Raw genomic sequence first — 72,089 nt, forward strand, 5'->3', positions numbered from 1 at the left:
GCGGGCGGCGGTAGCCGCCCGCCTGGCGGGAACCGCCAAAAGACCGTACCGCGGTCAAATGACCGCGGCGGTCATTCTGACTTTCCCGCTGGGCCGGCGGGCAACCGCCAGAAGGCCGCCCGCCGGCCCAGCGGGAAAGCCCCTTCGACAATGAAGCCGGCTCCGAATGGAGCCGGCGGATTTGAAGGGGTGCGACGGGTGCAGTGGCACCCGTCGCTATTTTCAGTGTCTGCACAGCAGACACTGAAAATCTTTATGGGGCCCTGTTAGGGGGCCCCTGCACTGCCCATGCCAGTGGCATGGGCAGTGCAGGGGCCCCACGACACCCGTTCCCGCCATCCTGTTCCTGGCGGTATTTACCGCCAGGACCAGGATGGCGGGAAGGGGGTCGGAATCCCCATGGCGGTGCTGCAAGCAGCGCCGCCATGGCGGATTCCTTGGGCCAGGGGTAAATCGGTGGGAAACCGCCGGTTGCCCTTTTCTGACCGCGGCTTTACTGCCGCGGTCAGAATGGCCCAGGAAGCACCGCCAGCCTGTTGGCAGTGCTTCCGCGGTCCCCGGCCCTGGCGGTCATGGTGCACCAGGGTCGGAATGACCCCCTATATGTCAACTACCTTTTCATAGCAAAGCACAATGAAATATACATTGTATGGAACCAATATCAGAAGGCCCAGTTACATTAGGAAGTGGTTCCGACAGTCAAGAACCCAACTTAGCACCTAATTTTACCTACAGCCAACAAAGCAGGGTGAATGAGCAAAGAGCACTACAAATGGCCAGGAGGGTCATGATAGTACTCAGATGCTGGTCGCCCACAACATACAAGATATGGAAACTGTTAACGATGCACATAACGAAAAAGGAAAGAAAAGGTCCGATGATAAGGATGCAAGAAATCAAACCCCAAGAACAGTTGATCAAATGGAGGCAAAACACCAAGCCCAAAGAAAAGTTGAAAATACAGTGCAGTTAAAAGTGAACATTCTGACAGAAAGTGAAAATGGCAATGAGACAAGCGGGAATGTACAGCTGCTACAGGGTAGGGGCATCAATGAAACTCCTCCCGGGTGGCAAACCAATTCAACAGTGCTAAACTTACATCAGGCCAGCTCCCCCAGGAACAGAGTCAAGCCTTCAATAAATGTTTAGGATCCATGCCCCGGGGGACATTTGGGAACAACAATCCACAAAAATAACGTTGATCCCAAATTACACCTCAAAAGGTGCGTTTGATATTCAAAACCAATGGACAATCCTGAAGGTAGCAGGAAAAAGCTGACATTAGAGCTTATTACTTCTGCACACCTGCTTGTGATAGAATTTAAATGACATCAATCACAAAAGAACAGAGAGGCAACTTTAACAACATGGGCCTCAAGTGAAACATGTCTTAGACCTAACTTGCTCCTGACAACAAGTTATTGAGCAAGAGTGATAATTTCAGTATTTGCTCTTGAAATGTACACGGTTTCGGGAAGATGCTGCAGGACAGTGACACAGTGACATTTTTACAAAAGTTAGACCTACTGTTTTTACAGGAAACCTGGAGCACAAATCCTACACCAATTATTGGTTAAACCGAATATCATATTCTGGCCGATAAGAACTCTAAGTATGGGCAACCAAAGGGAGGGGTCTATCTACATATAGTTCAATCAACTATAAGCGGTCACATGAAATGAAAGAATCAGGAGTCACCTGGATACAAGTCATAATACTAGAAAGTAAAAGTCCGATGTATGCAGCAATGGCATTACTTATTATAAATGTTTATATATACGCCCATGCAAAGAAAGGAGGCAAGAAAAGCTGGCAATTCTGATTGCCCTAATAAAGTCACTGCAAAAATTATACCAGCATGCAAATTTCCTCATCTCAGGGGATTTTAACACAAACCTCATTGGAAAGATAAAAAATCATGGTCATCAAAGAAAATACGATAGGACTCAGGAAAAAGTCGGAGGAACGTGGCTTAATGTTCTTGAACGGTGATACAAAAGAGGATTCCTGGCAGCAGCAACTTTCTTGTGTGGAAGAATTCAATCAATAATTGATTATACTCTTATAAGTGAAGACATATGTTCTCTGGTGAATTCCTTTCAAATTCTCCTTCGCCCGGAAAGTGATCATCTTCCTCAAATGTTCAGATTAGATGTCAGTTTTTCCAAGAAAAAGTACAGTAAATGATATAGGCCCTCATTATGAACATTGCGGTCTGGGCCGCCACTGGCATGGCGGCCCAGACCGCCATATAATATATGTGGCAGAATCGCCACTGGAGTAACTCCGCCACCACCAGGCTTCCGCTTCCAGGTAGCCTGGCGATGGCGGAGTTACATATCCAACAGGGCAGCACTGCAAGCAGCGCTGCCCGCCGGATAATGTACCTGATTCCACCAGCCTTTTCCCTGGTGGTTTACCCCGCCATGGAAAGGCTAGCGGAATGGGTGCCTTGGGGCCCCTGTGCACAGCCCCCTCGCGCATGTCACTGCCCAATTTACGGGTAGTGACATGCGTGACAGGTGCTGCTGCACCCACCGCACTGCTACATTGCCACCGGCTCCATGTGGAGCCGGTGTCAATGTACAGGCCTTACATTCAGCTTGGCCGGCTGGCAGATACACTGTTTCCACCAGCCGGCCCAGCTGAATGAACATTATGTGGCTGGCGGGGTCTCCTGCGCGCTGGTGGTCTTTTGTTGACCGTCAGCGCCGAACTAGACGGGTTTTCCTGCTGGGTTTATAATGAGGCCCATGGTATTAAAGCCTGCAGCTTACAATTTAAAAAGGGTAAAATGGTACAGGATGGACTTTGGACCAAGTAATGACGGTGGTTCATCTCCATATAGGAAAGCAGGAGGTGGTCAACGAAGGAGCAGCCTCCCAAGAAGAGGCTTGGGCAAACCTCATCACGACTCTACTAACAAAATTCCCACCCAAACCTGCACCATAAAAGCCAATTGAAGGAAAACCTGTTACAGGGGGTGCGGGAAGAGAAACCTGGTACTCCACCGGGCTGCAGGAAATGAAGAAACAAACAGCCAAAGAAATGAGAAGATAAGCTGTGGAAGCAAAGTGTGGTAAAAAGTCAGACAAACCGCAACTGAAAACAATGAGGTTATTATAGCATAAAGAATGTTGGAAGGCCAAAAAGCGGTACCAAGAGGAAACTTGGAACAAGCTCATAAGGTCCAGCAAACATCCAAACAGCAAAGAATTTTGGGCTGAGATAAATAAATTGGTCAAGGGGTAGGCATGCCACCAAAACACAGGGATTACTGAGGAAACCTGGAAAGCATGTCCTTAATATGTACGCCCGTGCCTGGTAATTTATGTAAGAATATAAGCCAAACAAATCAGAAGGCATTGCCATCAGGGGCCAGCCGAAGCATCCTGGAATACAAACAAAGAGGTTTAAGTACTTTTAGAGTCAGGGAACTTTGGATAGCGGAATCTGACTGACCCAAAGCAATTAGGCGATTAGGCGTGCTCACAAAGAAATACGAGGTCAGAAGGAGCAGGAGGTCTGAATACACTTCTTATAGCGCTGAGTCGAATACTTAACTCCACTTTTCAATCAGATTTATCACAACAATGTAATTTCATTGTCATGGAAAGGGAATATATTTCACCCAATTTACAAGAAAGAAAGTCTCTCATTGCCAAGTAACTACAGGTTAATAGTGTGTATCCTGCATCTTACAAGACCTGCAAGTCTAGGCTAATGGGATAAACCTCATTCCAAAAACCCAAACGGGGTTCAGGCAGAGCATGGGAACAATAATACATTTATTGGCACTTACCATCCTGACAGAAAATGCTATAATGAGTAAAACTTGCCTATTTGCATGTTTTGGAGACCTCAAATCTTCTTTTTATGGTGTACCTTGTAACCAACTCTTGGCAAAGCTGGTAGGTTGGGGAATACTGGGGAAAATGCTAAACACAATCATAGCAAAGTGCATCAATACATGAGCACAGGTTAAACTAGGAGACGGCAGCAGAGTCACTTCAAGAATTTCTACTAAGAACTGCCTGAAACAGGGTTGCATTCCAGCACTATGCTTGTTTAATTTATACCTGGTCCACCTAAACAACTACTTGAGACAGGTGGACAGTCACCCATCTATCCTGGCGGCAGAAAAAATTGCATGCCTACAGTACGCAGACAACATTGCAGTACTGAGCCGAACGCCCATTGGTCTGCAAAGATCCATCAATGAGTAAGCCACTTACATTGAGGTGCAAGGACTAGAGTTGACAAAACAAAAGTAGTGCGTTTAGTGGACCCCAAGTTCAAGTCATTCAACTGGTACATCAGGGGCAAATATGTAAAGGAAGTTCACTCTTATAAGTAATTGAGCATCCACATTGGCCGTCAGTCATCTTTCAAGAAACATCTGGCCACATTGCAAGCATCTGGCCACATTGCACGCAAAAGCCCATTTGTCAACTTTTGCTTTTGAGGTCCTGAAAAAGAAATTAAACTGTCCTTCCTATAGTCATCTATTGAAGGTAATGGAAGCTCAACTCATTCCAACAATGGCATATGGTCTGGAAATTCTGCACGGTAAGGAAGCAGACTTTTTAAATCAGCTCCAATCAAATGTTTATAAAGCGTTCTTCAGCTTGTCAAAATCAACCTCCCCAGCACAAGTGTGGCTCGAATTTGGACTTAAAAATCAAAAGATACAAAGAATGAATATCTTTATTAACCTCTCTGGTGCCTTGGACGGAACGGTTACCTCCTGGGCAGCACTGCTCGGGTGCCCAGGAAGTAACCGTTACGTCCTAGACCCGGCCCTCAAGGGAAAGCATTAGCGCCCCTTATGAGGGCCTCACTCTTACCCCCTCACCCCCCAGGGCAGGGCTGGAAGGGGAATCGCTTCCCCTTCCACTCTGTCTCCCCCACCCCCATCTAATGACGTCAGCATGCGATCGCGCACTGACATCATAAGAGGCCGTCCGACGCCCTGGAAACCATTTGCTTCCAGCCTGTCGAGGAAGGAAGAGGTGAGTTTCTCTTCCCGCCGGGAGAGGATTGCTTCAAAAGAGGCACTGGGGGAAATGAAAGGGTTTTCCTTTCCCTCAATGCCTCTTTTAGCATTCCTGCTGCCCGATTGCACCAGGGATTTTGTTTGTGTACGTGTGTGTGTGTTTTTTGTGCGGGGGTGGCCCCTTGGGCAAGGGCCGCTCCCTGAAGGAGGCATAATGTTTTATGCCATTTCTGCCCCCCTTGGGGGAAGATCGGCTCATTATTTTTAAGCCGATCTGCCCCCAGGGAGGGTAGAAGCCAAGACGGCACCAGGGATGTTGTCAGGTTTGTTTTTTTGTGTGGAGGGTGGCCCGTTGGGCAAGGATCGCCTCCAAAAGGGGGAGAAACACATTTGGGCAGTTCTGCACACCCAGAAGAGGCCCCACGGGGGGCAGAATCCACTAGACACCAGGGATTTTCTTTGTGTTATGTGTGTGTTTTTTGTGTGGAGGGCCGGCCCCTTGGGCAAGGGTCGTCTCCCTAAGGGGGCATAATGTTTTATATGCTTTCTGCCCCCCTTGGGGGCAGATCGGCTCATTATTTTTAAGCTGATCTGCCCCGGGGGGATGTAGAAGCCGCGACGACGCCAGGGATGTTGTGCGTTTTTTTTTCTGTGAGGTGGTAGCACCTTGGGTAAGGTTCACCCCCAAAGGGGAAAAACACTGTTGGGCAGTTTCAGCCTATTTTTTTAGGCCCATCTGCTCCCAAGGGGAGTGGGGTGAGAATCCACTAGGCACCAGGGATTTTCTTTGTGTGTGTATGTGTGTGTGTGTGTTTTCTTTGTGTGGGGGGGCAGCCTAAGGGGGCATAATGTTTTACGACGATCGGCTCATTATTTTTAAGCTGATCTGCCCCCAGTGGCGGTAAAAGCCATGACGACATCAGGGATGATGTACGGTTTGTTTTTTTGTGTGGGGGGTGGCCCCTTGGTTGAGGGTTGCCCCTCCAAAGGGGGAAAAACACTGTTGGGCAGTTCTGCCCCCCTTGGGGGCAGATCGGCCTATTTTTTTTAGGCCCATCTGCCCCCAAGGGGGGCAGAATCCACTAGGCACCAGGGGCAAAGGATTCAGCACAGTACTGGTGGCCATTGGTGCCCCCTTGGGGCAGATCGGCCTAGGTTTTTTTAAGGCCCATCTGCCGGAGACCACTAGACACCAGGGGAAAGTTCTAAATGTTTGGTGGCGGGGTGTTTGTCAACTGGCGAAGTATTTGCATTTGTGATTATAACAGTTTCTTTCTCTTTTTTGTTCTAGTTCAAAGCTTTTGCTTCCTTTGCTGTGGCCCGTTGCAGTTTCGGCAGTGGTTGACCTGCGGTTTGCGTAGTTGCATGTTTTAGGTAAGTACATTTACTCTAAAGGAGTATTGTTGCCATGCATGACTGACATGTTTGTAGGTGGTATACTAAATGCAGGATTGTGTGTAAAATTAGCCTTTGATTTGTGCACAATGTTATTTGTGTTGTGTTATGTCTAATTTCCTTTTCTTTTTTCCTTTTAGTGGGATATCATTGGTGATTGCTGTGTCTGTGCAGAGTAGTTGCTGGTGAGTCTAGCTTTTTCAGGCAAGTGAGTGGTATAGTTTTTGAGTACATAACTCTTTGTGATAAAGCCACACTTTATTTATTACTTATTTTAGACAGTGCTGGATATTGTTGGCACATTTGTCAAGTTACACTTCTTAGAAAGGATCATGGCTAGCCGCACACTGACCGCTCAGCAGGTTATTGGTGTGCTTTTTGAGTCATCTTCTGACCATGATTATGAGACGGACTCTGCATCTGAGGCAGAAGAGGGAGATTCTGGCTGTGAGTTTTCTGTCCGAGAGGAGTCTCCTGATGAGGAAGCCACTCTCAGTGCAGATGAAGGGCCTGTTTTAGAGGAGGACACCGATGTGCCAATGGTGCAGCAGCCAGCAACTGAAAAGCTTCCCATTGGAAGACCTGACACCTGGGTTGCCCCAAACATGGAGCAGCCACAGTTGCCTGCCTTTACTAGTCTCCCAGGGTGTAGAGTAAATACGGAAATCTTTTTGCCTGTCAATTTCTTTGAGTTGTTTATGGACAATGTATTTTTGGAAGAGATTGTTGAGCAGACTAATTTGTATGCGGAGCAGTATTTGAGGGACAATGCTGCCAGACTTTGGCTTCAGTCTAGAGCTACCCATTGGATTCCTACAAATTTGGAAGAGATGAAAAAGTTCTTGTGTTTGACTTTTTTGATGGGGTTGATAAGGAAGCCGTCACTGGCTTCTTATTGGTCTACTAGTCCCTTGATGACAATAGCTATATTTCCTGTAACCATGACTCATAATTGGTATTTGCTCAGTCTTCGGATGCTGCATTTTGGAGACAATGCTCTAGCCTTGCCACGAGATCACCCTGATTGTGACCGTCTTTTTAACCCCTTTGCTGCCAGGCCTTTTCCCCTCCTGTGCTGAGACTTTTTTTGGCTATTTGAGGCAGTTCCCGCTTAGGCCCTCATAACTTTTTGTTCACATAAGCTACCACGCCAAATTTGCATCCTTCTTTTCCAACATCCTAGGGATTCTAGAGGTACCCAGACTTTGTGGGTTCCCCTGAAGGAGACCAAGAAATTTGCCAAAATACAGTGAAATTTTTTTTTTTTTTTTTTTAATGGGAAATAAGGGCTGCAGAAGGCAGCTCGTGGTTTTTTCCCTGAAAATGGCATCAACAAAGGGTTTGCAGTGGTAAGATCACATCTTCCCAGCTTTCAAGAACAGACAGACTTGAATTAGTAAACCCCAGTTTCCAATACAATTTTGACATTTTGCTGGGACATACCCCATTTTTACTATTTTTTGTGCTTTCAGCCTCCTTCCAGTTAGTGACCAAAATGGGTGAGAAATCAATGCTGCATCCCAGAAAGCTAAACATTTCTGAAAAGTAAACAAATATCTGAATTCACCAAGGGGTCATTTGTGTAGATCCTGCAAGTGTTTCCTATAGAAAATAACAGCTGAAATAAAAAAATATTGAAATTGAGGTGAAAAAAACAGCCATTTCTCTCCACGTTTTACTCTGTACCTTTTTCCTGCGATGTCAGATTTTTTAGAGCAATATACTGTTACGTCAGCTGGACTCTTCTGCTTGCGGGGATATATAGGGCTTGTAGGTTCATCAAGAACCCTAGGTACCCAGAGCCAATAAATGAGCTGCACCTTGCAATGGGTTTTTATTCTATACCGGGTTTACAGCAATTCATTTGCTGAAATATAAAAAGTGAAAAATAGGTATCAAGAAAACCTTTGTATTTGGCCACAAGATAAGGTGTTGAGAAGCAGTGGTTATTTGCACATCTCTAAATTTCGGGATGCCCATACTAGCATGTGAATTACAGGACATTTCTCAAATAGACGTCTTCTTTACACACTGTCTTACATTTGGAAGGACAAAATGTACAGAAAGACAAGGGGCAATAACACTTGTTTTGCTATTCTGTGTTCCCCCACGTCTCCCGATAAAAATGGTACCTCACTTGCGTGGATAGGCCTAGCACCCGCAACAGGAAATGCCCCAAAACACAATGTAGACCCATCACATTTTCAGAAAGAAAACAGAGCTGTTTTTTGCAAAGTGCCTAGCTGTGGATTTTGGCATCCAGCTCAGCCGGCACCTAGGGAAACCTACCAAACCTGTGAATTTTTAAAAAATAGACGCCTAGGGGAATCCAAGATGGGGTGACTTGTGGGGCTCCGACCAGGTTCTGTTACCCAGAATCCTTTGCAAACCTCAAAAATTGGCCAAAAAAACACTTTTTCCTCTCATTCAGGCGACAGAAAGTTCTGGAATCTGAGAGGAGCCACAAATTTCCTTCCACCCAGCGTTCCCCCAAGTCTCCCGATAAAAATGGTACCTCACTTGTGGGGGTAGGCCTAGCAACCGCGAAAGGAAATGCCCCAAAATACAACGTGGACACATCACATTTTTCCACAGAAAACAGAGGTGTTTTTTTACAAACTGCCTACCTGTGGATTTTGGCCTGTAGCTCAGCCGGCATCTGGGGAAACCTAGCAAATCAGCGCATTTTTGAAAACTAGACACCTAGGGGAATCCGAGATGGGGTGACTTGTGGGGCTCTGACCAGGTTCTGTTACCCAGAATCCTTTGCAAACCTCAATATTTGGCCAAAAAAACACTTTTTCCTCTCATTTCGGTGACAGAAAGTTCTGGAATCTGAGAGGAACCACAAATTTCCAGCCAGCGCTCCCCAAGTCTCCCGATAAAAATGGTACCTCACTTGTGGGGGTGGGCCAGGTGCCTGCGACAGAAAAAGGCTAAAAACTTGTAGAGATTGAGGGGATAGCACAGCGAGTTGATAAGCACATATTTTTCTTTTATACATCTTTTGACTCTGCTTTGGGGACCCATGCAAGTGAGGTATCATTTTACTTGGGGGACTGAGGGGAACCCTGGGTGGCAGGAAATCTGTGCCGCAGCGGTGATCCTACAAAGAAAAGTGAGGAAAATATGATTTTTTATGCAAATTTTGAGGTTTGCCGAGGAGTCTGGGTAAAAAAATGTTGGGGGATCTAGGCAAGCCACACCTCATTGGACTCCTTGGGGTGTCTATTTTTAAAACATGTCTGGGTTTGGTAGGTTTCCCTAGATGAAGGCCGCACTCGGGACCAAAACCATAGGTGCCCCCCACCCAAACACAGGTAGTTTTACAATAGATCATTTTGGTGTGTCCACATACTTATGTGATGTTCCAAACACAAATATTGTGAAAAGAAACGCACTTAGGTTATGTTAAAAAGACCCCTCACCCACCAACTAAGTTGGTGGCATGCTTCATCATCGGGGTCCCACCTGAGGCACCTGGCGTGTCACAGGTGTGCTGCGACGCCTGATTACAGCGGAGAAGGTTTTGTCATTTTTACCACACTTACTGGTCGGATTTGGCACGAGGGTGAGTGATGGTTCAGTGGATCAAATTTTATTAACAAGAGATTTCACAATAATGAAATGCACTGTTAATAACTGAAAGGCCAAAAAACGGAACCAATGACTCACAGCTCGTGAACTGTAAAGCCACAGCAAGGCACCAACCGCTTTACAGTCCATTCACACACCTTTCATACATGACATGCACAAGACCATTCACGCCGCCAGCCACGAGCCCAGCACATTACATCACTCGCATCAACAGACAGAGCTACTCAAGGGCCCATCACTTACATACGCCCACATGCCTGATACAGCAATCACACCAGCTGATGGGAGTGTGTGGACTGGTGTTTGGCTGGCAGTGTGTTGCAGTAGCCAACAGCAAGTCAATATGTACACCGTCAGCCAAGCGCCACTCCACACACAATGGAATCACTTTTTTTTCTTTCTTTTTTTAACAAAGAAACCACTAACTAATTAGAAATAATTACAAAACTACAAACACAAAAGCTCTAACTAAGTACATGACAGAAATGCCAACCATGAAACTGCACACATGAAAATACAAAACAGGCAGTTTACACTCATGGTTGTTCCCAGTAATTCTTCAGATGTGGTGATTTTTAAAACAACCACCCACACACAGCCCAGGTTTTGAAGGACAATCTGGGCAGTACATTTGAGTCTCCCTCCGGATACCTCTTCGAAAACACACTCTACATTTCTTAGCTGGAAAGTCTTTTTTGGGTGTGGGAGGAATGTGCTCAGCAAAGTGGTAATCTTTCAATTTAGCCATATCCTCCACCACTGCTTCTCTAGGAACTCTTGCCTGTTCCACCACAATAAGGCTCTCTATCACTGACTCCTGAAATTTCACAAATGTCATCTTTGACTCTGGAGACCTATCCTTAAACACAATAGAAGCATTAAAAGCTGCTAAGTGGAACAGGTGAATTGCTAACTTCTTATAAAAAACGTAAGATTTACGAATAGCAGTATAAGGTTCCAACCTCTGATCAACTCTACCTACACCTCCCATGTGCTTATTATAATCTAAAATGCACACAGGTTTGCACACTTCAGCAACCTGTCCCCAAACAGTCACGGGGAAGTACTCTCATCATGGATGGTACTTAGCATGTAGACATCCCTCCTGTCTGAAAATTTCAAATCTAGCAGCTCATTATTCCGCAAGGCACTGCACTGTCCCCTCTCAAGTTTTTTACAGACAAGCTCCCTTGGATAGCCTTTCCGGTTACAACAAATTGTGTCACAAGCAACAGTGTCCACTCTAAACAATTCCTTGAACAACTGCACCCCAGTGTAAAATTTATCTACATGCAAATGGTGACCTTTGTTGAACAGTCGTCTACCAAGTTCCCACACAATTTTCTCAGTAACTCCAAAAGTGGGAGGACAACCGGGGGGTCAATACTGGAATCCCTACCAGTGTAGACACAGAAATTATACACATATCCTGTACTACTTTCAGACAGCATATACAATTTAATTCCATATCGTGCCCTCTTGCTAGGAATGTACTGCCTAAAAACCAAACGACCCTTGAAGAGGACCAAAGATTCGTCCACAGCTATTTCTTTGCCTGGAACATAGACCTCTGAAAACCGATCTACAAAATGATCAAGGACAGACCTAATCTTAAAAAGACTGTCAGAATCAGGGTGATCTCGTGGCAAGGCTAATGCATTGTCAATAAAATGCAGCATCCTAAGAAGAAGCAAATACCGATTACGACTCATGGTTGCAGGAAATATAGTTGTTGCCATCAAGGGACTAGTAGACCAATAAGAAGCCAATGATGGCTTCCTTATCAACCCCATCAAAAGAGTCAAACCCAAAAACCTTTTCATCTCCTCCAAATTTGTGGGAATCCACTGGGTAGCTCTAGAGTGTGGCCTAAGTCTAGCAGCGTTGTCCCTCAAATACTGCTCCGCATACAAATTAGTCTGCTCAACAATCTCTTCCAAAAACACATCATCCACAAATAACTCAAAGAAATTGACAGGCAAAAAGTTCTCTGTATTGACTCTACACCCCGGGAGACCAGTAAAGGCAGGCAACTCTGGCTGCTCCATGTTTGGGGCAACCCAGAGTTCAGGTCTTCTAACGGGAAACCTTTCAGCCCCAGGTTGCTGCACTAATGGCACATCAGTGTCCTCCTCTGAAACAGGCCCTTCATCTGCACTGAGTGTGGCTTCCTCATCAGTAGATTCCGCTCCGACAGAAACTTCACTGCCAGAATCTCTCACTTCCTCCTCTGCCTCAGATGCAGAGTCTGTCTCATAATCATGATCAGACAATGACTCAAAAAGCATACCAACCACCTGTTGAGAGGTCATCCTGCAGCTATCCATGATCTTTCCTACGAAAATTAACTGGACAAATGCACCACCAACAACCAGCACTGTGTAAAATAAGTAATAAAGTGTAGCTTTATTAGTAAGAGTTATACACTCAAAAACGATACCGCTCACTTGCCTGAAAAAGCTTGAATCACCAGCAACTACTCTGCACAGACACAGCAATCACCAATGATATCCCACTAAAAAGAAAGAAAGAAAAGCAAATTAGAAATAAGACAACACAAATCTAAGGACAATTTCACACAAACCTGCATTTAGTACACCACCTACAAACATGTCATTCATGCATGGCAACAATACTCCTTTGGAGTAAATTGTTTTTACTTACCTAAAACATGCAACTATGCAAACCGCAGGTCAACCACCGCCAAAACCGCAAGGAGCCACAGCAAAGAAAGCAAAAGCTTTGAACTAGAACAAAAAGGAGGAATTTTTTTTATCACAAATGCAAATACTTCGTCAGTTGACAAACATCCCACCATCAAGCATTTAGAAATTGGTGCCTAACTAGATTCTGCCATAGGGGCAGATGGGCCTACTAAAAAATAGGCCTATCTCCCCCATGGAGGGCAGAAAATACCTTTAGTAGTGTGTCCCCACGGGGAGCGACCCTTGCCCAAGGGGCCACCCCCCAAACAAAAAAAAAACACACACACTATCCCTGGTGCCTAAGTGGCTTCTGCCCCCTTGGGGACAATGGGCCTGAAAAGAAATAGGCCCATCTGCCCCCAAGAGGGGCAGAAATGGCCAACAGTTCAATGCCCCCTTGCCCAAGGGGAAGCCCCCCCATATAAATAAACATATTTTAAAAATCCCTGGCGTTCTAGTGGTTTCTGCCCCCCTTAATAGGCCGATCTGTCCCCAAGGGGGGTAGAAATGGGGGCAGAAATGGCCTTGGTACACGTGCCCCCAAAGGGGGGCGACCCTTGCCCAAGGGGCCGCCCCCCCTTCCACTAACACACACACTATCCCTGGTGTCTAAGTGGCTTCTGCCCCCCTTAGGGGCAGATGGGCCTAAAAAAAATAGGCCCATCTGCCCCCAAGGGGGGCAGAAATGGCCGACAGTTCAATGCCCCCCTTGAGGGGGCACCCCTTGCGCAAGGGGACGCCCCCCACATAAATAAACATATAAAAAAAATCCCTGGCGTTCTAGTGGTTTCTCATCAGCCTAAAAATAATAGGCCGATCTGTCCCCAAGGGGGGCAGAAATGGCCTTGGTACACGTGCCCCCAAAGGGCGCCCACCGCTCCCTTAACTCACACACTATATCCCTGGTGTCTAAGTGGCTTCTGCCCCCCTTGGGGGCAGATGGGCCTAAAGAAAATAGGCGGGCAGAAATGGCCAACAGTTCAATGCCCCCCTTGGGGGACCCCCCCCCCCCACATAAATAAACATATTTTTAAAAATCCCTGGCGTTCTAGTGGTTTTTACCCCCCTTGGGGCCCGATCAGCCTAAAAATAATAGCCTGAAATGGCCTCAGGTAACATGCCCCCAAAATGGGAGCGACCCTTGCCCAAGGGGCCGCTCCCAAACAACAAAATAGAGCAATTTGAAAAAAAAGAAATCCCTGGCGTCTAGTGGTTTCTGCTCCCCTTGGGGGCAGATCAGCCTAAAAATATTAGGCCGATTTGCCCCCAAGGGGGGCAGAAATGGCCACAACAAACATGCCCCCCAAATGGGAGCGACCCTTGCCCAAGTGGCCGCTCCCGACACACACAGCACAATCAAACAAAAAAAAAGAAAATCCCTGGCGTCTAGTGAGCATTCCTACTGCCCGATCGCAATGGGATCGGGCAGCAGGAATACTCAAAGAGACACCGGGGGAAAGGAAAAGCCTTTCCTTTCCCCCGGTGCCTCTTTGTTCCAAACCCCCCACCCGCCAGAGGAGAAACTCACCTGTTTCTCCCTCGTCGCACTGGAAGCAAATGGCTTCCAGTGCGACCGGCACCCTGTAATGATGTCAGCGCGCGATCGCACGCTGATGTCATTACGGGGGGTGGAAGGAGAAGGGCTTCCCCTTCCATCCCTGCCTTGGGGGGGTGGGAGGGAAGCCCACAGAGGGAGTGCTAGTGCTCCCTCTAAGCTCAGTGCCGAGGACGTAATGGTTACGTCCTCGGCACATGAGCACTGTGCCGCGGGACGTACCCGTTACGTCCGCTGCACAGAAGCGGTTAAGATTAGGCCTGTCCTTGATCATTTTGTAGATCGGTTTTCAGAGGTCTATGTTCCAGGCAAACAAATAAGTGTAGACAACTCTTTGGTCCTGTTCAAGGGTCTTTTGATTTTTAGGCAGTACATTCCTAGCAAGAGAGCACGGTATGGAATTAAATTGTATATGCTGTCTGAAAGTAGTACAGGATATGTTTATAATTTCTGGGTCTACACTGGTAGGGATTCCAGTATTAACCCCCCTGGTTGTCTGCCCACTTTTGGAGTTAGTGAGAAAAATGTGTGGGAACTTGGTAGACGACTGTTTAACAAAGGTCACCCTTTGTATGTAGATAACTTCAACACTGGAGTTCAGTGGATCAAGGAGTTGTTCAGAGTGGACACCGTTGCTTGTGGCACAATCCGCTCTAACCGGAAAGGCTATCCAAATGAGTTTGTCTGTAAAAAACGTGAGAGGGGACAGTGCAGTGCCTTGTGGAATGATGAGCTGGGAGCTCTGAAATTTGTAGACAGAAGGGATGTGTACATGCTAACTACCATCCATGATGAGAGTACTTCACATATTGCTGTTTGTGGTCAAGTTGCTGAAGTGCGCAACCCTGTGTGCATTTTAGATTACAATAAGCACATGGGTGGGGTTGATAGAGTAGATCAAAGGTTGGAACCCTACACTGCTGTTTGTAAGTCTTACCTGTCGTATAAAAGGTTTGCTATTCATTTGTTTAATCTAGCAACTTTTAATGCTTCTATTATGTTTAAGGATTGTTCCCTTGAGTCAAGGATGAAATTTGTTAAATTTCAGGAGTCAGTGATAGAGAGACTTGTTATGGTGGATCATGCAAAAGTTCCTAGAGTAGCAGTTGTGAAGGATGTGGCTAGATTGAAAGATCGCCACTTTCCTGATCAGATTCTTCCCACTCCCAAAAAAGACTTTCCTGCTAAGAAATTTAGAGTTTGTGTCCGAAGAGGTATTCGGAGGGAAAGCCGGATGTACTGCCCGGACTTCCTTCAAAGCCTGGGCTGTGTGTGGCTGGCTGTTTCAGGAGTTGCCACACACAGAAGAATTACTGGGAAATACTGTGAGCGTAAACTGCCGTTTTATATTTTCATATCTTCAGTTTCATTGTTGGCATTACTGTCATGTATTCAGGTGGAGCTTTTGTGTTTGTAGTTTTGTACTTATTTATAATTAGTTAGTGGTTTCTTTGTTGTTTAAAAACAAAAAAAAAGTGATGGCGGTGTGCATGGAGTGGCGCTTGGCTGGCGGTGTGTGTGGAGTGGTGCTTGGCTGGCAGTGTGTGTGGAGTGGTGCTTGGCTGGCGGTGTGCGTGGAGTGGCGCTTGGCTGGCGGTGTGCGTGGAGTAGCGCTTGGCTGGCGGTGTGTATGGGGTGGCACTTGGCTGGTGGTGTGCATGGGGTGGCGCTTGGCTGGCAGTATGCGTGGGGAGGCGCCAGTCCACACACTCCCATCAGCTGGTGTGATTGCTGTATCAGGCATGTGGGTGTATGTAAGTGATGGACCCTTGAGTGGCGATGTCTGTTGATGCAAGTGTTGTAATGTGCTGGGCCTGTGGCTGGCAGCATGAATGGTCTTGTGCATGTCATGTATGAAAGGTATGTGAATGGACTGTAAAGCGGTTGGTGCCTTGCCGTGGCTTTACAGCTCACGAGCTGTGAGTCATTGGTTCCGTTTTTTGGCCTTTCAGTTATTAACAGTGCATTTCATTTTTGTGAAATCTCTTGTTAATAAAATTTGATCTACTGAACCATCATTCACCCTCGTGCCAAATCCAACCAGCAAGTGTGGTAAAAATGACAAAACCTGCTCCGCTGTAATCAGGTGTCGCAGCACACCCGTGACACGCTAGGTGTCTCGGGTGGAACCCCAATGATGAAGCATGCCACCAACTTAGTTGGTCGGTGAGGGGTCTTTTTAACATATCCTAAGTGCGTTTCTTTTCACAATTTTAGTGTTTGGAACATCACAGACGTACGTGGACACATCAAAATGACCAATTACAAAACTACCTGTGTTGGGGGGGCACATACGTTTTTGGTCCCGGGTGCAACCTTCATCTAGGGAAACCTACCAAACCCAGACATTTTTTAACACTAGACTATCCAAAGAGTCCAGGGAGGTGTGGCTTGCGTGGATCCCCCAACATTTCTTACCCAGACTCCTCTGCAAACTTCAAAATTTGATTAAAAAAACATATGTTCCTCACTTTTCTTTGTAGGATCACCGCTCTGGCACAAATTTCCTACCACCCAGTGTTCCTCTCCGCCTCCAAGTAAAATGATACCTCACTTGTGTGGGTCCCCACAGCAGAGTCAACCTAAAGATGTATAAACGAAAAATATGTGCTTATCAACTCGCTTTGCTATCCCCTCCATCTTTACAGGTTTTTGGCCTTTTTCTCTTGCAGGCACCTGAGCCATCCATACAAGTGAGGTATCATTTTTATCTGGAGACTTGGGGGAACGCTGGATGGAAAGAAATGTGTAGCTCCTCTCACATTCCAGAACTTTCTGTCACTGAAATGTGAGGAAAAAGTGTTTTGTTTGCCACATTTTGAGGTTTGCAAAGGATTCTGGGTAACAGAACCTGGTGAGAGCCCCACAAGTCACCCCATCTTGGATTCCCCTATGGGTCTAGTTCTAAAAAATGCACAGGTTTGGTGGGTTTCCCTAAGTGCCAGCTGAGCTAGAGGCCAAAATCCACAGCTAGGCACTTTGCAAAAAACAGCTCTGTTTTCTTTGGGGAAATGTGAAGTGTCCATGTTGAGTTTTAGGGCATTTCCTGTCGGGGCACTAGGTCTACCCACACAAGTGAGGTGCCATTTTTATAGGGAGACTTGGGGGAATGTTGGGTAGGAGGAAATTTGTGGCTCCTCTCAGACTCCAGAACTTTCTGTCACCAAAAGTGAGGAAAAAGTGTTTTTTGGCCAAATGTTGAGGTTTGCAAAGGATTCTGGGTAACGGAACCTGGTGAGAGCCCCAAAAGTCACCCCATCTTGGATTCCCCTAGGCGTCTATTTTTTAAAAATGCACAGGTTTGGTAGGTTTCCCTGGGTGCCGGCTGAGCTAGATGCCAAAATCCACAGCTAGGCACTTTGCAAAAAACAGCTCTGTTTTCTTTGGGAAAATGTGATGTGTCCACATTGTGTTTTGGGTAATTTCCTGTTGTGGGCACTAGGCCTACCCACACAAGTGCAATACCATTTTTATCGGGAGACTTGGGGGAACGCTGGGTGGAAGGAAATTTGTAGCTCCTCTCGGATTCCAGAAATTTCTGTCACCGAAATGTGAGGAAAAGGTGTTTTTTTACCCAAATTTTGAGGTTTGCAAAGGATTCTGGGTAACGGAACCTGGTGAGAGCCCTACAAGTCACCCCATCTTGGATTCCCCTCAGTGTCTAGTTTTTAAAAATGCACAGGTTTGGCAGGTTTTTCTAGGTGCCGGTTCAGCTAGAGGCCAAAATCCACAGCTAGGCACTTTGCAAAAAACAGTCCTGTTTTCTTTGGGAAAATGTGATGTGTCCACGTTGTGTTTTGGGGCATTTCCTGTTGCGGGCACTAGGTCTACCCACACAAGTGAGGGACCATTTTTATTGGGAGACTTGGGGGAACGCTGGGTGGAAGGAAATTTGTAGCTTCTCTCAGATTCCAAAACTATCTGTCACTGAAATGTGAGGAAAAAGTGTTTTTGTTTGCCAAATTTTGAGGTTTGCAAAGGATTCTGGGTAAGACAGCCTGGTGCGAGCTCCACATGTCACCCCATTCTGAATCTAATAGGTGTCTTGTTTTTAAAAAATGCACAGGCTTGGTAGGTTTCCCTAGGTGCCGGATGAGCTAGAGGTCAAAATCTACAGCTAGGCACTTTCCAAAAAACACGTCAGATTTCAATGTAAAAATGTGATGTGTTCATGTTACGTTTCCTGTCGCAGGCATTAGGCCTACCCACGCACACAAAATATCAGAACAAGTGTTATTGCCCCTTGTCATTCTCTGCATTGTTTCCTTCCAAATGTATGACAGTGTGTAAAAAAGACGTCTACTCGAGAAATACCCTGTAATTCACATGCTAGTATGGGCACCCCAGAATCGAGAGATGTGCAAATATCCACTGCTTCTCAACGCCTTATCTTGTGCCCATTTTGGAAATACAAAGGTTTCCTTGATACCTATTTTTCACTCTTTATATTTCCCCAAATGAATTACTGTATACCCGTTGCAAGGTGCTGCTCCTTTATTGGCTCTGGGTACCTAGGGATCTTGATGAAACTACAAGCCCTATATATCCCTGCAATTAGAAGAGTTCAGCAGAAGTAACAGTATATTGCTTTTGAAAATCTGACATCACAGGAAAAAGTTACAGAGTAAAACATGGAAGGAAATGGCTGGTTTTTTTCACCTCAATTTCAATATGTTTTTATTTTAGCTGTTATTTTCTGTGACAAAAACCTTGTAGGATCTACACAAATGACCCCTTGTTGAATTCAGATTTTTCCAGAAATGTTTAGCTTCCTGGGATCCAGCATTGGTTTCATACCCATTTCTGTCACTAACTGGAAGGAGGCTAAAAGCACAAAAAATAGTAAAAATGGGGTATGTCCCAGTAAAATGCCACAATTGTGCTGAAAAATGTGGTTTTCTGATTCAAGACTGCCTGTTCCTGAAAGCTGGGAAGATGGCGATTTTAGCACTGCAACCCCTTTGTTGATGCCATTTTCAGGGTAAAAATCACAAGCCTTCTTCTGCAGCCCTTTTTCCCATTGTTTTTTTTAAAAAAAACAAAATTTTCGCTGTATTTTGGCAACATTTTTGGTCTCCTTCAGGTGAAACCACAAACTCTGGGTACCTCCAGAATACCTAGGATGTTGGAAAAAAGGACACAAATTTGGTGTGGGTAGCTTATGTGGACAAAAGGTTATGAGGGCCTAAGCGCAAACTGCCCCAAATAGCCAAAAAAAGGTCTGGCACCTGAGGAGAAAAGGGCCTGGCAGCGAAGGGATAAAACTGTGCCACAAACTCCTGACAGCTGAGACTGGGTCTCTGAATAATCTATGCTGGCGTGAAACTGTGGCACAAATAGGGAAAAAATAAGCTCATTCTTGGGGTAAATATCTAAGCAAGGCTTTAGAAGAACTCGGCATTCAGGATCTATGGGACAGTAACATCGAAAGAGAAGCCCCAAGTTGCATAACAAATACTTCAGTAAAACACCTGTCACTCCTATAAGGTAACTAATTTGCAAGGAGGCGGCACGCCTGGACGGTGATTAACTCTTATAGTAGACTAAAGTCACAGGCATATTCATCAGCCCATTTTTCTCCCACTCTAAAAAGGACTTTTAAGCTTTACTGATTCGGTCATTGGGACACTAAAGATCTCATCCCCACATGGAAGGGCAGATTGACCGATCTACGTTGTTGGTTATGCAGAAACAAAAAAAGAGAGTTGATATTGCATATCTGATGTATGTGTCCGACAGTTTTAGAAACCAAGAAGAAACTTCTTAAATTACCATTTTGAAAGCTCCATATCCGCTCCTGCAGGCAAGCTGTCATTACATGGCTGTGAGGAAACTCGATCACCCTGGCTCGCTTAGGCACTAGGGGCTAGATGTAGGAAGCATTTTGCACATCGCAAACAGCGATTTTCAATGTTTGCGACGTGCAAAATACACTTTGCAATGCACAAAACCCGTTTTGCGATTCGGTAACCTGGTTACCGAATCGCAAAATGGGTTTGCGAGTCGCAATTAGGCAGGGGAGTCCCCTTCCTAATTGCGAGTCGCAGTGCAATGCAGGATTGCTTTGTGACCACGAGCGCAGTCGCAAACCAATCGCAGTTTGTACCCATTTGAAATGGGTGGTAACCCATTCGCAAAAGGGAAGGGGTCCCCATGGGAATCCTTCCCCTTTGTGAATGGAACTGCAAACATTTTTTCAGAGCAGGCAGTGGTCCGTGGTTCGTTAAGGAAAACGGGCTGCATTAAAAAAAAAAAACCTGCTTTATTAAAAAGCAGTCACAGACATGGTGGTCTGCTGTCCGCAGCAGGCCACCATCCATGTGAATGCCGCCACTCGCAAGGGGGTCGCAAATTGCTACCCACCTCATGAATATTAATGAGGTGGGCCTTTGCGACCCCCTTGCGAGTCGCAGATGTTGTCAGGGACACCATCCTACATTCCAATTTGCGACTCGCAAATTGCGAGTTGCTCTGACTCACAATTTGCAAGTCGCAATTTGGAATCTACCTACATCTGGCCCTAATTTCTTTAACCTGGTGACAAAACATCTGAGTAATATCAAGATCGAAGCTGGTTAAGGATCAATAATATGCCTCAGATTAACTCTGTAAAATACTAAAATTGAATGTGCAAATGGCGAATTGTCATCCAGCAGTGCTTTATGTGTACATGCAACAGGGGTTGATGGTGACTTCTAGCTAAAGGCACAGTTGGTCTGAACAATGTTTATGTAATGTTAGAGTTGACAATTATGGTGGAAACTCAGGGCACCTGCAAAACGGTGCAGTCATGTATCAAGTAGTAGGGCCGCAGCTATACAGAGTTAGTGACCGACCAGGAATGCATAATATACTTTAATACAATGCACCTTGCAGATTTGTACAATGTCGAGCACTTAAGAGCTATGGTAGGGCCAAAGAGACACAGAGTTAGTGACCAACTAGGGACTCACAATATGGTTCATATCATGCACTTTGCTGATTTTGCTCAATGTCAAGCACTTAAGCATTTAGGTAGTATTTTAAAGTGCCAGTTTTATGGATAGGCAGCACCTTTGGTGCAGGTACCTTAGGGGGTAAGCCGTGATGTTTAGTCGGGGTAGATGTGATCATTCTTTGAAAGGTTTTATGAAATGACAAATGCTAAGGCAAATTGATTTGATCTGTATGCAATGGTTTTAATTAACTAAGCAATAAATTAAATTATATTTGCTTGCTACCTCCTCAGAAGGAACATTATTAGAAGCAACTCTGACTGGTTCTTCATGTTTGCCAAGCAAGAGAAAACGTATAATCAGACCACAAGTTACTAGGAAGTACAATTTCAAACAATTAAATTAAATCACTTCACAGCATTTGTGAAAATGTGGTTAGCTTATGAACTTCCTTGTACCAACTTTCAGACTCTTATTGCAATTTTGGAAAAATTGTAGTGAAAGCCTAAAGACAGGCTCTCATTCAAGGCACATGCATTAAGTTCTTTCATGGACTTCTCTTAAAGGAAACTCAAACCCTGTCTCTGGCTCACTAAGTGAACCCTTCTTTCTGCCTTTTTACTCTTTGGCTTTCTTTTTACTTGCTGTCCCTCTCTTCTATCTTTCTCTGTATTTCTTCCAAACACTCCATTCCCTTGTTTTTTCAATAAAATCTTAAGTCAAATTCATTTTATAATTATTTCTAAATTTTCAATTTTGGTGATGACAATCTCACATTATTCAGCCAATTCCTTTATTATTTTATTGTGTGCTTTACTTGCACATCAGTTCGCCTCTGTGATCAGGCACCCTATTTCACCAACATTGTAGGACAATAATATATTTACATTAATTATCCCTCTCAAAATGTTTCCAAATTCAATTTTAAAAGTTCAACATTATTAGCTCTTTATTTAGAGGGCTCTTCGACCACTACTGCATTAATAGTTTGAGTTTGAAAAACACCTGATGTATCTCTGCTAGTACTCTGTAATTGTCATTGCAACATCAGATTGGTCACTGGCTTTGTACTCACAACAATATCTGGACTCTGTATTTGTTCTGCTGTAGTAATTCTTGCTGCACCCAAATATGACACTCCAGTAGGACCAAGATTAGTCCCTTTTGCACTATCAGTATATGGAGGTGGTCTTAAATTCAAAAGATAGTTTTGAAAATTATCCTACTCATCTGTGTCATGTTTCTGTGTTTCTCCCTTATTTGATTTCTTTGTCATCTGTTTCTTTGAATCAGGAAAATCTCTCCATTGTATCCTCCCTCCGACATTTCTCTTGTCAATCTCACTTGTTTTCTTACCACTGCCTCAATGAGCCCTAAACTAGCTTTCTCATTTTCCTTCTCTATGGCCATTTGATCCCATTTATTTTGTGCCTCAAACTATGCAGATCTAGGTAATATCTTCCTATCACTGACGTTCTGTCTCAGAAAATCTAGCTTTCTAATGTTAATGGTACTCTCTAAAGAAAACTGTAAATTGGTATTAAAAGTGGTATATTCATGCCATACAGAAACCCTGGTACATGTGTAAAACCAAATGTCCGTCATCATTTTGTATGTAGGCGTTCCCTTGGCAGATAACTTCTAACCCTCAGTATAAGGTACAATGGAAACCTTGGGCTATTTTAACGCAGTACCCATTTATTTTGTTCAGAGAGATCTAAAAGTCCCACTAAAGAAACTAACAAACAACCAATCCCAGTGCAGCTCTATCAGCAACCAACCAATGATAGCATAGCTCTGTGGTGACATCCCACTAATCACAGTGCAGCTCCCTTCCTGACTAACCAATCACAGTGTGACTTCTCCATGAATGAGAAAAACTAACACTAAGCCCTTTCTCAACAAATTTAATAAGTAAAATAATCCTTGTCTACTCAACCTAAATGGGAAGAAAATCACCAATTCAAAGGTCAATTTTGCAAACAATAGACACAAGAGCAACAAAACAGCACCCTTTGTGTTACCCTTTTAAATCACAATTCACTCAATGCAATTACTCCTATGCCCTTAGGAGCAAAGCACAGCAACCCAATTAGATACGCAACCCTGAAAATGAAAGCTTGTTAATTTAGAAAACCCATACCTGTGTGCATGCAGTGCCTCACACTACCTTTTGTATACAAGTAACCCACAATATCTTGAGATCGTGGATTTTGATGAATCTGATAACCAAACCAATCAATAATAAAGCAAATCTAATTGAAATCACAAATTAGAATAATACATGAAAACAACAGTGATCGAACTACCAATAAATCCCAGAATAGCATTGCTTAAGAAAACATCTCACATACAGCATAACAACCCATCTCAAAACTCAAACTTCAGAAATACACCATAAACACTCCCGAAAAATACATAACTTACAAAATACTTTTTCCCCGTTCATATTTACCCTTCATATCATTAAAGAACTGCACTGCAAGTCAGACCTCTCTGTAAAGACTTGACACCGGGAACTCCACTGGACAATTCACTAACTCCCCAGACTTGACATAAATGGTAAAAAGGGAACCTAAAGGGGTCTCTTAGCAGAAGGAGGAACTCTTTACTGTGCAACCACCCTGCTACCAAGCTTTGTAAAGCAAAGCTGTACCCCAAAATTTAGAAATCACAAAATGTATCTCCTTCTGTTCCCACACTGGTTACTGGATTGGAGACATTATTAAACTCAATTTCATGAGACAATGTGTTCCCGAGTTAAGGCACCTCTGCGAACACCAAATTAGCAGTGCAAAACACTTTTAAAAGTAATAGGGACCCCACTCAATTACTGAGTTGTAGACCAATTAAACGTTGAAGGGTTTTATTACAATATTAAAAATAGAAGACACAGAACAAATACTATGAAGGCTCTCAATATAGCATATGTGAAAATTATTATTTTTTCAAAGTCCCAAATGAGCAGCAAAATCGGTAAATAGTTGGGCAGCAAGTCTTCCAAAATCTGACTTACCCCCAGAATCAAGGGGTTTTTATACACAATTCTTGCATACAATAATAGCAATTTTCATCATGGTGTGAGCAAAGTATAATTTCTTTAGAAAATCAGAACAATAAACATCATTACCTTAACGCATCAGCACATCCCAATTCTAATGTCATTTGTAGGTGTTCAAATATGAAACATTGATCAATAAGAATATCTCTGAATTAACAGGACCAGTCAAGGAATGGAAAACATAGCAATATTACATTTTCACCATGAAAGATTCAGAGTGAGCAGGTCAACTACTGCGGTGGAGATAAACTATTATATCAGGATGTGTGTGATGTACAAGAGTGAGTGACATGGACAGCAGCCATTTGCTCTAAATGGAAATTTACACAGATATGTGGCCTAACTAAAACACATTAATAACTTCATTTCTATACATCATCAGAAGTGTGTTTCAATTCCAGATATGATAATCAGCCTATATGTGAGAATGCAGAGTACATGTTATTATTGATGCACAAAAACATACCACCCAAAAAACATTGCCACAGATGTAAGATGCTGAAATGGGTATATGTTGCCAATCTGAGTTTCCTGTACTACGGGTGCCTGTGGTAGAGTTTACTACGCTATTATGGTTGCTTGTGCTACAGTGTTGTGTGTTATGGGTACATGTAGTATAGTTTACTACCATTTCTCACACTTCTGCAGCTGTGTGGCCAACAAGTGTACGTAGCTGTACACAGGTTAGGTATGCCCAGTCTCATTTGTTATTTTATTGCTAATATTGCCGGATTGGCTGAGAAGCTTTATCTTGGGCCAGTATCACTATTTCCAACTTGGTAAAAAAAATCACAACTGTTTCTGGGCCTACTTTTTATATCAGCCTCTCTGCATTTTTCCTTACAATCTTTCCCAGGGAAGACAGAGAGCAAGAACTCTTGATAACACGTGTTATCAAAAATCTTGCTTCACTGTAGTGCCAATTTCTTACCATTTTCCATATAACCAATTTCTATTTTCACCACTCCATGTAGCATTTACTTGCTAACTCAATTAGCTTATTTAACGCAAATTGCCTTAATTCCTTATCAAAAATGATTTACAGTGTTCAGAAGCAAGCTAACATTCCCTTACGTGGAGTGTGTTAGAATTACACAGTTTGGCTCTATAACTCACATGTTAAAACGTACGCATTTGATAAATTGTATGTTTTTCCTATTTCTTGTTTGCGGGTCTGCAAATACCCCTTGGTCCATTTTGGTCCCCTGACTTCAATGACAGCTAAAAAGGAGGGTGTATTTCTCTGTCCCAGTAGGGTCTGACCTTAGGCACCAATTTATAATTGTCAAATTGATTAACTGAATCTTTTGTAGGAGAAATTGGCTGACAGCCCTGAGCATGCTACACAGCATAGGATGTCTCCAGTATAATGTCCCACATGCCTCACAAACTCATCATGCCTCTACAACTTCATTATCAAAGACCACAGACACATGACCTGTGTACCAAACTCGTTATTATGGGAATATATTTTGTGGGCACCCTGTACAGTGCCACTCGGGCACTACAATAAAAGGTCCGTTAATGATTAAAGTAAACCGTTGTGGACTGGGATCTAAAGAGATACAAAGACTAGTACATGAAATAACATACACTCTGAATCAGCAACTCCTAATGTCCTTACTGTTTACTATCCATTCCTTAATGCGATGTTGTCTATCTGATAGACTCTATCACATTTGCGACCAACATTTCTCTGAAATGGTTGTGAAGATGAGGCAATTTCGATGTATCACCCTCCAGAGGCTCCAAATAGGCCTTTCCAAGATTCTCCTGTCTTTTCTCTCAGTACTGGGACTGGGCCTACTATATGAAAAATATAATTAAAAGACTTCAAACAAAACCTCTTTAAACCTAGGAGAATGTGGTCTACATGTGAATACCACCATTTATTATTAAAAGCACTGGCCATCATGTTGGTGTCACCAGATCCATGAAAGTGTCTGTGTTTTCATGTAGCACATTACACTCTGCTCCACACAAAAGATCACCCATGATGCACTTCATCGTATCACCGGCATATTATCTAATGCTTACCTGGGCCCTGCAGGCAACCACCTGAGCCATAATGCTTCTACGATGAGTGCAGTCACATGTCTACTGCATCTTCTGCCAAGACTGCACCAGGCCAGCTAAGCGCAATCTGCGTAACACACCAGAAGACCAAACCAACAGTACTCCTAGTCTAGTAGGCTGCAGATGCAACCATAGATGCAGCTCTCAGAATACCATCAATTATTTCACTTTACGAGGGAAAAGCAACTTACACTCTTAGATGCCACACTCATCCACATGGTATGGCTAATCAGACACCATTCATGCCACATCACATCAGGGCTATGAAAGCTCATAAACAGCCCTTCGCACAACTTCACCTGTCAGTGAGACTTGCCGTTAACTGCAAACGACCCTTATCCATGAGCCCATTAGGACACTTGTAGAAGTCCCTACTGGACGCATACAGCTGCTTGTACAACCACACATAGGTGGTCATTAAGGGCCAGATGTAGGTAGGTATGAAATTGCGACTTGCAATTTGCGAGTCATAGCGACTCGCAAATTGCAACTCGCAATACGAGATGCAGAAAGGTGTCTCAGACACCTTCTGCGACTCGCTATGGGGTCGCAAAGACCCACCTCATGAATATTAATGAGGTGGGTCGCAGTTTGCGACCCCATAGCGAGTCTAGGCACTCACAGGGATGGTGGCCTGCTGGAGACAGCAGACCACCATGTCCGTGACTGCTTTTTGAATAAAGCAGTTTTTGTTTTTTCTTTTTGCAGCCCGTTTTCCTTAAAGAAAAAATACCGAAACCATAGGACCACTGCCTGCTCTGAAAAAACATTTTTTGTGACATTCACAAAGGGGAAGGGGTCCCATGAGGACCCCTTCCCTTTTGCGAATGAGTTACCATCCACTTCAAGTGGATGGTAACTGCAAGTTGGTTTGCGACCGCATTCGCGGTCCCTAAGCAACTCTGCATGGCGATGCGGTCACAAATAGGAAGGGAACACCCCTTCCTATTTGCGAGTCGCAGCCTCAAATTGCGAGTCGGTACCGACTCGCAATTTGAGGTTGTGCATCGCGTTAGGCCTTTTGTGCCTCGCAAACTGCGTTTTTCGCAGTTTGCGAGGCGCAAAAGGCTTGCTACATCTGGCCCTTAGAGTTTGGCGGGCAGCAGAGGCCGCCCGCCAAACTCTTCCCGGCCTCAGACCGCCTGTGCGGCCTGAACCCCGCCGGCCATAATAGGACTTCACAGCAGCCCTGCGGTGAACAGGGCCTTAACATTGAAGCCGGCTTCTAATGGAGCCGGCGCCAATGTGGAGGTGCAGCGGGTGCAGCAGCACCCGTGGCACATTCCACTGCCCATAATTTGGGTAGTGGAATGCGCGATGGGGCCGTGCATGGGGGTCCCTGCACTGCCCATGCCAAGTGCATTGCATGGCAGTGCAGGGGCCCCCGAGTCCCCCATTCCACCAGTCATTCCATGCGGTGTGAACCACCATGGAAAGGCTGGCAGATGGGTACTCTTAATCCCCAGGGCCCTGGAGGATGACAAACCACTGGGACCAGGCTGCTGGCTTGCGGCAGCCTGGCGGTGTCAGTGGTCTGACAGTGGCTCCGCCACGGTCATAATGTGGCAGTCCCACTGCCAGCCTGTTGGCGGTGGAGCCGGCACTGCGAGTCTGGCGGTCATAATAACCACTATAATCCTTGGGTCAGCGCACTTCATCAGCCCCTGCAAACAGACAACACGCCTCAGATCTCAAATACACAGTGGGAGATACCTGGTAATCTACCCTCTCTGAAACTGCTTACCACCATGTTGCCTTTGGGGCGATAGCCAGTTAGGCCCTGTCCAAACACCAGGAGGATGTTCCAAAGAGCAAACATGGAACAGTTTCTTTAAAAAATGCTAATTTTACAATGTCTCACCAGAACCGATCCATAGACTTGGCTGCAACCTAAAATTGGTGGTCACTAATATGGAATAACTGATGTAACTGTCATGACCTGTGTCAAGGTCCTATATTTCAGAACTCTCTTGTCTGTCGAAAGCAATACTCTGCATTCACAAGAGCTGTGTTCATTTCAGGGAAGGAAAGGCTTATGATACAGGAATTACCTAAGAATTCTGGGAAATATGCGAGGGGTATTCTGCGTTTAGCGATATTACTTAGTGCAAAAATGCCCACTCACATCCTGATGCATCCTGAGCTAAGAAATAGAGCTAAATGCAACAGAACACTAATAGCACGCACGCAACTGTTCACTCTCTCTAAATGTGCTCTTGTAGACAGATTTTCCACCAACTTATTACCAGCATTTAGTGCTACTTTCTTAGCGCATAAGGCACCCTTGCATCTAAAATGGATGCAAGGATGCTTTTTGCACTAAAAAACACCTCTAAATGCAGCAGAACACGAACAGCGACCACTAGCAGCTGCTAGCTAAATGTGCTCATGCAGTGAGATTTTTCCCCCAATTAATCTTAATTACGTGAGCAAGAGTAATTATGTAATTTTCAGTGATTCAGCTTTATTCTTTAATGCAGAGATACTGAAATTACTCTGATTACTTCACCTTAATCAAAATTCTGCCTAGGCATTCCTATAAGTCCCAGATATATGGTACTCAGGGGCTGTTGGTTAAATTGTCCCTCATGGACTGCAGAACTTATTGTGCCTCCATGAGCATGACAAAGTAAAACATGTCTCCCAGCTTTCCCCTGTAGACTGGTAGAGCAGTGCAAAACTGCTAACTCAACTTTGCCAATTAGACTAACAAAGTCCAGACCTCCTTTTTTTAAATATATGTCGCCCCTAAGGTAGGCTTATCAAGCCATAATGCAGGGTTTTGTATAATAAAAAGCAGGACAGATATTTGTATATGTCCTAACGGTAAAAAACCCAAATTGCCATGTTTACTGTGGAAAAACTAGTAGTCCCCTTGGCAATTACAGGGTTACACGCAGTCAACTCAGCTGTGCTAACTCCGGAATAGGAATACCACAGTTGATCAAGGTATCAAAAAGATCCTTGCATTAACCCTGACTTGTTACCCAGGTCAAATCCAATGTAACTTTTGAGTAAAAGTTAATTTTCAAAAGTTGCCATTCTATTGCCCAAAGTTTCCAGTGGCATTTGCAGATGCTGGCCACAAGACAGCCTTCTGCTCACCTGGGGAGAGGTGTGAATGACTCGCAGGAAAGGACACAATGGGGGCCTGCCGTTGGAAGAGGTGTTATCTCTTCCACAGGGTGGGAACCAAAAAGGCGAGCTTTAAAGGTAAGCCACCTTTGAAGGGTAAATGTTGGACATGCACAAGAGGGGATGCTCTTTTGTTCTGGTAGACAGGTTGGCATCTGGGACATGGAATGGAAAAGAGTTGTGAAACCAGTTTTCCCATGGGTGTGAAGCCCTCAGGTAGTTCCACCTCTATGGTGGGCTACGAAGCTCTACACACTGAGAGAAGGGTTCTGCCATCTTGGGAAGGGAAAGAATAATGTATTCTGTGATAGCTAGATGCCACACTTTGCAGGAAGTCATCATGAGGTGGGAGGGAGCTGGTAGACCATAGGCCAGTAGTCACCGCATACCCTGAGGGCATGTTGTGGGCATAAAAGTGGCACCTCTAGCACCCAGGCATAAGAGCACACCTGCACTGAAGAAAAGACCAAAGGAGGACTGCACCTGCTGGTCCCGGGCTAGCAAAGAGAAGACTGTGCCTCTAATACTCTGCTCGAGGAAAAGTAATACTCGAGCCCCATACAGAGGAGGTTCACTCCAAGAGTCACTTGGCTTACTTCCTGTTCCAGGACTTGGGCCACAAAAGTTGAAGAAGCCGTCTTGGCAGAGTTAGTAGCCAAAATTGCTTGTTTGCCGCTGACTGCCAAAGCACAGCCATGGAGACCAAACCCAAACTCTCAAAAGTTTCACCCAAGTTTGCTGGACCTCTTTTGGACCCAGCAGAGTCATTGAAGTGCAATTTGGTCACACAAGGTGTTTTGCTGTGATGGAAGATCAGTAGACCAGTGGCAACAGGTTTTTGGCTGGACTTTACTTGGACTTCAAGGGACATAAACCCCAGTGGCTGAAGTTGCCCAACTGCATTTGTGGAAAGTCTCCTGTCGATCAGATCAGCATCCTCAGCATTCTATATCCCTTGCCTCAGGATCACTCCATTGATGTCTTCGGGAACTTGCCCATTGAGCCTGAAACTAGACTGGACACAACATTGACAGCAGGATGGCTGTCCCCATGACCTGCTCCCTGCTGGAGTTGATTACCCAGAGCGTGCTGGAGTACCCAAACACTTTGAAAAGGTTTTGCAAAGTTTACAAAGTAACTGTTAAGTGCTGTAGTTGCCAATGCTTGTTTGCATTTTGAGTGAAAAGTTATGGTGTATGATTTGAATAAAATCTATAACTCAGAAAACCTCCAGTTTCTCTGGTGGACTTTGCTCATTTTGGTGTCTAAAAATTCATAATAATACCACATATTTTTTCTTTTGTGTCATTTTTTGTTCTTAATTTAATTGTTTTGGTACTTCTAAATACTTTGCACTTGTAAAGCTTGACTGCGCAGTCCACAGCTACCCAGGGAGGAGCCAAAGTTTTACAAATTAGCCTAACTGGACTCAAGACAGGTTTGTGAGTTTATTACAAGGTGAGGTCACACAAACACACCATATATTAAATTGCATTTCCTCACACCTACCAAGCTGCAAACTCAAATGGCACCACTGCCTTTCCAGAAATTAAAAATGCATTACTCTTGACAATGGGAGGATTTGACGAGGAGACAAATCGGAATCACTCCAGGAAAATTATACTTCAACCCAACAAGATGCCTCAACCGCCTTATTATAGGACCAGATATAATGCAGACACAAGGCTGGGCATGGAAACCTCCAATAAAAAAAATGATTTACATTAGGTGGTTGTGGAGTAGTTCATGGAAGCCCTACTTCTTCCCATTCAACAATGGGTGAAACAGCAGCCCAACCTTATTTTAACATGAGTACTAAATCTTGCCTCTGTCTATTAGATAATTGGTAATCCCAGATTCTCTGGTACTTCAGCTGTTGTGCTGAGAGCCGCAATAGTAACCCCCTCTGCAATAGGTGTGAACCAACCCAATAAGTGGATGAAAGTTTGTTATGGAGGACATGAAAGGCGTGCTGATGTATCAAATGTGTGGAGTAGGTACAAAGTGCCTATATCATCACAAAACCAAGCTTGAACCCACGGATATCGTAATGGCCACTGTTGCTTATGGAGAACTCACCCTTTATCCTTTCCATTCAACTGTGTGAGAAAAGGCCTCTTTTGTCATGGTTTGTCATGGTTAGCCCCAACATTTTGCCTGGTATTTGATATAGTTACAAAGGTTCCCTGGGCCAGATCTCTTCCCCTAAAACTGTTGTGATGCATTGGCACAATTGGCAACACCTTTAGCTGCCACTATAAGTCCCTAGTAACTGGTACTTAGGTCCAGAGGGCATTGGGTACTAAGGGTAGGCCCCTGAGGGCAACAGCACAGATTGTGCCACCCTCTAGGACCATGCATCCAGAAGCACCCACCACTGCCATTGCAGGCTGAGTGTTCTGATGCAATCCTAAAGGACAAATTCGACATGGGCCATAGCTTATGCGCCCTGTCCATTACACACTACATGCACTATAGGTAAGTCATCCTTCTGGAAGGCCTTCCAGCCCTAACACAGGGTGCACTATATTGTACGCGTGGACATAGATGCATGAGCAATATGCCCCTACTGTGTCCTTTGCCAAACCTGGGACATAATAAGTGAACAGAGCAACCATTTTAATACATGTGCTGGCACTGGTCAGTACGACGTTCACAGCTGCCTGATGGCTTCTCTGAATCGTGGGTTCTTTGGTATAAAAAAACGTTAAATGATAAATCCAAACTGGTGTTACCATATTGGATTTATTACCAAATGTACCCAGGGGTCACCTTAGAGGTGCCCCCTGCTAAAGCTACCTACCCTTGTATGGTTGAAGCTGGCCACAACCAGCCTGCCACCACCAGACAAGAATCTGGAACCCTGGGGTGAGAGATCCTACTCTCTGGGTCCCAGAACAAAGCCCTTTCTGGGTAGAGGTGCAAACACCCTCTCCCTCAGGAATGTGCACTGCCCTGCTAGCAAGCTTCAAAGGGCTGACCGCCCTTAAAACCCAACCCCTCAGCCTGCTGCTAGCAGCAGCTGGCTGCTCCTGTTGCAAACCCCCACTTTTGGCAGGAGCAACGGCGGGAAACCATACAAAGGATAGACGGAGTGGTCAGCCCCAGCATGCGCCACCAATAAGGTGTTGCATGTGAGGTGACCTCTCAATTTCATTTTCCTCCATCTTGTATTGAAGGAAAATAGCCAATCGGGTTTGGGGAAGTGATATCTGCCCACAGGAAATTGTCACTTTGTGGGTGTAGCCACCCTAAGGTAGATGACCCATTGGTCACTACTAAGTACTCCCCTAAACGCCCACTAAATACAGTATTAAGTGGGAATCCCTAGACCAAGAAATTAGATTCCAAGGACAAAAGAAAACCAGCAACAAAGAGTACCCAAGGCTTGAGAACTGAAGTCCTGCAGCACAAATAAGAGGCATCAAACCCTGCCTGCTGCACCCAGGACTCAACAATTGCTGCTGAGGGGTTGCTTGGACACTGCGCTGACTCTACAAACCCCCAGAGGACCTCCATTCTTCGAAAACTGCCAAAGATCTCCCTCCAGAGTGATGGCATCACTCTCCTCCAACCGAAGACCAAAGTCCTAGTGAAGGCCACATCACTGACCAACTCCTAACAAAGGAACCGGACAACACAGCCAGACCAAACTCCACCCGACTGACCGTGAGGAGAAACCCTGCAAGTGTACCAAGTTTGGTGGCACTGTGCCCTCCAGTGGCCAAACCGTGCAATAGCTCTGGGTAATGGTCACTCACGTAGGACGCCAAGAAGGACAGTCCATTAGGGACTGTAAAAAGACCAGGAGGAAGCCCCAGTCAAGAGTCTTCAGAAACCACCAGGGCCTCCCACCAGAGTTCCCCTGCTGACCTGAAAGCAACCCTCAAAGTGACCTACCTCCTGCTTCCAAGGGCACCTTTACGCACAGCTCCTGGCTCACCAATTCACTCTGCACCCGGCCGACCTGTGCCCTGCGCTGAAGATCCAGCTGTGCCCTAAGGGTCCCTCACCCCTTGCAACCTCGACACTCCAAGTCGACCCACTGAACTTACCTTTAAGTCTGCCTGTGCAGTGCTTTTTCGAGTGGTTCCCCGCAGTGGCCTGGCACCAGCTCCAATGACTTTCTTCAGCTGCTCCCGCCGAAACCAGGAACCGCCTGAACTTGTCCAGCTGGTCCATAGTGCCCACCGAAGACCTCGACATACCTGCAAGAGGAGAGGTTGGTAAACACATTGCCAGATTTTATGTTCATTTTCAAAGTATTTTCTCCACTGAATCCTATGGTGCGTAATTATGCACTAAAAGACTATTTTTATTAAAACTTCACAAATTCATAACTTAAAAAGTGCTTACCCAATTTTGATGATCTTGGTCTTAATTCTTTTTTTTAAATCTGAAGTATTTTTGTAAATTGGTCTCAAGTTACTATTTTGGGTGTGTGGTCTTATTTATTGATAATGTGAGTACAACAAATGCTCTGCACTTCTCCAAGGTTAGCCTACCTACTCAACCAAACTACCATAAAAATTAGAACATTAGGTGGTCTAGTTTTTACCTCTGTAAACCAACGTGTGGTTGCCTGCCCAACCCCTGTAGAATGTGCCTAGCTTTGCACAACCCATAGAGGGCCATTCTCCTAGATACTGTGATGTGAGTATTGAGAGCAAGCCTGCCAAAGATAGTAGTCAACAGTAGGTGCGGCCTGTGAGGCTTTGGAGTGTACTATATAGTATGGCTGGGTAGCCGTATTTTGCAGTACATTCACAAAAACAGTCTTGGGTCCAGACAGCTACATTTACTCAACCTTAAGTTCAACCCTGGGTAGTTATGGCTGCAAGCAATAAGGTTTAGCAAAGTAACAATGCGTAAAGCATTTAACAAAACCAAATAGCAGGATAAGACAGCCACACAATATGAAAGGAACAAGACACCAGGTTAGAAAAGTAGATTAGACTTTTAGGTGTCTTTAGAGACCTTGATCATCAAAATCCACTTGAGGACATAGATTCTAAAGGAATAAATAACTTTAGCATCAACCTCAAACAAGCATTGGTCAACAAGAACTTTCCAAACGTTTGGAAAAGTTTGTTCGGCAACTCTGGCCTGAGTTGGACGACCAAGCCTGACAGCACAGAGCTCCACGGACCAGAGAGGATACTTTCAACAGTTACCTGCCTACCAGAGTGTTTCTAGAGCAAGATCCAAACTTTACAGGATGATCACCATAGACAATAATGGAGTGCTCCTGATGCTTTGCTGTTCACAGGGGTGAAGTCCGGTCGAGTCCTTGGTCCACAGGTGAGCGGGGGCAACTCTGGCCAAGAAGTTCAGGGTCCCATGAAGTCCTCTTCGTAGGGTTCCAAGGGCTGCCGATGCAGACCTTGTGCATTTGCAGCACAGCGGTCACCATGTAAATCATTTGTGGAGGCTGATGTCCCTTTTAGGTGACAAATCCAGTCACAACTAACACTCACGAGTCCACAAGACATGGGTTCACCTTCTGAATATCTCTGAATTATCTTTGGGGGTGCCTGGCATCCAGTAGCTGTAGGAGGCTGGCTCTCTATATAGTGTACGAAAATGACGTGTACTGTGCAGAGAGTCCAAGCAACCCCACTTTGGTTTACAGAGGTAAAAAGTAGACCACCTAATGCTCTAATTTTTGTGGTAGTGTGGTTGAACAGTTAGGCTAATCCAGGAGATGTGCTAAGCATTTGTTGTACTCGCAGTATCAATAAATGTGGACAAACACTTGGAAGAATATCTCAATACCAATTTACAAAAATACTTCAGATTTTTATAACACTTTTAAGACCAAGATCATCAATATACAGTAAGTATTTCTTTTCTTATGATTTTTCAAAGTTTAGTAAATGTTCTGTTTTTGTGTGTAGTTACGCATTATGTGAATCAATGGGAAAAGCTTTAAAATGCATACAAAATCAGGCAATGCTCTCACAAATATCACCTTCTAATTTTAGGTTGAGGTCGTCGGAATGTCCAATGGGCAAGTCAGAGAATGTCGGGTGATTCCCGGATCAAGCGGTACCAGCGGCTGAAGGTATTTGAGCTGGCGCCCAAAGGAGAAGGGGACCACTTGGAAACACACTGCAAAGTTGGACTTAAAGGTAAGTCCGCTGAGTCCCCTTGCTGGGTGTAGGCTGCAAGAGGTTAGGGATCCCTAGAGCACAGCTGGTTGGTTGATGCAGGGGACAGGGAGGCTGGGTGTAGTGAAAGATAGGTCAATCAGGAGTCATGCATCTTGGAGGCCTTGCAGTCAGGAGCAGGCAATTTGAGGGTGGATTGCAGGGCAGCAGGACCGCTCTGGGGGGGTGGTTCTTGGGTGTCCTGAAGTACCTCCACTGGTGCTTGCTTGTGGGCTTTTGGGAGTCCAGAGTGGACTTTGCTTCTGGGTGTCCAATGTTAGGGGTCTGGTACACTGGGTAGTGGTACACCACAGCCCTAGAGAGTCGCAGTGCCACCAAACTTGGCATATTGGCAGGTCTTGCCCTTAAGGGCTGTTGTAAGGAATTTGGCTGGGCTGCTGGGTCTTGGTCATTGGTCAGCAGCTGGTCATTTTACTAACCTTCACAGGTTCCTTCCCTGCAGAGTGTCGGAGAGTGATGCCTTCACTCTCAGGGAGGCTCTTGGCTATTTCCAGAAGGAAGGCTGGAGGTGCTCTGTTTTTTTTTAGAGTCCTTGAGGTTATCAAGCAACACCTCAGAGGCGATGGTTAAGTCATTGGAGCAGCAGGCAGGGTTTGACACCTTTCTCTTTCTCTTTCTGCAGCAGGGCTTCAGTTCTCAAGCCATGGATCTTCTTTGTCCTGGTCTTCTTTGTGTCCATTGAATCGGTCTTGGTCTAGATATGCCCACTAAATACTATATTTAGGAGGCGTTAGGGGGAGTACCTGGTAGTGGCCAATGGGCAACCTACCTTAGGTTGGCTACACCCACTAAAAGACCACATCCTTTGGGAAAGGGACACATCCCTAACCCTGATTGGCAATTTTCTTACCATCCAAGATGGGGGCGAAATTAAATGGAGGGGTCACCTCTCCTGTCACACGTGTGGGGTGGTGCAGGCTGGGGATGGCCACTCCTCTTACCCTTGCTAGGTTTCCTGCTGGTTTTCGAGTCTAAAGTGGGCGGAAAACCGCTGGGCGGCCATTTGCTGCTAGCAACACAGGCGGAGATCAGGTTTCAAAGGCAGCAAAGCCTTTCAAGCTGACCGCTGGTGCAGGGTGCCTCCCTGGGGAAGAAGGTGTGACACCTCTGCCCTTAAAAGGCTTTGTGTTCTGGTTTCTGAGCACTCAGGCTCTTACTCCAGGAGTCCAGAATCATTCCTGGTGGTAAGGACCAGTCAGCAACCATGCCAGGGTAGTTTGCTTTGCAGGGGGCACCTCTAAGTTGCCCCTGGGTACATTTAATAATAAATCCAACACTGGCATCAGTGTAGGCTTAATATTCTGAGTTGTTTGATACCAAACAACCTAGGGTTTAAAGAGGCCATCCTGTAGCTGGGGAACTGGTAATGACCAGTGTCTAGCACATTCATTTGCTATGGCTTCCCTGTACACTTACTATGTCTAAGAATTAACAAAGACACAGTAGCGCATATTTGCTCATGCATACATATGCCCTCACATGCATTATAGTACACCCTGTCTTAGGGCTGTAAGGCCTGCCAGAGGGGTGACTTACCTATATTGCATGCACTGTTAGAGGACATGGCACTCTTGGTGAGTGCCATGTCGAGTTTACAACTTTGGATACACCTTGTCATGCAGTTGCAATGTCAGTCTGCATGAGGCTGGTGTGGGGTCTCTCAGAGTGGCACAATTTGTGCTGCAGCTCTGAGGGGCCCTCCTCAGTAGCCATGCCCTAGGTACCAGGGGTACCATTTACTAGGGACTTACAAATGGTGGCTGAAGAGCCAAACATAGTACAGTTTTAGGAAAATAGATCTGGCCCTGGAACCTGTTTAGCAGAGGCCCAGGGCACTTACAGTTTGAAACAACATCATTTTCCAGGCAAAAGGTGGAGGGCTAACCATTTCAACAGTGGTCCTTTCTCACACTATTCCCCCTGAATGAAAGGTGATGAAACTACCCTTCCCCTGGGGAGTCTCCATCCTCTAAGTGGAAGAGCCTAGAAAGGCCATCTGCATTCGCGTGGGCAGTCTGTGTCTCACTTTAAAGTCCATTCCCTGTAGAGATATGGACCACCTAAGCAGTTTGGGGTTTTCCCCTTTCATTTGTTGAAGCCACTTGAGAGGTCTGTGGTCTGTCTGAACTATGAGGTAAGAGCCAAATAAGAATGGCCTCAGCTTCCTTTGAGGCCCAGACCACAGCAAGGGCTTCCCTCTCTATGGCACTCCATTCTGTTCTGTAGTGTTATGCTTATAAAAGCAACAGACTGGTCATGTCCTTTATCATTTGGCTGGGCTAGGACTGCTCCTATCCCAAGTTCGGAGGCATCTGTTTGGACAATAAACTGTCTGAAGACAATCAAATCTGGAGCTTTCAGGACTGGAGCAGAGCACACTTCTTCATTCAGAGTGTCAAAAGCCTTTTGACAACTTATTATCCAGTTAATCTTATTGGGAATTTTCTTAGAGGTAAGTTCTGTGAGGGGGCCACTAGGGTACCATAATCCTTCCCAAACCTCCTACAGTACCCGGTCAAGCCAAGGAATGCCCTGACTTGAGTCTGGGTGGTTGGAGCTTCCCAAGCCAGAAATGTCTGGATCTTGGGCTGTAGTGGCTGAACTTTGGCTCCACCTACCAGGTGGCCCAAGAATATAACCTTTATCTGCCCTATCTGGCACTTACTAGCCTTGATATTAAGACCTGCCTTTTGCAGAGTCTCAATGACCCTTCTCAGGTGGATCACATGATCGTGCCAGGCGGAGCTGTAGACAGCAATATCATCCAGATAAACTGCACTAAAGGATTCCAACCCAGCTAGGACTTGGTTCACCAACCTCTGGAAGGTGGCAGGGGCATTCTTTAATCCAAAGGGCATTACAGTAAACTGAATGTGCCCACTTGGGGTGGAGAATGCTGATCTTTTCTTTGCTTCAGGGGTCAGGCCTATCTGCAAGTCCAGACGTCAGATCAAAGGTGCTCAAATATTTGGCTGCCCCCTATCTGTCTATGAGCTCATCTGCCCTAGGAGTTGGGTGTGCATCAGTTTTTCTTCCTGCTTTGAGGCCCATATAGTCCATATAGAACCTCATTTCTTTTTTCTCGCCCTTGGAGTGAGGTTTGGAGACTAAAACTACTGGGCTAGCCCGGGGGCTCTCAGTGGTATCAATGAAACCCAAATCCAGCATCTTGTTTACTTCAACTTGAATGCTTTCTCTGACACAGTCTATCTATACATTTTGTTTTTGACAGGCAAACTGTCTCCAGTGTCCTCATCATGGGTACACCCGTTAGTCCTACCAGGGGTCAGAGAGAATGGGTCAGCATACTGGTTGAGGACTTGCCTGCAATAAGCTTGCTGTTGCTCTTTGAGGGTGTCTGACAAGACCACTCCATCAACAGAACCATCTTTGGGATTGCTGGAGAAGAGACCAGGAAGAGGTTCACTCTCTTCTTATTGTCCCTCATCTGTAACCATGAGCATGGTCACATCGGCTCTGTCAAAATAGGGCTTCAGGCGGTTGACATGTATGAACCTTTTGGGATTATTGCAACTGCCAAGGTCAACTACGTAGGTGACCTCCCCTTTTCTTTCAAGTATGGGGTAGGGCCAAGACCACTTATCTTGGAAAGACCTGGGTGCCACAGGCTCCCACATCCAAACTTTCTGCCCTTGTTGGAATTCTACCATATCAGCTTTTTGGTCATACCAATGCTTCTGGAGCTCCTGGCTGGCCTAAAGGGCTTTGTTTGCTTTTTCCATGTACTCAGCCATGCGGGAACGAAGGCCAAGTACATAATCCACAATGTCCTGTTTGGGCTCTTTGAGAGGCCTCTCCCAGTCTTCCTTCACAAGACTTAATGGACCCCTAACAGGATGCGCAAACAAAAGTCCAAAAGGAGAAAACCCTATTCCCTTTTGTGGCATGTCACTGTAGGCAAAAAGCCGACAGGGACGTAGGACATTCCATCTCCTTCTGCGTTTTTCAGGGAGTCCTCCAATCATGACTTTCAATGTTTGAATAAATCGTTCAACCAATCAATTGGTCTGTGGATGGTATGGGGTAGTTACACCACATTCCTGCCACATGTGTTTTAAGTATGCAGGCATGAAGTTTGAACCCTGTCTGATACTAACTCTTTAGGAAAGCCAACCCTAGTAAAAATACACAGGAAGGCCTGGGCCACTGCAGGGGCAGTGATGGTCCTAAGAGTAATAGTTTCAGGCATGATCCACTACCACTAGGCTATATCTATTTCCTGAGGCTGTTTGAGGGTCAAGGGAGCCAACATTATCAACCCCTGCACTTTCAAAGAGCACCCCAATCACAGGTAGTGGGATTAAAGGGGCCTTCATGTGGCCTCCTGTCTTACCACCGACTTGACAGGAGGCAAAGGACTGGCAAAAGTCCCTTGCCTTTTGGGACATCCCAGGCCAATAAAAGTGATTTTCTGGCATACTCCAGGTTTGCTTTGGTCCAGGTGCCCAGCCAGGGGAATGTATGGGCTGGAGAGAAAAACAATTCTCTGACTGCTGGGGCACTACCACCCTCCTGGTTGCACCATGTGTGAGGTCTCTGGCCTCAGTATGCAGGTGTCCATCCTCCCAATAGACCCTGTCGGTACCACTGACATTGCCTTGTTCTTCCTGTGCAGCTTGCTGCCTCAGGCTTTCAAAAGTGGGATAGGTTTTTTGTCCCTGGCACAGATCCTCCCTAAAAGGTCCACCTGGACCAAATAGCTCTGGATGGTAAGGCCCAAGCCTTTCATGCTCAGTTCCCTCTGGGGTTAACAAGTCCTCTTCCTGAGAAGATGGGTTCTGGCTTATGGTCTGTTTAGAAACTGGTACCCCAGTCTTCTTTCTTTTTCTCTTGGAGATTTGGTCCATTCTTCCAGGATCCGACACTTCGTGTTCACTTTGAAGTTTGCTCTGGGCCCTTATTTTAATACAACCCCATTCTGGGATCCCAAGCATGGGTGCATGGGTTCTCAGTTCTACTTCAGCCCTTGGAGAATTCTTCAGGTCATTACCAAGCAGGCAGTCTACAGGGGGCACAGCCACTTCTTTCTGTCCAACTACCCCACCCCAGTCAAAACAAATAATTGCCATAGGATGAATCTTTGTGACATTGTCAGCGTTGGTAATAGGATATGTTTTCCCTATCAGGTACTGATCTGAGTGGACCAGGTGCTGGGTCACCATTCTGACACTAGCCCCAGTGTCCCTAAAGGCTTCTACCTTAGTACCAATAATCAATGGATGTTGCTTCTATTATTGCATGTTCGTAGGCCAGGCTGCACAGGATAAGTCTACCACTCCTTCTGTGACTAATGTTGCCTCTGTGGGTTCACTGACATGGTCAGGCCACAACTGTGAACCCATCTGGAGATTTGCAACTGCATTTACTGCAGGTGGACTAGAGGCATTCTTTATGTTTTTACAACTAAGGTCTCCAGTTTGGTGTCCTTTGTTTTTGCAATCGTGGCACCAAGCTTTGTTGTGCTCAAAGTGTTTTCCTTTGTACCCACCCTTAGACTGTTAGGTGTCTCGGGCCCACCCTCCTGAGCAGGTTTTCGGGGGCCTGATGAAGACTCTTTGTTTTTGTTTTGGTTCCCATCTTTCCCTTGAGGGGGCATTTTGGCTTTTTTCTTTTGGTCTCCCCCACCAGTGGTAGTTTTGGTTACCCTTGTTTTGACCCAATGATCTGCCTTCTTCCCTAACTCTACAGGAGAAAGTGGGCCTTGGGCTGCCAGGACCTGATGTAGTTTCTCATTGTAACAATTACTCAAAAGATGCTCTTTCACAATCCAATTTTAAAGCCCATCTGTTAGAAATGGGGTCTCTAGTTGGCAGTCAGTTTCCACCCTGTCCAAGTAGGAACCCTCACTCTAGTCAGGTCAGATAACTCTTGCTCACCCCCTTGGTAGCTTGGCACAAGTAGTCAGGCTTATCTGAGGCAATGTGTAAAATATTTGTACAAACACACACAGTAACACAGTGAAAACACCACAGAAGGACTCCACACCAGTTAAGAAAAATAGTCAATATTTATCTAAATCAAACAAGATCAAGTCAAGTCAAGATATGAAATTTTAAAGTAAAAAGAGCTTTAATCCATGGAAATCAATGGATGCATTGTTTTAGCACAAAGTACCTGGTATGCATCATAAATAAAGCCACAGGAGTGAGGGTGCATCAGAAAAGCAAGCAATGCATGAATTCCTTATTTGCAAGTGAGGCCGTGCGTCGATTCTTTCCCCACCAGGTAAGCGGTGCGCCTATTCTCTCCTCACAGGAAAGGGATGCTTAGATTTCTGGGAAGGCAGCCTTGGGTCTGTGCGGTGTTGTTGAAGATTTGACACCCTGGGACGATGGGTGGAAAATCGGGACATACGGCAACGATGAATCAGTGCTGAGCTGGCAATGTGTTGATTTCTGCAGCTGTGAGGCAGGAGCTGCATCGATTTCACGGCCCGCAAGGCAGGTGCTGCATCAATTATTTTGCTGCTCAGCTCCGGTGCGTGGATCTTCACTCAGGTTATACCAGCTTCTCCTTCCAGGAGCCCAGGGACTGGATGTGGCACCACTTGGCAAGACAGGGGGTCTCAGCAAGAGAGTCGAGGTGCTGGCAGATGAAGTCTTCGGTGTCCCTGAGACTTATTAAGAGGAGGCAAGCTCAGTCCAAGCCCTTAAAGAAACTTTACAAGCAGGATACTTAGCAAAGTCTAGTCTTTGTCCTCTGTAAGGCAGAAGCAGCAACTGCAGGCCAACCCAGCAAAGCACACACAGCAAAGGGGCAGTACTCCTCCTCACAGCTCTTCAGCTCTTATCCTTGGCAGAGGTTCCTCTTGATCCACAAGAGTTCTAGAAAATCTGGGGTTTGGGATCCACTATTTATACTCATTTTTGCCTTTGAAGTAAGCAAACTTCAAAGGAAAGTCTTTGTAGCGCACAAGACCCTGCCTCTTCCTTGCCCTGCCTCAGCCACACTCTAGGAGTTTGGAGGCTGTATTGTGAGGGGACAGACACAGCTCTTTCAAGTTCAGGTGACAGCTCCTCCCTCCCACTCTAGCACAGGAAGACTCATCAGGATTTGCAGGGCACACCTTAGCTCCCTTTGTCTTACTCTCAAGAGTGAATTCACAAACAGCTCAAAAAACGTGGATTCAGGAACCAAGCAGAACCACAGAATGGTAAAGCAAGGAAATGCCCAATTTCTAAAAGTGGCATTTTCAAACGGACAATCTAAAAACCAACTTTACCAAAATATGTATTTTTTTAAATGTGAGTTCAGAGACCCCCAAACTCCATATCTCTATCTGCTCCCAATGGGAAACTGTGCTTAAAATATATTTAAAGGCAATACCCAAGTTACCCTTTGGGAGAGATAGGCCTTGCAATATTGAAAACTGAATTTGGCAGTATTTCACTACCAGGACATGTAAAACACACCAGTATATGTCCTACCTTTTGATTGCACTATGTCCTGCCCATGGGGCTACATAGGGCCTACCTTAGGGGTGACTTACAGGTAGTAAAAGGAAAGGTTTGGGCTTGGCAAGTGGGTACACTTGCTAGGTCGAATTGGCAGTGCAGAACTGCACACACAGACACTGCAGTGGCAGATTTGAGACATGTTTACAGGGCTATTCATGTTAGTGGCACAATCAGTGCTGCAGGCCCACTGCAAGCACTTGATTTACAGGACCTGGGCACCTCTAGTGCACTTTACTAGGGACTTACCAGTTAATCAAATATGCCAATCAGAGATAACCAAGCATAATCACAATTTACCCAGGGACCACTTTAGCACTGGGCAGCAGTGATAAAGTGCCCAGAGTACCAAAACCAGCAAAACAGAGCAGAAAAAATAGGAGGAAGAAGTCAACAGGTTTGGGGATGACCCTGCAAAAAGCGCCAGGTCCAACACCTTCATAATCTTGTACCTTGTTACCTTCTATCCAGCCACATAGCATTTTTACTGAAAAATACACAAATTCTACCCAGAACTGCCTCTGTTTTTTTCGAGTCTCCCTGAATTTTATTCTGTATTCTTCAGTGGTAAGCCTAAAGCCCTCAATCAGAGCAGCCTTAATGAGGTCATAGGACTTATCATCTGCCTTATTCAATGTTAAGAGTCTGTCACTGCATTTACCTGAGAACAGTTACCACATCAGAGAGCCCCAATGTCTTTTATCTACTTCCCTGGCTATGCAGTCTCTTTCATAGGCAAAAAACCATTTGATGATGTCATCACCTTCTGAGTAAGGGGGGACAACTCCTTCGGGAAGTTTTCAGTTAAATGACTTCTCTTTCTCCCTGGTTACTTGTATGCTGCCACCAGATATGGGTCCTAAGCCCAACTCTTTTCTTTTCATCTCAGTTTCCACAAGTTGAGCTTCTGAAGCCAGTCTTTTGGTCAAACGTGCCACAACCAAACCCTTCTTTGAGGGGGCTCCTACTTCTGAGACAGAGGATCCTACCTCCTCTTCCTTAGCTTCATTGGAGTTTTCTTGATTTTCTTTTTCTGTGGTTTCACATTCATCCACTGAGTGCTCAGTCTCATATTCTGCCACAGGCCTCCTATGCTTTTCTGTGGCAGCATGAGCACCAGTGTGAATTTGGTAACCTTTTCAGAGAGCCCTTAGCTGGGTGTATTTCATTTCCATCCAAGGGGTCAGGTCAAGCTCCTGAGCCCGCTTCTCTGCATCAGACAATTTTTTCTCACTGAAGTTGGGACCTTTTTAACTTTTGAAAGACCTTTAGAAACTTTAGAAAACTTTTGAAAACCTTTTTCCAATGCCTAACTATAGTAAAGGCTTTTCAATTCTAATCATTATTTCAATGACCTAACTAGGGCCCTAGCAATTAATTTAAAAATTTTGAAACTAGTCCAATTAAAAAATACAATTAAGCTAAAGACAATTTTAGAGATATTTGTGTGAGCACTTAGTGACAAAGTAGTATTAGCAAATGCAAAGTCCTAGATCCCACTGCTGATCCACCAAACGTAGGAGGCTGGCTCTCTATATAGTATACGGAAATGACATGCACTGTACAAAGAATCCAAGCAACCCCACCTTGGTATCCAGAGGTAAAAATGCTCTGTTTTGATGGCAGTGTGGGCAAGCAGTTAGACTAATCTAAGAGGTATGATAAGCATTTGTTGTACTCACAGTATCAATAAATGTGGACACACACTCAGAAGAATAACTCAAGACCAATTTACAAAACTACTTTCAATTTTTATAAACTTTTAAGACCAAGAACATCAATATACAGTAAGTACTTCTTTTCTTATGATTTTTCAAAGTTTAGAAAATTTTCTGTTTTTGTGCGTAACTAGGCACCATAGGAAACAATGGGAAAAACTTTAAAAATGCATATAGAATCAGGCAATGCTCTCATAAATGTCACCTTCTATTTTGGGGTTAAGGTCCTATGAGTATCCAGTGTCCAGTGTGCCAGCCGGAGAATGTTGGGTGGTCCCTGATTCAAGCGGGAGCAGTGGCTCTAGGTCATGGAGCTGGCGCCCATAGGAGAAGGGGACCACTTGGAAACACAATACAAAGTTGGACTTAAAAGTAAGTCTGCTGGGTCCCTTTGGAGGGTGGAAGTCACAAGGGGTTAGGGACCCCTAGAGCACAGCTGGTTGGTTAATGTAGGGGCCTGGGAGGCTGGGTGCAGCGCAGATAGGTCAGCCAGGAGTCATGCGTTTTGGAGCCCTTGGAGTCAGGAGCAGGTGACTTTGAGGATGGACTGCAGGTCAGCAGGGCCATTCTGGGGTGTGGTTCTTGGGTGTCCTGAAATCTCTCACTGGTGCTTGCTTCTGGGCTTTTGGGAGTCTGGAGTGGACTTTACTTGTGGGTGTCCAACGTTGGGGGTCTGGTACTCTCGGTAGTGGTACACCACAGCCTTGGAGAGTCGCAGTGCCACCAAACTTAGGGCACAGTGGTAGGTCTTGTCCTTAAGGGCTGTTGATTGATTGAAATTTGGCTGGGCTGCTGGGTCTGGATCATTGGCAGGTCTTGTCCTTAAGGGCTGTTGATTGATTGAAATTTGGCTGGGCTGCTGGGTCTGGGTCATTGGTCAGCAGCTGGTCATGTTACCGGACTTCACGGGTTCCTTGCTTGCAGGGTGCAGGAGATTGATACCTTCACTCTGGGGAACGTTCTTGGCAATTTTCAGAAGACTGGAGATGCTCTGGGGTTTTGTAGAGTCCTTCAGGTTTCCAGGCAACACCTCATCGTCCATGTTCAAGCGCTTGGAGCAGCAGGCAGGGTTTGTCGCCTTTTTCTCTCTGCAGCAGGGCTTCAGTTTTGTGCTTTGTGTCATCTTGGTTCTGGTCTTCTTTGTGTCCATTGAATCTGAGGTCTTGGTCTAGGGATGCCCACTAAATACTGGATTTAGGGGGCGTTAGGTGGAGTACCTGGTAGTGGCAAATGGGCCACCTACCTTAGGGTGGCTACACCCACTAAGTGACCACATCCTGTGGGAAGGGGTCAGATCCCTAACCCTGATTAGCTATTTTCTTACCAAGGTGGAGGAAAATGAAATGTGGTGGTCACCTCGCCTGTCACACCTGAGCGGCAGTGCAGGCTAGGGATGGCCACTTCTCCTATCCTTGCTAGGTTTCCTGACGGTTTTCCCGCCTAAAGTGGGGCATAACTGCTGGGCGGTCATCTGCAGCTTGCAGCAGGGGTGGAAGTCAGATTTCAAAGGCGGCAAAGCCTTTGAAGCGGACCACTGGTGCAGGGTGCCTGCCTGGGGGAGAAGGTGTGAAACTTCTGCCTAGGAAAGGCTTTGTGTTCTGGCTGCTGAGAGCACAAGCTCTCTCCCCAGGAGTGCAGAATCGTGTCTGGTGATGGCAGGCTGGTTAGGACCAGTCAGCAACCATACCAGGGCTGGTTTGCAGGGGACACCTCTAAGCTGCCCTCTGTGTACATTTTATAATACATCCAATACTGTCACCAGGCACTTACAGTTTGAAACCACATCATTTTCCAGACAAAAAGCGGGGGCTAACGTTGTCAAAAGAGGCTCTTTACCACAGTAGTGGCAAGACTTCTGTGGTGACCACCAGAGAGGGGACTTGGGCTGCTGCATGTTTAATGTCTCCAGTGTTGTTCTGGGGGGCCAGCCAACTAACCCTTGGAGTTTGTGCTTCAGTCTGGGCCAGGGATGAGCGTTTCCCGAGCTAGGCATGCAGAACAGGGTCCAAAGTCTGCTAGCCCAAAGTGCAACAGGAGCAGTTGCTCTTTCGTCACAGCCTCTCTTTGTGTGCTTCCAATGGGTGCAGAGTGGTCTTCTTCTCATCCTGTTTCCAGATCCACCGAGTACTGAGGTCAATGTGCCAGGGGTGCCATATTTATCCCAGAAAAGTGCCCTTGGGGGAACCATGCAGTCACTAGCCGATTAGATACTGGGTCCCCTCCTATCTGGCTATCCCAGAATGCAACATTCTTCCCCCCTTCAGCAGGACATGAGCATTCCTCGGTTGTGAGGAGCAAGGTGGACCACCCTAGAGGTGTGGCTTCTTGGCGACAATATGCCCACTGTACAACTGGTTTTGGGACAAGTTTCCCATCTCTGGACCTGTCTCAATGCTGTCTACAAGGACAAAAAGCATCCTGCTCAGAGGAGTTGGGCCAGGCGGCCCATCAAAGGCGGCTTCACCTCTGAAACACGCCTCCAGGCTAATCCCCTGAGTGGTCATCCTGGCAAAGGAGGTGACACCTCGCTGCTCGCTGCTGAGGCATTGCCTTTGTCCTTGAGCTTGGGAGTCATTCACATGTCTCCCCAGGCGGTCAGAAAGCTGTCAGCATATGTGTGCCCTTGTGAGGCCACTGGAAGAGCAGAGCACAGAGCGTTCACTTTTTTGAAAGTGCCCAACTATTATTAGTGACATTCATTTCAACCTCAGCATCAGATCACATTTAATGTCACGAATATTTAATACCACACATGACCCGATTTGTAGTCTCAGTCAAAAGTTAGTTGGGTGGGGATGCAACCTGGTAACCCTGTGTTAGCCAATGGAGCTACCAACTTTATCCACAGCAAAATAACAATTAGGAAGTGTTGCTGCTGAGGCATATCAGAGTATGCATGTCTCACCTAACAAAATAAAGCTTCCTGTCTTCGGGCTCTATAAGTCTTCTTTAGGGGAGTTTTACATATAATGAAAAGGGGCAGGGTGGCTTTGCCATTAGCATAAATAGCAAAGTTGAACTGACAGTGAGAGCAATGTCCTACGAGTCAGCAGGTAGCCATATGGGTCTTGTGATTTTGGTCTCTTGTCACACGGAGGATGGCACAAACCGTGCTGCAGCCCGGAGTGGACACTCTGCCTCATATGCCCTGGGTACCATATACTAGGGACTTATAAGCAAGTCAGACCTTGCCAATTGGTTGTATCCAATTCAACATATACTTTTCATGTGGTCTGAACACTTGCAATGAGGTCTGGTTAGCAGGCCTCAGTGCACTCTCGAAAAACCAGCAGCATCAGTCCAAATATGTGGGGGTGGAAATGCAAAAAGAGGGATTTCCTTACACTGTCAAACCATGATCAAGTTAAATTATGCTCCAAAATAGCCAAATCAGGGCTAGTATCCATCCATCGGCGTATGCAAACATATCACACACAAAAATCCCAAATTCAGATAGATGCTCAAATGAATCCCATGAAAGTAGAGGTTCTCCAAAGACTTCCTGCTTAGAAATCCTGTACATCGAGTTATCTAACTAAAAGAACTTACTCAGCCACATGACTCGATCCGTGTGTGGAAACTGCATGCCCAGTTTTGAGATGAAGAATTGACTTCTATGATATCCAGAAAGAATTCTAGAGTAGAAGGTGGCAGGAAAAAAAAACAGTTTGGCCAGTAATAGTGAAAACTGAGTCTTTGATGTGGGTGACATTGGGTTAGTACTTTCTGGCACTTATTGTAACGACTTTGTGTGTGTGCAGAATTAAGACACTCACAGTGAAGTTTGCCAATGGCAGAAGTGGGCTAATGTATGCTGTAGTGGGTGGAAGAAATGTGTGACTGACGGGGGGCGTGGTTAACATGCCGGCCGGAGCGAACGCATGATCCGAGCTCCGCTCGCGGCCCACCACTAATTGACGAAAAATGAGCATCCCTGCAGCCGTCTGCACATGGAAATCGGTTGCACAGAGGTAATGAGTGCCTCCGGAGTCGGCCGACACCTGAACCGAGGATCGAGTTGATCCAGCGGAGCAGCGCTGCGCCGAGCCTCCAGCGAGCCCAGATGGGAAGGGGAAGGCCTCCTCCGACTGTTGGAGCCTAGCGGCGAGAGTAACGTCGATCAACGAAACGCCGCACTAGATTGGAGAGAGGAATTGAGGTGGAGCGTCCTCCCTCCTCGAACACAGGTATGATCCCCTTCCTAGGGGCCACGACACACCAGCGGCATCCCCCAAGTGTGGCAGCATCGGGGGTAACAGTGTGGGGTGGCGCTCGGACTCTGTGCGGCGCGTTGCGCAGAGCCGAGGGGACAGCGGCGCGCCCTCTCGGCGCTTGCAGGCACAGCTTCTGTGAGGAAAAGACAGACCGCGACGAGGGGGCCGAAAGGTAGGACAACCGCTGGCAAGTTAACGCACCCCCCCCCCTCCCGGGAAAAACACTGAACTGGCGCTGCCCCTCGGAAACGATAATCGAGCAAATACACAAGTGTGCGGGCCTGCGCGCAGCGCTACCACGACCGATCCCCACGACAGCAAAAACGTCGGACACAGAAGAGCTGGATGGGAAAAAAGAAAGCGGGAGAAACAAGTAGGAAGTAGAGGTCAAACAGGGAGCAGAGAAAGTGGGAACAAAGAAGAAAAGAAGAAGGGGAAAAGGAAAATATTAAAAGTAAGCAGGGCAAAGAAAACAAGAAGGCCTTAACATTAATATATGACAACTTCCCTCAGAAACAGGCTGCAGACCACAAGAGAAACAAAATAAAGCTAGAGGGAGCATAAAAAAAAAAGAAACAGTGAGGCCCTGAAGCAAACTCAGCAACCAGCCATGACAGCCGAGCAAAACACAATAAACGATAAGACCTGGACAACTGGCACCTTAACTAATAAACACCGCTACCATTACTATTATAAACAAGGGCAAACCAAATACAGAAGCTGAGACTACCTCCCCCATAGGAGAAACAGGCACCCAAAATGACGCTTTGCAAAAGATGTCTGAAACCTTGGCCGCTCACTCCGCACAATTTGACAAAGTTCTACAAGCGGTATTAGACACGAAGACCTCACTAGAAGGGAAAATAGACTCAGTAGTACTGGAAGTCAATCGCCTTCGCACTGACCAACGGAGACTGGCGGAGAGAGTCACCATCGCCGAGTCGGTACTTGAAACGGCCCAACCAGCAATAGCCGAGCTGAAAGCTCAAATTCAACGCATGGAGAGCGACATAGTATCGCTACAACGCAGAGCTGAGGACGCTGAGAGCCGCTTACGCAGAAATAATGTAAGGTTCCTAGGGGTCCCGGAACGAACAGAACTCCTGAACACTACCTGGAACGATGGCTCAGAGACACAGTACTGCCACAAACTGCATCACAGTCACTGGTACTAGAACGCGCGCACAGAGTTCCGGGTGGACCGCCCCGACCAGGCGCTCCACCCTGACCATTGATAGCAAGGTTCCTAAATTTCAGGGACCGAGATCAGGTACTGCAAAGTTTATGAAACAAATGCCCTATCCGCATCGAGAATGCCGAGATAACAGCATACCCTGACTTCACGATGGAAGTCCAACGTAAACGCGCCACTTTTACCAAAGTGAAACAGATTCTCCGTGACAAGAACATAGCCTACTCTCTCCTGTTCCCGGCTAAAATGAGAGTAATCGATGGCGATAGGACTCTCTTCTTCCCATCAGTAGATGATGCATGGACATGGCTACACGCCAAAGGCCTAGTAGACCCAGTGACAGAACCGGATGGAAACGGCGAATGGCTGGAACAACGTCCCAGAAGAAAGAGAAAAACCAACACCAGGCTCAAAAAAACGACCATCAAAATCTCAGGCTGCAGATGCGCAAGCACAGGTCCTCAAAGCAGCAACCACATTTGCATCCACGCAATCACCACCCAGAACTGAAAACAGAGACTCGGATTCAAATTCTACACGTGATTGCCCAAGTCCCCCTTCTTCACCACTAATATTCGGCCCGCCTTGACCGAACGCTCTGCAGACGACATATGAAACTGTGCAGACTTGTTATCAAAAACTAAAACACTACACAAACAAGGAACGTACTACAGAAACAAGAAGCACAACTGAACCAGGGCAACTAAGGACTGATAAAAATGAATACACGCAGGAAAGACTACATTCTCCCATAAATGAGAACAACAGAAGACCACTCGAACAAACCGATATGAATAGACTACCCTCAAGCACCGGAAGCAGATGAAAGACCGAACGACCGAGACGCACAGAGATGCAAAGATCATCCATGTGGGGGCGTGGCCGGGCCACGAAGAAAGATGGCCGCCTAATACGAGAGCTCCGCGTCGCGGCGAACACGGGGGCAGCGGGGGCGCTGAGATGGCAAGAAAACAAACTGTGCACGGCGACACCCGCTCCGATAACCGTTGTGCCCCGGTCCGAAGCCTGGAGACACAGTGAGGGCGACCGGGGAGCCAAGATCTCGCGAACCGCCCAAGTCCCTTCCTTCCCGACGGAGAGGGCCTGGCTGGAGGGGCGGAGCCGCGTAAAAGGAGAGTTGAGCCGCGGGACAGTGAGGAGTAGTCTGCATGAGACACTTAGATCTCCCGAGGAGATCCGCCGAGGCGTCAAAGACCTGCACCCTACGCGACAGTCCTGCAGAAGAGCCGGGACGATCGTAAAAGCGCAAACCAACGGAGACGAAGGTACGATCTCTTTTCCACCTCCATCGTCACCCTCCCCCCCGCTCTCCATAAACCGAAAACCACCGGACGATCGGAACCCCCCCCCCCCACGGGGATATCAAGCGCAATTACCTCTCCTCTTCCCCCCCATAATCCTTGAAGGAATAAGAGAGGACAGAGGAGACGCCAGAGGGGAAGAGGGGAATAAATGGGGACGAACAAGATGAGGTGGAGAGACAAAAAGAGGGGGCACGGTGGAAACGAAAGGAAAGTGTAAAAGTGGAGGAAAAAGGGGCAGAGAGACAAACGAGGAGCAGAGAGGCGGCGACAAGCACATATACCGCATTCAACCCTCTCCCCACAGGAATGCAGCCACGTGCAACTCAGACCAACCCAGACGACAGACGAAGGGCTCAGAGAAGGCCACACTCCCCCACCGCTCCCTGCACTTAACAACAACCACAAAAGAGTCAGGTACAGGGGAAAGCGACCAAACCCCCATAAATACTCTGGGCTGTGACAACCCCCACACCAGTTCTACCATAGCGGAACCGACAAGGATGTAACCGAAAACAAAGTCAGATCACTGAACTTTGGCACAGCAGTTAAAGGGTGAAAAGGCAACGGAAGAAAACGAAGAACCACGAATAAAAAAAATCACTCAGAGGAGGGCAAGGAGACGGGGGAAAAAAAAAAAAGGGGGGGAATAATCAACGGCCAAAGAAAAGCCCATGCCCCAACTGGACTTAGAGGAGGGAGAACAGTACACTAAGCAGAAGACTCGGGCGGATTATCGAGGCGATGCCCGGTAACAAACTGAATCAAAAATCCGCCAGTAAACCCGCACAACAGTTATTATTCTCGGAAGCACTCCAACACAAACGCTTAGCCTCTACCTCAACCAACCCCCAAACATCATCACCTCCAACTGAATCCACCACAATGGCAGAAAAGAGCCACTCCACAACAATGGATAGGATATTACAGGAAATCACCACTGTCAGTCGCCGCATAGAGGGGATGGACGCCTCTATAACTTCACTAACGCTAGAGACTAAATCCATGCGAGCTGAAATTGCAGGCTTTCAATCCAGAGTGACTGGACTGGAACAACGCATGGGATTGGTAGAGGCACAGACCACCATGTCCCGGGACCGAGACCAAGACCTCCTCTATCTGAGGAGTAAGCTAACGGACATGGAAGATAGGAGCCGGAGAGATAACATACGTCTACATGGGATACCGGAAAATGAAGAAGGTGTGGACGTGCAATCCTTCCTGAGATCTATCCTTCCAAAACTGACCTCATTGGACTTTGACCCACCGATAGAATTCCAACGGGCGCACCGAGTAGGACCAAAGCGCCCCGGCAACTCCTCAAGACCTCGACCAATCATTGCGTGCTTACTACGGCACAACCAGACTCGTCAAATACTTCAAGCGGCACGCAAACACAGACCCTTCCAATTGGATCCGTATGACATCTGCATAACCGCCGACTACTCTAAGGAAACAAACGACTGCAGAAAGGCCTTCCTAGCCCTACGACCCCGACTGCGCCAATTGGAGATAAAATACGGCCTCTTCGATCCCGCAAGAATGTGGGTCACTAAAAACGGAGTGTCTAAGGATTTCTACAACCCCGAAGAACTGCAACTATTCCTAGACTCCTTCCAACCCCAATCAATGGACTCTACCAGCACAAGCGGCTCACAAGACAACGGAGGCGACAATGAAGGAAACCTACCCCCAGGACAGGAAAAGACGGACACAGCCCAATGTGACACTGGAGTCGGGCAAAGAGGCAGAGACATAGAGAGAATGGTCAGATCTCATGATGACAGGGGCCAAGTATTGCACGCAGTGGTAACTCATACCCAGCTGTCGGAAAGGGACATTTCTCGCTCTCCACTGAAACCAACGACTATGCCCCCCTGAGAAGAAGACATTATCCCACACACAAAAAAGACATTTGCCTAAACCAAGACAATCGTAGAAGCTCCTGAACTTGGAGACGGATGAGTACCCAATTAGTTCATACAAATGTGTGCCTTCTTTATAATTGTTTATAATTGCTTATGATCGTTAATATAGTCGTCTACACTTGACATTCCAAAAGCACACATACACTGTAACCTGGTATAAAGTCTTACAATGGGTAAAAACTGTTACTCGCCCTGGGTGTATGACAAGAACACACATACCTACTCCCTTCCCTTCTCTCGGACTCCATAAGAGCCTAGACCAGGACCTACGGGACCGCGACTGGGATATAAAAGGATATTCCAATTTATCCCTCGAGACACATGTAACATAATACGACCCATTGGATATCAATAGACCTGTTAGCACCACACACCAAACACACACAACAAAAAGACGCAAAAGAGCATAGTACAACTACACGGGATCCCATGCATCAAGGTATCGCAACACATATAAGGTACATACCCCCCATCCAGGATGCACTCAATCGCTCACAGATCATTCACCACGAACGCCTGCGAACCCCTTCTAGAAAGAACGACTATAAGGGCAATAAGCACCACACTACTAAACGGTCGGCATCCGTTTATCATACACCCCATAACAGTATTATGAAGTAATAATACCTGATAGGACATCAGCAAGGAGGCAGGCCACACAATGCTCTCGCACGCCACGGAACTATGCTGCATTCACTGCCCACCACACGACACATAGACCGATACTCAGATCCACAGCTCATAACATAACAAAGTAATAATAGCCACAAGAATGTGTAATGTTAATAAGAATCAAAAGGTTATAAAAATGTTGAAGCAGATAAAAATGTGAGGCTGGGGCGAGGGAGAGGGACCCGGTGTAAACTGTGTACCTGAAACTCTCTGCACCTCTATCCACAAAGGTACTAATGCTACATAACTCCACCCGCCCCCCCCCCCCTTGCTGCTCCCACTCCCTCCCCGCCCCAATCTTCCTAATTGAATACCCTCTGTAAACCCTATCCTCGTCTGACAATACCACCGCAGGACCCCCCCCCCCATTACACCATTCATGTACACCCTCACCTCCCCCTATTTCCAGAAACATCAGAAATCATGTAATATGCACCAAGCCCCACCCTGTACAAACTTTTCCCGTCCATCCCTTCCTCCTCCCCTCCAGCCGGCTGCCACCTCTCACAAACAGATAACCTTAACCTACGGCAATACTACCTAGCCATAAGATAACTCACTACCTTTCCACTCTCCTTACCCCCAGTACCACATATCCTAGTCATATAAACGATCAAACATAACATGACAACCATCACAACCCAACGGCAACATGCGTTAGACTTGCCCCCTGACCCTCAATACACAGCCAAGATCCCTAAGCACCCCATTGTCATTAACAGGCGGACAACCGACTGTCAATTGCCCTTCCCATCCCGGCGCTCCCCTCCGCCCCCCCGATAGGGACCATCCCGCCGACGCGTGAGCCCCGAGAGGAACCGGACCCGCCGTCTACAGAACTAAGCTAAGGAGGCAGGTCCTCCAGCCTTTCCTCCCTTTCTTTTCTCTTTTCTTTTCTTCTCTCTTCCCTTTCTTTCTATTTCCCTCTTCTCCTACATATTTCGCCTTTCTCCCCCCTCCAACCTTTACCTTTTCTCTCATTTCTTCTTCCACAGAGTACATCTCCGACCCCCGCCAGCTGCACCTCCTCCTCCCACAACCCATTGTATCATAACAAACACAACTCTTATTTGAATAAAAGAGTTAGGTGACATTTCCCCCTCCCCTCCCCTGCGAGGGTTGACACTGAAATAAGCGTGACCTGGTACACCTGTTCGAAGATGTCGAGAAGAACTCTCCAAGGGATACGGCCACTGCGTATCCTCTCATGGAACGTACATGGCATGACGAGCTATGTTAAACGGAAAAAAATACTATCTTACCTTCAATCCAAAAAAGCAGACATTGCCTTAATACAGGAGACCCACCTTGATACTTTAGAATCCGACAAGCTTAAACGGGACTGGGTAGGGAGGGTCGTTCATAGTTGCTGCCAGGCGAGCCAAGAACCTAGGAGCAGTACACCTCGTAAGTGCAGGGTGGCGATATTAATAAGAAAATCTCTCCCAATTACAATCATTAAAACATGGAGCAATACAGAAGGAAGATACACATTCGTTAAACTAAAAATAGGGAACACTTTCTTATGCGTGGGCTCCGTCTATGCACCAACCGGTTCAAAACGCACATTTTTCCTACAACTAAATCGCATCTTGACAGAAATCGGGACAGCCCAGTATATAATCGGGGGAGACTGGAACCTAGCCCAAGACGCAATACTGGACAGGACAGGTCCCATTGAAATAGGCAACAACCATGATAGAGCTCTCCTGACAGACATAACGACGGACGTCGGCCTAGTGGACTGTTGGAGAATACAACACCCGAAAGACAAGGAATACACTTTTTTATCGGCCGTCCACGGCACCCAATCACGTCTGGACTATTTTTTGGTGTCACACACTGTAATCCCCGGAGTGCTGGATTCCAGTATTTTAGACAGTGGCCTTTCAGACCACTCCCCAGTACTAACTCTGATTCAGATAGGCTTGTCCCCTCCGGACCGAAAACCGTGGTGCCTGGCCGTGCGCAGATATCGCTCCCCCCAAGGGAAGGAACAATTAAGAGCACATGTATCTACATATATGACAGAGAACAAAGATTCAGTGACCTCCAAAAGGAACTTATGGGCAACTGCAAAGGCGACACTGAGAGACAATATGATGCGAGAAGCAGCATTGGCCAACAAAGACAGAATTGCCCGTCAAACCATTCTGGAGACCACAATCCAGAATCTTACTAAACAGTACACTACCCAACCGTCCCCTAGACTACGCCGCTCCTTAGAACAAGCCAGAATAGCACACAATGAACTCTTCACGTCCCAGGCAGAATTCGCACTACAAAAACTGCAAGACCGTCATTACGAACAAGGAGAGAAAGCAGGACGCCTCCTAGCGGCCCAGCTCTGACAAAGAGAGGCAGCTTCTGCCATTTCGCCCATAACATCCCCATCGGGGGCAGTGCTAACTCGCCCACAAGATATGGTGAACGAATTTGCTAAATACTACCGGCACCTTTACACGCCGGAAACGTCGTCCGATCAGACACAGATAGAGACATTTCTTAGGACGGCCAATCTACCCCGCTTGTCGGAAGCAGGCAGAACCCTCTTAGACGGTAATATAAGCAGAGAGGAGATAACACAAGTTGTAACAAACCTCCCCTATCATAAATCCCCAGGAGAGGACCGATTCCCTGCGGAATTCTACAAGTGGGCCGGAGAAGAGGCAATCAACGCAGTCCATGGAGCACTAACCGAAGCATGCCAGGAAGGCTCCCTAGGAGCCTTATCCAACAGGGCCACAATTGTCGTACTACCTAAACCAGGGAAAGACCCCCTTCTTTGCGGCAGCTATCGCCCCATTTCCCTCTTGAATGGAGACGTCAAACTCCAAGCTAGCTTTCTAGCAGCACGCCTGCGTAAAGTGATACCATCTTTGATCCATAACACCCAAGTGGGGTTCGTACCTGGCCGCTCCTCCAGAAACCATATGCGCACTCTCTATCATACACTACTGGAAGCTCTAAATATGCCCAACGAAGCCCTTGCATTATCCCTAGACGCAGAGAAAGCATTCGATCGCATCGAATGGCCCTATTTATTCGCCACCATGAAACACTTTGGCCTAGGAGAACAATTCATCTCTAAAGTCAGCTTATTATATGACCACCCTTCAGCACAGGTTAACTGTGGAGGTTTCTTATCAGACCCCTTCCCCATAGGAAGAGGCACTCGTCAGGGCTGCCCCCTGTCACCACTCCTATTCCTACTAGCCATGGAACCCTTGGCAGCTACTATACGGAACTCCCAACAGATAAAATGTATCCAAATAACCGGGGGCTTATCTAAAATCTATCTCTACGCAGACGACATCCTACTAACCCTGACCGACCTAGAAACATCCTTACCCACACTGCTTTCCACCATAGAGGAATTTGCGCCTATATCTGGATACCGGGTAAACTGGGACAAAAGTGAAGCACTGCCTCTATCCCGCATGACAACGAGAGCAGCAGTGCATGGTCTGCCATTCCAATGGACGCCGACTCGCCTTAAATACCTAGGAACCTATATCAACCAAGGCCTGGAACATATAGTTAGAGATAACCTAGATCCCCTTATATCAAAAATTAAACTGGATTTTGCTAAATGGTCATTACTGGGTCTGTCGATGTGGGGAAGGACTCAAGCAGTTAGAATGACTACATTACCACGCTTTACATACGTCTTGGGCATGCTCCCCCTACAGGTACCCCTCCCGATACTCCGTTCGATTGACGCATCTATGAGGGATTTGCGTGGGGCTCCCTCCGCCCAAGACTGAAGCCGGCAACTATCCTAGCCCGACGCCCCTATGGAGGTTTAGGCCTACCCTCAATAGAACAATACTCACTAGCTTTACAACTTTCACAGTTAGCATACACTCTCCCAAATACGCCGGATCCACCACAATGGGTGGTCACAGAGAGACTCCTAAGAGGGCAGCACACAATGGGAGGGGTATACACCGACCATCCCTCCCCGCCTAACCCCATCCTCAAAGCTACCGACACAGCATGGTGCAGAGACCATCGCCTGCTGGACATACATCCCTCTCTACATGCCCAGGCCCCTATAGCGGGGAATAAAAACATAAAAATAGGAGGGAGACCCCTCTCGTGGCGCCAATGGACTGAGGCAGGAATCCATAACATATCCCATATAATAGACGGAAATAACTTACGAACTTTCGCCTCTCTCCAGGAAGAGTTCGGTATCCATAGTAATCAAGAATGGAGATACCTGCAGCTCAAACATTGTATGCTCAGCTCACTAGGGGCTCCCCCATGGACGTGTAAAACCTCACCCATTGTTACTTATCTTCAGAAATGGGGCCGACACAAAGGCGTTATGGCGGGCCTTTACGCCGAACTAACAAATCATCTCTACTCGCAACCCCTCCTTGAACGTTTATGGTTAAAATGGCAGGATAGACTAGGGTTAACCTACACAGAAGAAGAATGGTCAGACATACTAGAAGCCCTTGATAGGGGAGTACGCGAAGCCCGACTAAAATTCTGCCTATTTAAAGTTCTACAAGATTGGTACTGGACCCTCGTCAAACTTTTTAGGGCTGGATTGCTAACTCATGCAAAGTGCTGGAGATGCATAGAACCCCATTGCGACTTACTCCACATCCTATGTCACTGTCCGACGATTCAGCCCTTATGGGATGCAGTACGTCATACCCTACTGGATATTATCCAGATCCCAAACCCGACTCCTCCATCACTTATTCTCCTACATGATATACGCCTATTCCCCTCCCTAACACGTACCCAAAAAAGGTTACTACACACCGCATTTGCCACGGCCAAAATATGTGTACTCCGGTACTGGAGGGCTAGCACTGTCCCCACGCCGACAGAATGGATGACTGCCATGTATCAAACAGCCACCCATGAACGAGTGATCTATAACTTACAGGACCAAACAAAACAATTCGAGGAAGTCTGGCACCCATTTTTGACAAAGTCATAAAACAGCTGGCAGAGGTCCAATGACCAAAGGTTTGAGAGAAATAATGATCCTCCCTTATAACCTATATCGTTCACTTCCTCACACCTCCCTCCTCTATTCTTTCCCTCTCCTATATGACTGTTCGCCCCACTCTCTCCCCTCTCTTTTTTCACTTCCCAGCTGTCCCACTTAGATAACCACATTAGACTCAGGATCGAGCAAGCAAACATCTTCTCCCGGTCCCCCCATATAACCTATTCCAGAACACCAAAATATGCAAGAAGAACGTACAACTTAAAGTAAGACTTTGTAATAATGAACAGTCCGCTACGGACGGCCTCACCACCCCCTCTCCTATGCAGTCGCTTCTCAGCACCAATCCCCAATAGAGGCAAGAACCCTTACCCTCATGTCATCCTATATCAAAAAAAAAAGGGAGCTCAAACCTTAAAACCGATCGTCCTCGAGAGAGAAGCCACGATGGACGGAGCATAACGACTGACACAGGGACAATAAACCCCCCTCTCCCATACATCCAATAGTCCTCACACTCAGCAACCCCTCTCCCTCCCCTAACCCTCCTAATCCCCCACTTTTTCCCCCTTTTCTCTTTATCTTCCACCACTCTTAACCCATAAGACACCCCTATTCATTGCTCCTTTGATGCAAGACTACCATCCCGAATGTGCTTATGATGTCACACTTAATGGGCTAGAAATTGTTGTTAGATTGCATTCGTGTATGTACCCATTACAGAAATATTTAATGTGAAAAAGGAAAAATTGCGAAAATATTCACTATATATTTGTACTGTTTTTACCTTTAATAAAATAAATTTTTTTTAAAAAAGATCATCCATGTGGGCCACGTATAGCAGTTAAACCAGATCTCCTTTGGCCACGCCTCCACAACCAGTGGGACTACCGAATGGACTTGAAATCAAGTAACGTAGAGAATGGCACCAGTTGTGCCACACAGTTTGTTATGGTTTTGCTTTTTATTAGTATTAGTTCACCAGTATATATATCCCAACCGTGGACACGGATAGCGCGCTCAAGGGGAGGGGGACCTAGGGGGACGGCAATGAATAGGCAGGGACCCACAATCACAGCAATGGCGCCATTGAACGTAACAAAATTAACTATATGGCTATATACAATATCTTAATGTTAGAGGGATGGCTAAAGCAAATAAATGAAATAGAATTTACAATTACTTCAAACGCCATAAAACGCATATAGCAATATTGGAGACACACCTCACAGCCGAAGACCTAAACAAATTATCTAAGAAGTGGTCAGGAAAGGTATACGGTACAAACATCTCGAAGTATACAAGAGGCGTGCTGATATGGATAGCACCCAATGTCCCCTACACAGTGGTACACACACAAATAGACAATGACGGCAGATATGTCCATCTGAGAGGGGAACTGGATGGGAAACAATTGTGCATAACGGGCATATACGCACCTAGCATTAAACAGACGGATTTCCTGCTAACCACATACGCAGCACTAACATGGGACCCACTGATACCCAGCATATGGGGGGGAGATTTCAATTGTGTACCAGATGCTAACATGGACAGATCCCACCCCGCGCTGGAAGGTGCCCCAAGTAGAAGACTATCCCAAACGTTACGAAACTGGATGTCAGATAGAAGACTACACGAAGCATGGCGGAACCTACACCCCACTGACAGAGAGTACTCCTTCTTCTCCCCTGTCCATCAACTACACACCCGCATAGATCTATAACTATACACAAGCAAACTAACGCAATCGCTAATAAAGGCAACCTATTTGGCTAAAACAATATCAGACCACTGCCCCCTAGTTACTGCAATACGCTGGGGCAGAGCACGCACGCGCACGCACACCTGGCGCCTACAACCGTCCCTATTGCACGACCCCCCCTTTCGGGAAGAACTAGCAGAGGGTATAGTCTCATATTTTAAAACAAATGCAAACATGGCGTCGTCAAGAGCAATAGAATGGGACAGCGACAAGGTGGTGATAAGAGGCATGTGCATGTCCACATCAGGAGGAGTACGCAAAACACTACACAGGGAACTGGACGATATCAAGAGGGGATTGAGAGAAGCGGAAAGGGCAGCGGGACAGAATGGGGAGGGTGAAGACAATATGATTGGATTGAAAAAACAATGGGCTGAAACCGATGCGCGCTTGCGAAAATATGATTACCGACATTACACAGCGCGAATACACACCGAAGGCGACCGATCCAGTAGACTACTGTCCTGGCTATTGAAAGGAGAGCAACAACACTCCACCATAAACGCCATCCGTACAGAGGAAGGCACCATAGTTAACACACAGACAGAAATAAATGAGGCCTTTAAACAATCCTATGCCACCTTATATAAGGCAGAACCCCCTCCGCCCGAACGCCAAATAAGGGAATTCTTCCAGACACCCCAACTAACTAAGCTCACAGAAGAACAACTATCAGAATTAGAAAAACCCATTGCACTGGAAGAGATCCAGCAGGCGCTGAAACAAATGGCGCATAGTAAAGCCCCAGGAGGAGATGGACTCTCATCAGAGTATTTTCGGGCCTTTGCAACGCAAATAGCGGCACCATATTTAGAAATGCTGCAAGAAGCATTCGAATAAGGTCACCTCCCAGAATCACAACGCGAGGCAATCATAGTGGTCCTCCACAAAAAAGGACGCGACCCACTAGATGTTCGGTCGTACAGACCATTGTCCTTATTAAACTCTGATTGTAAATTACTGGGGAAGATGCTGGCAAACTGCCTTCTCCCTTTAATGCCAATACTAATCCACCCGGATCAATCCGGTTTCATACCCGGCCGCAGCACACACACAAATATCAGATGCCTATTACGACTCATAGACGAAATCCCAGAATCAGATTATACGAGGACGGCGGTATCGCTAGACATAGAAAAGGCATTTGACATGCTGGGTTGGCCATATCTGCTGAGATCCCTAAAAAATATAGGTTTCGGCAATACATTCATAAGATGGATAAAAACACTATATGCAGACCGGAAAGCCAGAGTGAAGACAGGTGAAATAATATCGGAGGAATTTGTAATAGGGAGAGGAACCAGGCAGGGATGCCCATTATCACCGCTATAGTTTGCAATAGCAATCGAACCACTAGCAGCAAGACTGCGCCAGGAGGCACCAAAATGGGGCATTCCTGACGGAGAAACACACAAGATTGTCTCTCTTTATGCGGACTATGCGTTAATATACTTACGTGATCGCTCGGAATCCCTACCAGATCTGTTACACCTGTTAGACGCATTCGGAGACATATCGGGCCTACAAGTAAATTAGGCAAAATCATGCCTGTTCCCAATGCAATTAACTCCAGACCCCCAGAGAGAAGCAATCCCCACACACAAGCTACAGTGGTGCTACACCACTTTCAAGTATTTAGGGGTTCAAATATACCATAACGAACATGACCTAAGAGAAGGCAAATTAGATCGCACAATCAGGTCTATAAGAAGTTCAATGCCCTTCTGGAGCTCACTTCCACTTTCACCCATGGGCAGAGTAGCTATAGCCAAAATGATAGTACTACCACGTATTCTGTACTACTTCTCGGCATTACCTCTTAAACTCCCCAAGAGCTATTTCACACCCCTAGCTAGCCGGCTGACAGACTTGACGTAGAACACAGGCCGCCGACGTGTAGCCCTAACCAAAACTTACCTGCCATTAGAAAAAGGAGGGCTGGGAGTACCCCAATTCGAATTATATTATGCAGCAGCACAAATACAGTGGATCATGGACTGGACACGTAACCCAAACGGATCGGAGGGGCGTATGGTAAACACCCTGCTGGGACAACCAGACGCCATAAACTGGCTCATTGGTCGAGATAAATCAACGCACAATGACAATATTCTGCTGGAAGTAGCAGACTGGGTATGGCGCCGATATGTAATGCAGACAGGACGTAAACCACCATACTCACCCAGAATCCCACTACTGGCTACCCCAGGATTAGACAATATATCAAGACAATTTAAACTAACAACATGGGTAGATAGAGGCATTAACACAATAGGCGACATATTCGAGGCAGGGCACTTCTTATCATATGAGGTGCTGATGGACAGGTTTAACCTAGGCAAGGGCGAATTTCTCGCATATAGGGTGCTACAACAAGTAATACGCAATATATGGAGCAACGGCAATAATGAACCTAATACTGCACCAATACTTCACGAGTTGCTGACAGGAGCAGGCACACAAACATATATATCCTGGATATATCGCACATTACAGAACCACCCAGAAGAGGCCCAAACTCAAGCAAAAAGTAGATGGGAGATGACACTACAAGCACCCGTACCCACAAAAAAATGGAACATGGCACTAGCAAATACGAAAGAAGTACCGCGCAATGCCCGTTTCCGGTACACGCAATTTAATTATCTACACCAGACCTACCTTACCCCAGCTAAAATAAAACGCATGTTCCCACAATCCAACCCAGGGTGCCCTAGATGCGGGACACCGGAAGCAGATTTTGTACATATGACATGGAACTGCCCCCCGATACATCGTATGTGGCAAGCAGCAACGACACAAACAGCCACCTGGTCGAGACCACCCCTCCTCCCCTCTCCAGAATCTTGCCTATTGGGAATGCGCACACGAAAAGGCACAGACAAGCAAAAACACAGAAGCGCTGACCTTGCGTTCATCTTACTCAAACGCCTAATTGCCATACAGTGGAAATCACCCAGCGCACCAAGCACACACTGCTGGACACAAGACATGCTACACTGGTCTAAAGCAGAAACGCAAGTGCTACAGACACAACGCGATAGCGGGGTGGAAATCAAGGGGGCAGATATATGGGACTCTATCATAGAACAACTAGAGCAAAAAGATGTTACCCGGCCTCCCTGAATCAGGCATTCGCCTACGCCAGGAGCGGACACACCTGAGTGCCATCAACTAGCGAAAATAGATAATACGGGGAAACAAAAACAAAAAAAAAGCAGAATCATCTATACAATTGAACCTAGATTATCCACCCTTCCCCCCAACACTAGCCCTCCTCCCCCCCCCCCCCCACCATACCCCCTTTCTCCCCTTGAGCTATTCTCCCAAACAGCACGAGACATAAACCGGCAACAACTACAAGCATAAACAATCTATACACGGCGAAAAATGTTATTGTTAACCTTTATATATTTTTTTTCTCCTTCCTTTTTTATTCTTCCTTGTTCCTATTGTTCCTTTCTTGGTTGATTTATATATTATCCTGTCGACACATTATGTAAATTGCAGTAACACAACAAATGTAACAATAAATTGCTGAAATACTGTGTGGATATATTCAACTAAATGCAAGTAATGACAAACTAATAGATTTAAAAAAAAAAAGAAATATGTGACTGACACAACAATAGACCAATGGGCGAAAAGGGCTGACTGAATGCCCACATTAGTAACTTTATTATATATATGTAATTGTAATAACATTTGAAGGTCCTGGGTAATATTGTGTCTAAAAAGAAAGAAGATTCGTGTATACAGTGGAACCATGACACGTGGCAGCCTGTAAGACGCGGTTACTCGTGGCACTGCCCTGTCATTATACCGTTCTGCAGCTAGCTCACAATCATTTAATTGACCCAAAGCATAATATTGCAGATATATTTTTGTCTAGGGATTTATGCTGAAACCTCTTGATGTTGCAAAAGCGTTCCTGTCTGGTAGTTCAAGTTTCCCAGAAAAGCCACATAACAGCCTCAGTCAGCTATCCTTTCAGAGAATTCAACTAGAACTAGTTGGCCAATTAGACTATACGGGTGTGGCCACAAGCCTAATCCGTTGATAATAGACTATGCCACCAAGTATCTCGAGAGTTTTCCCCTGGAACGACGTTCTATTAAAATACTTGAGAAGAATAATACCTGCATGCTCTAATATTCACAAGTGAAAAGCCTGAAGAGACATGAAGCAATGCACTGACAGAAGCAGAGGTGTTCATCATATGTAGAGAATACGTCATAAAAGAGAGAAAAGCTCTGTGAGTGGACCGTCGTCGGAGACCTGGGTGCCTAAATAAACGGCACTAATCCCACACAGTAACGCAGTTGCACCTGCTGAACTACATTGCACCTAATGTCTAAGATTACAGAGTCCCACTCACAAGCAGAATTTAAAAGTGGTTTTCGTCTCACCAACCCGTGTTGCAATCCCATGAATAAGCAGAGCCCTTTAAACAGCCTGGCCAGCTGCCCATCTGCCGACTTCAGAAAACATGTCCATTATGTGGCTTAGGGACTTGCAGGCAGATCCACACAAAGTCACTTATGGCTGGCTCCTGGGACAAATCATCCATATGGTACACTTCGAAATCTCATACAACGTTCAACAAACAGGAGAAGCCCTATGCATACATCAATAGGAGAACCAGATCTCAAAAAGACCACCACCCATCCCAATGGTATCTGTGAGAAGAAATAATTTTTCTGACACACAAGCTTACCTACATTGAAAGGTGGCACACGATCTACAAACGTTCCACAATGTGCTGAAACTTATCCAGCACACCAAACTGCACTGACCCTTCTGGTGCAACTAACCTCTTGCCTAAAAATTTGATTATGGCAGTCCCACAGAATAAATGAGTGAATACTTTATTGTATGGTTGTTTAAAATCGTTACACATGGTTATGAAAGCACCCAAAACGAAGACAAAATATCACAAACAACAGTATTGTAAAATCAAGGTGAAGGGCTGTGCAAAGGTTTTCAGTGTTCGCAGCTAGCCATCATTATAGACAGCTTCGCGGCTCACTGGCCCACCCCAACCTCCACTTTACAATTTGGCCCCTAACCAAACAGCATTTGATCCCTTAATATATATTAATTCTTTTTCAGAGTTTAAACTATTTGAAACCCATAATTTAAAAAGCGTAACCATCAAAAGGAGGAAACAAGCCATCAGCTGAAAATCAAAAAGGTCTCCCGCAGAGTACGTAGTACGAAATAATGCCCAGAACCAATACACCACGATTCAACATCTATGCAAATCCAAAATCAGCGGAGAAAGAGAACTTGCACTTATCCAACCAAATAGGTTGCAATGAAAAAATGTCATTATCTTTACCATCGCATGACTCACCAAACAAGTTTTCAACATTGCTTGTATGCTCAGTTTAGCCCAAGGTGGCATTGGAACCCAAACATACCATAAATTACTTTAAAGTGGCAGACTGAAAAGAAAGGCACAAAGCACGCCTGTCATTCCACTTAATTGCCTTTGCAATTTCATATTCAGCACAGACGTCTGACTATGACAGGGCAGCGAAGCACATTACGCAAATCCCACACCACAGTGGATGGGTGCCTGGGGCCCATCATTCAGAGGAAAGCCCTTCCACCATTATAGTAGCTCAAAACTCCAGTGTGGAATCTGTAGGAAACTGGCACTTGTTGCGGTTACCCCCCCCCCCCACACACACACACTTTTTGCCTGATATTGATGCTGACTTGACTGAGAGTTTGCTGGGACCCTGCTAACCAGGCCCCAGCACCAGTGTTCTTTCCCTAAAAATGTACCATTGTTTCCACAATTGGCACACATCAGGCATACAGATAAGTCCCTTGTAAAAGGTACCAGTGCTACCAAGGGCCCTGTGACCAGGGAGGGTACCTCAGGGCTGCAGCATGTGTTGTACCACCCTAAGGGACCCGTCACCTAAGACATGCACACTGCCATTGCAGATTGTGTGTGTTGGTGGGGAGAAAAAGGCAAAGTCGACATGGCATCCCCCTCAGGGTGCTATGCCCACAAAACACTGCCTGCGGCATAGGTAAGTCACCCCTCTAGCAGGCCTTACAGCCCTAAGGCAGGGTGCACTATACCACAGGTGAGGGCATAGCTGCATGAGCAATATGCCCCTACAGTGTCTAAGTCAATTCTTAGACATTGTAAGGGCAGTGTGGCCATATTAAGTATATGGTCTGGGAGTCTGTCATTACAAACTCCACAGTTCCATAATGGCTACACTGAATACTGGGACGTTTGGTATCAAACTTCTCAGCACAATAAACCCCCACTGATGCCAGTGTGGGATTTATTAAAACATCCACAAACAGGGCATCTTAGAGATGTCCCCTGTATTTTACCCAATCTTCTAGTGTAGGACTGACTGGTCTGTGCCAGCCTGCCACTAGAAGACGTATTTCTGACCCCATGGGATGAGGGCCTTTGTGCTCTCTGAGGCCAGAAACAAAGCCTGCTCTGGGTGGAGGTGCTTCACACCTCCCCCCTGCAGGAACTGTGACACCTGGCGCTGAGCCTCAAAGGCTCAGGCCTCGTGTTACAGTGCCCCAGGGCACTCCAGCTAGTGGAGATCGTCCCCCAGACAAGCCCCCACTTTTGGCAGCCAGTTCGTCGGGAAACTTTAAAAAAAACAAGGAGGAGTGGCCACTTCAGCTGGGACCACCCCTAAGGTGTCCAGAGCTGAAGTGACCCCCTACCAGCAGAATCCTCCATCTTGGTTTGGAGGACAGGGACCAATAGGAATAGGAATGAGCCCCCCTCCCCAAAGTGAGTGGGCAGAAGGAGGGTGTAGCCACCCTCAGGGACAATAGTCATTGGCTACTGTCCTCTGACCCCTAAAACACCCCTAATCCTAGGATCTAAGGGCCTCCCTGAACCCAGCTCACCAGATTCCTGGCGACCTACAAGAAGAAGGACTGCTAAGCTGAAACCCCAGCAGAGAAGAAGGAAGGCAACAACTGCTTTGGCCCCAGGCCTACTTGCCTGTCTCCTGCTTCAAAGAACCTGCAAAAAGATCAGCGACGCTCCAGCGTGCCCAGCGACCTCTGCCAACTCAAGAGGACTGCGCTGCATCCAAAAGGACCAAGAACTCCGAAAACAGCGGCTCTGTCTAAAGAAACCTACAACCAAGGACTCCCACCTCACTCCAGATGCGTGAGTCTTGGCCCCTGTGCACCCGACGCCCACTGCCCGTATCCAGGTGGTCCACCTAGCAAGAGAGGGTCCCCAGGTGATTGCGGGCAAGTGCCCACCCTGGGTTGATCTCTCCACCCCTCCACGACGACGCCTGCAAAGGGAATCCCGAGGACCGACCTAACCGCGAAGCTCCGGACAAAGATATCAGATGCCTAAGAACACACTGCACCCGCAGCCCCCAGGCCTTGGAGAAACCAACCCCCGGTGCCTCAACATTCAGCAGGCGGCCCTCCTCCCTGTCCGACCGGTGGTGTGCCCGAGACACTCCCCTGGACCTCGCCTGCAGCCTCTGAGTGACCCCCGGGGCCTCCTCATAGACCAGCACTGGAAACCCAATATCCTGTTTACACCCTTCACCCGCCCGTCCCTGTGCCGCTGAGGGTGTGTGTTTGGTGCCTACTTGTGGCCCCTCCAGTGCTCTTCTTATCCCCCCTGGTCTGCTCTCCGAGCCACGGGTACTTACCTGCAGGCAGGCCCAATTCCAAGTACCCCCTGTCTCCATAGGGGCCCACGTAAAATTTACTCCGCTTTGACCTCTGCACCCAGCCGGCCCCCTGTTGCTGGTGGTGGGTGTTTGGGGTTAACTTGAACCCCAACCGGTAGACTTCCTAAAACGCGGAGACTGAAACTGTAAGTGTTGTACTTACCTGTAAACCGACCTAACATTTCTTCCCCCCAGCAACTGTTCTGAGAATTGTAGTGTCCATTTTTAAAACAGATTATTGCCAGTAATTAAAAAACTGTATTACTTACCTATTTCAAACAAGGTACTGTTGATACCTGTGCGAAATACAAAACTTTTAAGGTACTTACCTGCAGTGCTTAATTTGTGCTTGTTGTTTCCTGTGCTGAGGACCGGCACTTATTTCTGAGGGCCGGCGCTTAGTTTTGTGTCTCAGGCATTTACTGTGAGCAAAAGACACATGGGAAAGACGGGGGAAGAGAAAAAAGAAGAAGAGTCAGAAAGGGGAAAAGCAGGAAGCTGCAAGAGTGAACTGAAGGGGCGGGGAGTGGCTGTTAATGGATTGAAGAGGCCCGAGGTGACTTCAGGATTACTCTTCCTCAGTATTATGTGCTCGCACTTTTAATTGCAGCAGCCGCGTGTTTAGGAGAGCTTTTAGCACCGGCACCTTTTTATTTACAAATTAAGCGCTGCTTACCTGCAACTTGAATCTTGTGGTTCTATAAATAAATTAAGAAAATATATTTTTGCAATATAAAAACCATTGGTCTGGAGTGAAGACATTGAGTGTGTGCTTCTTCTGTTGTCTATGTGTGTACAACAAATGCTTTGCACTACCCTCTGAAAAGCCTAACTGCTCGACCACACTATCACAAAATAGAGCATTAGTATTATCTACTTTGGCCTCTGTTAAGCCTCTGGGGAACCCTCGGGCTCTGTGCACACTATATCTCACTTTAATATAGCATATACAGAGCTAGCTTCCTACACCAACACTTTATTGAGATAGCTTCCAAAGAAAATGTCTCCTCTTCACTATACACATATTATCCGCACAACTCCACAGATCTACCTAAAGTCACACATGATGGTAACTTCCATTTCTGACAACATACGCTGGAAACATGCCAACTTACGGCATGTTTGCATCTAGCTTCCAAAACTGTCAGTGAATGGCAGACTAGTGCCCAAATCTACTATAGGTTAGCACAAGCACACTTGCTACACTAAACCATGGTGGGCAATGCAAAGTAGTGCAAGTGGCAGTGCCTACTTCCTCACACAAAAACTACTTCGCGCTGCAACCTGATGTGGCCAACCTGCTAAAAACACTGCATTACGCACAACCAACACCACTAGTAATGTATGCAAACGGGTGAAACACGAAGGGGCCAGTGCAGTCAGTCTAGGATTTGACATAAAACCAATCAGCTCAAATAGCATGTCCTGGCTTGGCTCCAAATGAAAACAAGCACAAGGAATAGGCAAGTGGAATAGTGTGTGATAGTCCAGTGAGTAACATGTACAATTTAAACCAAATTACAAATTTTACAAGTTAATCCTTGGCTGGTTGAGGGTTGACAATGCTTAGAAATGTGTAATTAATGGAGTATTTCGAGGTCAAATTCCAGGTAAAACCTCCCCAACTTGCCCCCCAGCCTCATCTCACCGTAGAACGAGGCTATGCAAGCACCAACAATCACATAATTGCGCAATGCAATGTTGTAATTTTTTAAGTATCCTGCCTTGCATGCACATTAGTAATCATGCATCTAGGAAGGTAAAGGATGCCACAGACCAACAACAAATCAACACACCATCATCACAAAAGCCTAAACCCAGCACTCAGGAGACATACAACGCTCAGTCGTGGGCCACGAAGACCCAGCCATTTCATGTCACAGTTACAAAGTTAATAGTCGTGCTAAGTGGGTTGTAATGTGGCATGCACACACACACACACAAAGGTTGGTATCAGACCCAGCAAGCTCTGCTAAGAAGGATGGGCAAATTGGGCTATTTCTTAGGACATCCACCTTCAAGGGGGCCTTCTGGTAAAGTTATCAGGACAGGGTGACGACTCTTTTGCTTGCCTGTTTCTCTATCTCAAACTATCGTCCTCTCTCTGCCTACATCTATCTCTGAATTTGTCTCTATACTTGTCTCTACCTCACCACTCTCTACATTTCAATCTACCTCAACTTGTCTACTCCACCCATCTCTCACTGTAGTATCACTCTTTCACTAGAATTCTCAACTAACTTTTTTTTTTTCTTCCTCCAATTTTCTCTTTTCTCCCTCTGTCTACTTTGCCAATCTCTCTACCTCTCTGCATTCTTTCTAAATCACTTTTTGTACTCACATCTATCTGTTTTCCTACATCTCATCCCTCTCCACCTCACCAATCATTAAATGGTAACCCTTCCCTCTCACCTCTGTATATACTCATTAGTACTTTATGCCATCTCCACCTCCTTACGCTGCTCATCTGTTTGCCTCTCATGCCTCTCTCCTAATTTCACGTCTTGTACCCCCATCTCCTAATTGCTCTCTTTACTTCAATGTACTTACTCGAGCCCTCTAACCATACTGTACTTCACAGTCGTCCACCTCAATTCTCTATCAATCAGGGCCGGCTTTAGCGTCGGTGGTGCCCGGTGCGACAGTCTTTTTTGGCACCCCCCATGACCTCCTTCTCCATAAATTCCCCCACTACCACTCTCGAACAGTGCACCTCATCTTTCCATAGCCTCTCCCTGACATATATTTCATTTTTATTGTGCTACTTATAGTTCCCTCACACTCAGTTCTGTGATCCGCATGGTACACATTCTTTGCAGAAGGCACATTAACCCTCCACGCTACTTTATGATAAGACAAAACTGCCACTAGACAAAATTCTGATCTCTCACCAGTATGGACATTAATCACCAGAGTTATCTTGATATTGTAATTGCTGCCTGAAAACTGCTGGATGTGCTTTTAAACCAAAAGTTATTTTTAAACACAGCGCAGCCAACAAAGTCACCACCAGGGGTGGCTGCACCAGTAGCACCGCCCAAAAGCCGCCCCTGCTTCCATTACACCTCTTCCTACCCAACTAATCTCTAACCAGACTCTGACGACCTCACCTCTCTCACTACCACTGCGTGTTTATGTTTACATCGCTACCTCTCTATTCCTTCTCTACCTGACCTCTCTATCTACCTGGCCAGTCACTCTGCACCTCACTGCTGTTTCCACGGATCTCTCCTCCATCTACTTCACCTCTCTCTGAATCTCATTCACCTTTACAACTTTCCTAAATCACCTCTCTATCTCTCACTCCACCTTTCTATGCCTCACCCCCCTCTACTTGTACCTCACCTCCCCATGCCTCTCAAAGATCTACTTAACCTCTCATCCTCCACCCTCACTTCTCTCTCTCTCTCTACATCATTTCCCTCTATACTCAGTGCTCATTTTGTGAAAGAATAAGCACTAAGGCCCGAGGTTTTTCGCAGATGCCTGTGGCAGGCGCTGCT

This window comes from Pleurodeles waltl, chromosome 1_2 (assembly GCF_031143425.1).
Source record: "Pleurodeles waltl isolate 20211129_DDA chromosome 1_2, aPleWal1.hap1.20221129, whole genome shotgun sequence".
Classification (NCBI taxonomy): domain Eukaryota; kingdom Metazoa; phylum Chordata; class Amphibia; order Caudata; family Salamandridae; genus Pleurodeles; species Pleurodeles waltl.